Consider the following 71,888-nt stretch of genomic DNA (forward strand, 5'->3'; position numbering starts at 1 on the left):
TGATTCCTTTATTATTTCCTTTCTTACCCCTGCACGTTTTACACGTTATCTATTAATTTTCCAGTTCCGGAACCATTTTTTTTTCATATATTCCTTCACTCCCTCTCACTCTTTAATTATTCTCTGATTTGAATGGCCTCTAACAGTTGCCGTCAATTTTGCCATTTCCACAAACGCACAGAGTTTACTTTGCCATTCTAATAACGATGGTATTTTCTCGCCTTTGGGGAATTTCCAAGGGAAAGGAGGTGGGGATGCCAGGGACCACCAAGAAAACCATTTCCTGCCTGAAAATTATGCACATGGGCAGGATACAAGATGGGGTACGCAGAACTCCCAACATCCACCATGTTCTACAATGCCATGGGGAATTTAGTGAGCAATGTTGCTTTTCCAGCAGCAGGTGATGCTGTTTTCAGAAATCAGTCTGTGAGTCCTGTTATGCTACCTTGCTCTAAGCGAGGGATGAAGAATCTGTGTTGTTGCACTCCAGCTCCCATCAGCACCAATGGCCAAGGATGGTGGGAGTTGTAGTCCAACAACATCAGGAGGGCTGGGCTACCAGTTCTGCCTCCTCAGCATCCATTTCAGCTCAGTTTCCCCTCAGAGATAGCCTGGCATTGTGTTGGGGGAAGCATAACATGTTTGGAAACAAGTTTCTAAATATCATGTGTCCAGCCATTGGTTGCATTCTGGCTCCTATTCTTTACATTCTGAGGCTGTTTGTGTGTGTGTTTCGCTGTTTTGATGGCTGCTAAATTTGCTTTCCCAAGGAAATGAAGGACCCTCTTTTATTTTATGGTATAAAAATATATAAGTTTTTCTGAATTTTTTTGGGGGGATGCATTAATTTAAAATGAATGCCTGGAGGGAAAACAGCAGTATCAATTCAATTCTGACTTGGCTAGACTCCTTTTCTTCATTTTGCTAAAATCTCTTTGGGGGTCTGTTTTTTTAAATGTGTAAAACACCAAGGAATATTATTTTACTAGTGTCTGTTGTCATCAGCTTGTATCCACACATATAACACTATTTTAGGTGGTTGGTTACAACACATGGGGGGGGGGGCGTTTGGAGGAGGTGAGACCTGATTGCTTCTGCAAAAATGTTTTAAAGGATTGTCAAAATAAAAAAATTCCTTCCAGTAGCACCTTAAAGACCAACTAAGTTAGTTCTTGGTATGAGCTTTCGTGTGCATGCACACTTCTTCAGATACACAGGTGCTACTGGAAGGAATTTTTTTTATTTTGACTATGGCAGACCAACACGGCTACCTATCTGTAACTTAAAGGATTGCGTTATTTTACAGATGCTATGTATTCTGTTGGGAGCTGCCCAGAGTGGCTGGGGAAACTCAGCCAGATGGGTGGGGTATAAATAATAAATTATTATCATTATTATTATTTAAATCTATTTGCATGTTGCTAACCATCCTGTGGCTTTTGCACAGGATGGTGTGATAAATTTACTGTACTTTTCTGTGTAGAAGACCAGATTTTTTTTTTACTTTAAAATAAGGTTAAAAATCTGGGGGCGTCTTATACACAGATAGTGCATGTGCCCATTTTCTAGATTTGGGGCCCCCCAAAGTAGGGGGCATCTTATACATGGGGGTGTCTTATACACGGAAAAATATGTTAATTTAATTAATGAATACATAAACATGAGAACAAACTTGTGACTGGGGAAACCCAGCTGGATGGGCGGGGTATAAATAATAAATAATAATGAAATTGTGGTGGTGGTGGTGGTAGATTCCCCAAGCAGAACAGGTCCATATACTGTACGCATAATTTGCAATGCAGCAAAGGGAGAAGCGTGTTCTTTGCAGATGCATGGAAAGGTACAGTCAGCAGGAACCAGGGATTGATTGTGAGCCGCTGCAGTCAGTGGTGGCTGCCCCATAAAATGTGAAGTATCTCCCAGGATGAAGCCGTTTTGCCTTAGCATACCTGCCAACATCCCACTGATCAAAATTGGGACGCTCATTTTTTTGGTCCCAGGCTCTCGTGGGAGCCAGCTGATCTGTGCGAGAGCGCAAAACTCGAAAAACAAGCATCATCTGGTCCAGCGCTCTGGTGTGAGCCAGCTAACTCATGTCAGAGCACCGGACAAAAAACCGGGACATTCCAGGATCCAGTCATAAGCCAGGATGTCTTCTGGAATTCTGGGGTGTGCCTTAGTTAAGAGGTGCGTGGGTTAAACTTACCTGAAGTAAGCAACCATGTTGATAGCGTTTAAAGCCCTAAACGGCCTTGGTCCAGTATACCTGAAGGAGCGTCTCCACCTCCATCGTTCTGCCCGGACACTGAGGTCCAGCGCCGAGGGCCTTCTGGCAGTTCCCTCACTGCAAGAAGCCAAGTTACAGGGAACCAGGCAGAGGGCCTTCATGGTAGTAGCACCCGCCCTGTGGAACGCCCTCCCACCAGATGTCAAAGAGAAAAACAACTACCAAACTTTTAGAAGACATCTGAAGGCAGCCCTGTTTAGGGAAGCTTTTAATGTTTAATAGGTTATTGTATTTTAGTGTTCTGTTGGAAACCCATTTCCACTGTTATATTTTTCAGCATTGCCGTTGACCACACTTCCTTCTAAAGAGGAGCTTTTGAAACATGGAAACTGTGACCATTCGCTTTCATGTTTCCCTTGGGTGAACTTTGATTTCAGCTTGTGTCAAACAGTGACTGGTAGCGGGATTGTGTTTCATTCTCCATTTAGAACTGGTCAGAACTGTACGCCTGCAGGAGAACAAAGGGATGCGTGGGGAGCCACCGGCCGGAGAGAATGTCACCGCCTTGCGCTTCCCATGCTGCGAAGGGTTTCTGCAGCAACCTGGCCGGCTGGATGTTATTTTAATAGCTGTGCATCCCACCCATATGCTTCTGTGGATCCAGGAGCTGATGGGCTCTGACGCCTTGCGAGCTTCAAACTTATTCATGTTCAGGAATGGGAGGGTCAGGGGCATTGACACACACCAGTATCCTGCTGCCTATTATTTCCTGCCAGTTCTGGCAGCTTCCCAAACTTTAACATGACAGGTGGATGGAGTTCACAAGGAAATCATGTCATCACGGGCCAGTTTTCCAGGAAAGCTGTTAATTCAATTCACAAAGTGAGTGCTTGAGGCAAAAGGGGGAATATGGCTGAATTTGAATGGTTGTGGCTGGAGGATTTGCACTGGGGGTGGGGAGGGAGGGAGGGAGAGAGACCTCTCCATTTTAGGGATGGACAAAATGGTCTCTCTCTCCCCCCCCCCCCCGTATTGAGTTCTGTTTGTCACACTTGCACAGTGTTGTGGTTTAAAGATAAAGTTATCATGAAACTCATCATTTCTACAGCATTGTGGTTTAAAGAGAAAGTTATCATGAAAATTCACCATGAAAATTCACCATTTCCACAGCATTGTGGTTTAAAGAAAAAGATATCATGAAAATTCCCCATGAAAATTACCATTTCCACAGCATTGTGGTTTAAACAAAAGGTTATCATGAAAATTCCAGATGAAAATTACCATTTCCACAGCATTGTGGTTTAAATAAAAGGTTATCATGAAAATTCACCATTTCCACAGCATTGTGGTTTAAAGAGAAAGTTGTCATGAAAATTCTCCTCAAGGACCGCCTGTCTCCATATGAGCCTACCTGGATGCTGAAATCAACAAGGTGAGATGTTCTGCCTAAGATGACAGATTCATTATCAAAAGGCAATTATTGCTGTGCTCCTACTTTGTGAATCAGAAATAATGAGGTGAGTATTGTGACTTCTAAATTCTTCTCCAGCTGCCACTAGGCAGAAGAGGGAAGATGAGACTCTAATCTTTTTCTCTCTCTTCAGTTGCTCCTGGAGTGCTCCTATAGCAGCCTGCTTCATAACTGTGGTGGAAGGGAATTTGGGGAACCAGTGGTTGGGCTGAAAGGTCTGGAAGGGGTAAATCAGGCATAGGCAAACTCGGCCCTCCAGATGTTTTGGGACTTCAATTCCCATCACCCCTAGCTAACAGGACCAGTGGTCAGGGATGATGGGAGTTGTAGTCCCAAAACATCTGGAGGGCTGAGGTTGCTTATGCCTGGGGTAAATAGTTGGATGGTTGGGAGGGGTATTAGGTTCTGCTGATTCTAGTCATTTAAGCTCCATTCCTAATTTACATAGGAATAGTGGTGTTGTGGTAATTTTGTTAACTGCAGGAGCTTACAAGGACAGTTTTCATAAGCCACACCTCCAAGAAATCTCCAGAAATGCAAGCCGCTGTATTGAACCATTTATGTACATATAGACTTCCAGCCAAAAGCAGCACTATATAGGATAATACTCAGTTTAGTAGGATCAGCTGACAGCCTTTGTATAAACATTTACGGAATAAATTCCACTCGTAAAACTGATTGAACTTTCACCAGAGAGCTCCAGCCAGCTGAAACGCAACCTTTCGCTTTTCTTAAGAAATCCCGACAACCTGGCAAAGAAATGCTCTTGTGCGAACTGCTTGTGTGACGTCGGAAAGAAACGAAGTATCCGGCCTCTTCGTGATTATCTCCCTCCTCCAACTTCTTCTCCATTAATCTAGCATAGTTCAAAAAACCTCACTTTCACCTCATTCATTTCCCCAAGCGAGGAGCGTCCATCAGTCACATGGCAGATGACATCATCACTCATGCTCCCTCCCCAAGTTCTCCTTCCAATGCATTGCATTCATTTAGACTTACTTCTGAGCAGGCAGATAACTTTGCGCTGTTAGCAATGTTGTTGTACTTTTATCATATTTTTGTTGTGAGCCACTGTGAATTTTTGATATATTTTTTTGAAACAAAGCCAAAACATGTGTGCTTTAGATCAGGGGTTGGCAGTCTCTCTCTCTCTCTCTCTCTCTCTCTCTCTCTCTCTCTCTCTCTCTCTCTCTGGTCTCAAAGGCTTCATTTGAGTAGCTCAGCTGGTAGAGAATGAGAATCTTAATCTCAGGGTTGTGCCTCGCGTTGGACAAAAGATTCCTGCATTGCAAGCGGCTGGACTACAGGACCCTTCACGGTACCTTTCCCGAGGCGGCAATTCTATGATTCTATGGTTTACCCTTGGTCAACTCTCCAGGGCCCACCTTTCAGTGGCGAGTGTATTCTCCCCACTGAGCCTCTTGGGCTTGCCGATGAGAAGGTAGGTGGTTCGAATCCCTGCAACGGGGTGAGCTCCCATTGCTCTGTCTCCAGCTCCTGCCAACCTAGCAGTTCCAAAGCAAACCAGTGCAAGTGCAGTGGTACCTCGGGTTAAGAACTTAATTCATTCTGGAGGTCCGTTCTTGACCTGAAACTGTTCTTAACCTGAGGTACCACTTTAGCTAATGGGGCCTCCTGCTGCAGCCGTGCGATTTCTGTTCTCATCCTGAAGCAAAGTTCTTAACCCGAGGTACTATTTCTGGGTTAGCGGAGTCTGTAACCTGAAGCATCTGTAACACGAGGTACCACTATAGATAAATAGGTACCACTGCAGTGGGAAGGTAAATGGCGTTTCCATGCACTCTGATTTCCGGCATGGTGATCTGTTGTGCCAGAAGTGGTTTATTCATGCTGGCCCCATGACCCGGAAAGCTGTCTGTGGACTAACGCCAGCTCCCTAGGCCTGAAAGCAAGATGAGCGCCACAACCCCATAGTCCCCTTTGGCTGGACTTAATCGTCCAGGGGTCCTTTACCTTACCCCATATGCATGCACACACAGAGAGATAGACGCAAAACTCTCCTCCTCGACTGATTAATTATCACCACCGCCATAATCATCCTTGATTTATTAATAGCTAAACAACTGTCTCAAGGTGATCTGCACATGAGGTTATCAAATGCCAGTCAACTAAAGAGGGCGGTTTCTCACCAACTTGCCATGTGCAATCATGTCTCGTGAAACAGGTTTAGGGAATTTTTGAAGCCTCACAAAAACCACTGAAGAGAGGCAATCGTGGGATGAGGTCCACATCCTGGACAAGCTTGGCTGTATTATATCAACATCAACACAACCCCTCCCCCCACATACACTAAGTAAAAGAAGGCAATTTTTACCACCCCACCCCACCCTCTCTTCTCTCCTAAACCTATACAGTGGTACCTCTGGTTACATACTTAATTCGTTCTGGAGGTCCATTCTTAACCTGAAACTGTTCTTAACCTGAAGCACCATTTTAGCTAATGGGGCCTCCCACTGCTGCTGCACCACCGCGACACGATTTCTGAAACAAAGTTCTTAACCCGAGGTAATATTTCTGGGGGAGCAGAGTCTGTAACCTGGAACGTATGTAACCTGAAGCGTATTTAACCCGAGGTACCACTGTACTGTATACACCCGTAAAGTCTCACATTGAATGAACTGATCTACAGAAACGACCCTATGATCGGGGTGGGGGAAGAGACAGTGCATGTAGTTTTGTAACCTAAAAAAACTGAAATTAAAATTATTTTTGTTTTAAAAAAACCTGTGTCAGTTGGGTGGGGTGGGGGTAGGGCTAATGTCAGTCTCCCAACTGAGTTTTCAGTGCATCTAAACTCAAAATATGTCCAAAGCAGGTTGCTGCTGCACTAAGTAAATGATGAAGTGGTGGTGGAACAGAAAGGGGAACAGCATCGGAAGATATCCTTTTTATTTCCCATGCTGAAACCTGCTAAATGCTCTCCCTTCGGCAACAGATCAGTTTGCGGAGTCTTGCTGATGTTAATCACTTTCCACGCTACGAACGGGAGGGATGTTTATTTTTAATCCACCTGTTCAATTATTTGTCATTGCTACGGGCCCCGTTAATTGTCGCTCCGTGCAAAGGCTTTATATTGTAAGAGGACACCCCCTAATATTTTTAATGACCTTAAGCAAAGTGATTGACACACGATACCCGTGTCAGATGTTCTGGTGACGCAATATGTTCCCCTAGTAGCAGGAAAGCTTCCTGCCGTGATTAAGTCCGAGCTATGAAAAGTGCTAAAATGTGTGGTCAGCTTTCCTCTGATGCAAGCGATTTTATTATAGCGTCTGGTAACAGCGGAGTGTAGCAACACAAATACTGACTCTAAACATCCCCTCCCATAGGTATCGCCTGCTCTATTTAAATCACAGCTTCCACTTTACAAGGCCAGGGATCTCAGCTATGAGGGGTATATACGTGTGGGTATATGGATTTTTAAAATAAGCTTGAACAGTGCTGCGCAAGGGATAAGGGGATATTCTGCATTTCGTTATTATAAAATAGCATCAGAACACCTCTGGTTGTGGGAAGCAGGGTCCCCCCCCCAGTAGGAACTCAGGGGAACTGAATTCCCTTACCTTTTAAAAAATTAAATAATTGATTTTTTGTTAGTTTGCGGGGGCTGTAACAGATATATACCCAATGCCTGAGCTGAAAATCTGTCTATATCTGTAAATGATTCTTCAACATCAACTTCGTTGGACTGGTCATGTTGTGTGGATGCCTGATTATTGTCTTCAAAAGCAACTACTCTATTCTGAACTTAAAAATGGAAACCATAATGAGTCTATGACGTACAATCAAGCTAGAGCTGTGATCTCCCAGAGACTGAGTGACATTGCCAGACAAGAGGACATAGCCTAGGTAAAACCAGGGATGTTCCTAGGGGACCAGATTTATCGGACCATACCAGCCCCCTACCATGCAGAAATTCACTATGTGGAATACTGTAGACTTCTTACAGCGGCTAGATTAAATGTCCTTGACTCTGCGATATTGTGGGGAAGGTACAGGGGAGTACCATATGCCCAGAGAACCTGTCATTGTGCCATGGGTGTGGTTGAGTCCACCGAACACATTCTCTTGACTTGCCCTTCTTATGCAGAGCTTAGACAAAATTTTATAGACCCACTCCTATGTCAATCTAGCTTCCTACCCAGAGAAAACCAGGTTTTACACTTGCTGAATAACGTCACTAGAGCTGTACCTTCCTTGGTGGCCAAATTTCTTTTTTAGCTTTTAAGCGTCGCAAGACTATAATTGACTGTATTGATTTGGGGCTATCTGTTTAGCCCATTTTAGTGTTGGCTAAGTTCTAAAATCTTCCTGGATGTTTTAACTGTGTATTGACAAATGTACTTTTTTCTGACTGACGGTCGAATAAAAAGGTTGATGATGATGATGATGATGGTGGTGGTCAACAAAAGAGGTTCAAAGACTCTCTCAAGGCAATTTTTAAAAAATGTAACATAAACACCGACAATTGGGAAACACTGGCCTGCGAGTGCTCCAGCTGGAGAAGAGCCTTGACCAAGGGTGTCATGGGCTTTGAAGACACTCAAACTCAGGACGAAAGGGAGAAACGTGCTAAGAGGAAGGCATGCTTGGCAAACCCTCACCGTGATCAACTCCTGCCCGGAAACCAACGTCCCCACTGTGGAAGGACGTGTGGATCCAGAATTGGCCTCCACAATCACTTACTACTCACTGCTAAAACTATGTTTATGGAAGACAATCTGACTCGGCTACGAGTGATCGCCAAAGAAGAAGAAGAAGATCTGTAATCAATAAAGTTGTGGTCATTTCTAATCTCTAGATCATTGTCTGCTTGAGTTTATTAAGCACATCTTACGTTTAGCAGCTGCCTGGGGGTTGGGGTGGGGGTGGCACTGCGATTGGGCCTACAATAAATGAACAAATAAACTTGGTGGTGAGTTCCCCCACTTTTTTTTTCCTCAGAAGAAAGGCGCTGGTGGGAAGCAATATATAAACATAAGCTAGCTATCTGTGCATTGATGGGCTTCAGGTTTTATTCATCTGGAAGAAGTAACAAACAGGGGATATGCTTCGGGGCATGGTTTTGAAACTTGGTCAGTGCAGAGCAAGACAATATTATGTGTGCAATCATTTGAAGGCTGCAATCCTGTGCACACTTACCTAGGAAAAAGCCCTATTGGAAAAAGTAGGATTTCTTCATATTCCACAGAGGACTGGACCACAATCTTGTTTCTATCCAAGAGAGTGCTTTAAAATCATTAACAATATGGCAGCAAAATCTCCATGTCCGTACCCTTTAAATATAAGAACCCTAGAGATGCCCAACATCCATACCTTGTTTTTTACCATGTAAGATGCCACAACACAAATCAAAGGCACTTCCTTCAAATTTTTAATGTGTAATTTATAATATATAACCTACATATTAAAATGATCAGCATCCTCAATCAATTCCCCATTTAAAACAGCCTGTTAGCTACAGCCTGGGAGTCATTTTGGACTCACAGCTGTCCATGGAGGCGCAGGTTAATTCTGTGTCCAGGGCAGCTGTCTACCAGCTCCATCTGGTACGCAGGCTGAGACCCTATCTGCCTGCAGACTGTCTCGCCAGAGTGGTGCATGCTCTAGTTATCACCGGCTTGGACTACTGCAACGCGCTCTACGTGGGGCTACCTTTGAAGGAAACTGCAATTAATCCAGAATGCAGCAGCTAGACTGGTGACTGGGAGTGGCCGCCGGGACCACATAACACCGGTTCTGAGAGATCTGCATTGGCTCCCAGTACGTTTCCGAGCACAATTCAAAGTGTTGGTGCTGACCTTTAAAGCCCTAAACGGCCTCGGCCCTGTATACCTGAAGGAGCGTCTCCACCCCCATCATTCAGCCCAGACACTGAGGTCCAGCACCAAGGGCCTTCTGGCGGTTCCCTCATTGCGAGAAGTGAGGTTACAGGGAACCAGACAGAGGGCCTTCTCGGTAGTGGCGCCCGCCCTGTGGAACGCCCTCCCTTCAGATGTCAAAAGAGATAAACAACTACCTGACATTCAGGAGACATCTGAAGGCACCCCTGTTCAGGGAAGTTTTTAATATTTAACGCTGTATTGTTTTTAACACTTGATTGGGAGCCACCCAGAGTGGCTGGGGAAACTCAGCCAGATGGGCGGGGTATAAATAATAAATTATTATTATTATTATTACCAGCCACTGTCACATCTTTTGGCAGTGAGTTCCATGAATGAGTTACAGAAGATAAGGGTCAGCATTTAAAGGTGCAAAAAGAAGGTTATCCACAGCTTAAGAAGCACTGAGGCCTTCATAGCCTGTGACCCTTCCACCCCATCATAAATTGATAATAATGCTATCTCTGGATTTTTAGTCAACTTTAACCCAGTTATTTCTGTTATCTTCTTAAAAACACCATTGTGGTGTTTGCCTCCTAGGATGGGGCTAGGAAAGGGTTAAAATGGGTGTGATGTGATTGGCCAGTGATAATGCAAGGGGGGAGTAAAAGATAGAGTGGGAGGTTTTGAAAAGTCAGTTGAGGTTTGGGAGTTGGAAGTTGAGGTTTGTCAGTTGGGAGTTGAGGCTTGGGTGTTGGAGAAGGAAGAGGGGGGAATAGGCAGTGGGTTGGTTGAGTGGTATTGTGAGAGAGTGAGAGGAATTGTTAGGGAGTTACATAGATAGTTGGGAATAATTCAGTTTGAAGTTGTTAGGAACTAAGATTTAAGAAACTGACGAGAGAAAAATAAACCGAAACCATACTCTTATTCCTGCACTTAAAAATAAACTTGATTATTAGTTTATGTTAACAACTGTCTGGACTCCGTGTGTCCCTGGGAGAAGCGGGTTGGTGGCAGCGAAGAGAGCAAGCGCAGTGGCGGCACAGGGTCAATAGACCATGAAACGTCCGGGGGCCCTGTGTGATCGCCACAACTTTCCCCAGAAAAATTGCACACATTTACACCCCCACCACATGTGAACATAATTCCTCGCTTTGAAGGACTTGCTCACAAATTTATTGACAGCTGCGCGGATTAAGATAGCTAGGAGGTGGAAGGGGCAAGCAGGATATAAAATGGAAGAATGGTGTAAAGAGGTGTGCGATATAGCTATTAACGATAGATTAACATGTGCCATTAAGGTAAGATTGGGAATATTCAGGAGAAATGATTTCGAAGAGATACGGAAGGTGTTTGTAGAATTTGTACTGTCAAATTCTACAAGGGTCAAACCATCGTAAGAGGTGTTGAAATTTTGGGAGGTTGGATAGTTACAATGGAATGGTCGCAGGGGTGGGGTGCACATTTTGATTCTTATTTATTTGTGATTATTACTTTGTCAAAATAATAAATAAATAAATAATAAAAAGAAGCGCTCAGGCATGGATAAAGACCCTTCCCTACCTTTGACGTGCTTTGACCAATGCCAACTAACTGTCCTGGATGGCGCTGTGATTTCTCTCCTGTATGAGATGCAGCCATCCAATTCAATGGAGCTGGGATGAGCATCAGAAAGAAAATCCACCTATTTGCAGAGATTGTCTTTGATGGACCAGGGCAAAAAGCTCCAGAACAGGATGCAAATGACTAGGTTCTCTAATGCTTTAGCAGCAGAGATGGTTTATTATTTTAAAATGGAGGGTACAATTTTTAGAAACCATTTTTTTTTATATCAAAACCACCCCAAAGTGCTAAGTATGGCAGTGTTATAATAGTTAACTTACAAAAAAAAAACGTCACTTTTTAAAAAAGCTATAAACATACCTTTCTGTTTACTTCGGGCTAATAAGCACAGAGAGAGCACCCTGTATCTAAACAATAGCAACCCCTCCCATAAAATAATCATTAAAAAAGAAAAGAAAATCAATATTACTCTTTACAAAGTACCACAGATAAACGTCACGGGGACAAAATGGAGAGCCAAGCTGATACCCAAGAACGGGGCTGATGCAGCTATCACAGTTCCTTTGAGGGGGGCGAGGAGCCCCAACTCTACATATGTAAGTCAAAGCCATGTATGACAGTTTTCCTAACCTGCTGCAATCCAGGTGTTGCTGGACTCCAAGTTCCATCATCCCTAGCGACTGGCCATGCTGGCTGGAGCTGCGGGGAGTCCAACACCATCTAGAGGGCAACATGTCGGAGGGAAAAGCTGGTCCATAGGCTTGTCGTCGGTTGAAAAACAGTGCTAAGGAGCAGGTCCCTGGAACCATTGGGTCACATTCTTGATTTTTCTTGATATTCTTCTCCAATACAGTGGTACCTCTGGTTACGTACTTAATTCGTTCCGGAGGCCCGTTCTTAACCTGAAACTGTTCTTAACCTGAAGCACCACTTTAGCTAATGGTGCCTCCTGCTGCTGCCACACCGCCGGAACACGATTTCTGTTCTCATCCTGAAGCCAAGTTCTTAACCTGAGGTACTATTTCTGGGTTAGTGGAGTCTGTAACCTGAAGCGTATGTAACCTGAAGCGTATGTAACCCGAGGTACCACTGTATTGTCCAAATATTTGCTACATACCCTGCAACATTTCTCCGATGAGAATAGGGACATCCTATTCCATCCCCTCCAAAATATCTCTGATGAAAATGGGGACGGTCCAGTGCTACTTTTCTAGAAAAAGAGGTGCCGGAACTCACCATGAACGCCTCCCTTGTTCTCTTACATAACGGCAATGGTGCCCACCTGAGAGGTGCTGGAATTGAGTTCCGGCTGGAAAAGCAAACAAACCCTGGGGACGTCCTATTGCATACCCTCCATCATTTCTCTGATGAAAATAAGGGTGTCTGTCCTAAGGAAAAGCAGGATGTTCCAGGATCAAATGAAAAACCAGGACAGCTTCTCTAGATCTGTGACTGTCCCTGGAAAATTAGGGACACTTGGTGGGTCTGTTGCTGTTACCTGGGGTGGCAGCTAGTGTCTTTTTGGAGCAGGGAGCAGGGAGAGTTCTCCTTACCTTGGAAAGAGGAAAGTAGCTTGTCAAGGCTGCTTTCCTGAGCGACGGCAAGGAGGACGATTTTCCACAGTCAAAGCAAACAAACATGAATTTAACATGGCATGCTGTGTAACTTTTTTATTTAATCCAGAAGAAACACCAGAGCTGGGGGACTTAACTGCCTGCAGCTGCTTTGGGGCTACAACTCCCATCATCCCTGAACATTGGTCATGCTGTCTGGGGCTGATGGGATTTGGAGTCTTGTAACATCTGGAGGTCCACGGAGGTTCCCTACCCCGGATTTGCAGAATGCACAGGAATTCCCGGAACAAAGGAATGATAGCTACTTTTTCTAGTGGAATTTGAAGCACAGAGGCAGCTGTTGAGGGGGGCATTTGACCCTTTCCCTGTCAACTCCACATAAGATGCAGCCATGATCCCTTCCAAATTTATGGCAGATCAACACTGACAGGTTAAATAGCCTCTGGAGGAAGGGCAGGCTATAAATTTAATAATGAATAAATAAAACTGTCTGTACACCTTGTCCCAAGTTTTTAAGACAGTCCTTCTCAGGAAAGGATAATCAAACCAGGCTTCTCTTCACATGCAGACACATGAAACATGTTAATTCTACCACAAAACAGAGAACCGGCCATTGTGGGTTACCTGGCTTCTGTCAGTTTTTCAGACATGCATTACCAGCTTCCTGCTGCTAACTTTGATCAGACTAGGTTTTTCCATCTGAGCCTTCTTACTTGGGTGCTTGGCCACAATTGCACTACAAAATGGAGAGCAACTCCCTCCCACCCCTCAAAGAATGAAAACAATAACATTTGACCGTTGCGATGCAAGTTGGGTAACTGAAAGACAGAAGTCAGCTGAAAGAGAAGAGGAGGAGGACAAAAACCCAACGCAAAACACCAAACCTAGTGCATCTTGAAGCAGGCTTGCGATTAAACAGATACCAAGGACTCCTGAGCTGTTAAGCGTGTTTTAGCTCCTATTTTTAATAAATCCGATTCAGCCATTAATAAAATCCTGCAGCCCAACTGCAAATAAATAGGCTCGTCCGTTCCGCGATCCACCTCTCCCCCCATCCCTATTCGCTTGCAGTTTTGTTCTGTTCTAAGCAAACAGGCTCCTCTGATTTGCCACTAGAGTCGTCTGGCTCTCTCGCCTCTTTGTCTTCTTGCTCTTCTGTCGGATTTTCCAGCACAACGCGCTCAACGCCAGCAAAAGGAGTCCGGAGGACAGTATGACCAGCCCAAGCACGGAGATGATGGATCCATGGGAATTGAAGCTGTACGCCACAGCTGTGACCACCACCCCGGCGATGAGGATCACCACCCCAAACGGGATCGTGCAGCGGTAGCAGGAGAGTTCGGCTCCCCCCGTGGCGGCTGTCAGCCGGCACTCGCTCACCAGAGGCACGGCTGTCACCCTGCAGTCATTGTTGTTGCACTTTTCCAGCGTTGCACACTGAGGACATTTGGAACCTCCCAAGATCTCTTTGATGGGCTCGTCGGTCATCTTGCAACTTCTGGCTGGATTTTGCGCGGCTGGAGATAGACCGGGTGCTGTTGAAAATGTTTCAGCTGTGGAAAGGGGGGGAAAGCATTGGAATTGGTGAGTGTTTGAGGGTGGCTTTTAGAATGATTCACCCAGACAACGGGGTGAAACTTTGGAATTTCTTCTCTCTGTAGGCTCAACCGCCAACAACAAAGGCTATGCACACATTAGCAACTTGAAATGGTGAAGTACGGTCATTTAATTCGCTGAAATTGTAAGTGCTTGCATGCATTACTATGTGCTCAAATTTTGTTGGCAACTGAATTCTAGAGAGTTCTCTAGTAGTCCTCATGGGATTGGCTAACATTGGTCACATGAGATCATCTCGTGAAGGAGAGACTCCATTTTATGTGAAGCAAGTGTTTTAGACTCCACTGTGAACACTGCTAAGTTGCATAGTGTGTTGGAGTGCTTCTTCTCAGCTTGAAAGAAAGAGAGCAAAGCTGCAGGAGAAAGTAAAAGAGGAAATCTCTCACAGGAGCTGCAAGGCATGGCCTAACTGAGATACAGAAGACTGAGTGCTAAGCTCTAGGAAGGAAGGAAAACACGGTTGTTTAGAAGCTAGATGAATAGACTTGTAAGCCCATGCTTGGATGAGCATGTGACTATAAATATTATGTTTTAATTCATCTAGAACAGGCATAGGCAAACTTGGCCCTCCAGATGTTTTAGGACTACCACTCCTATCATCGCTGACCACTGGTCCTGTTAGCTAGATACGATAGGAGTTGTAGTCCCAAAACATCTGGAGGGCCAAGTTTGCCTATGCCTGATCTAGAACGATAAGTTTCTGCAAGTAATGTTTTTGAAAGTCTGGACATTGGTTCAATTCATTTTTGCTACCCTTAATTCAACAGAAATGCAGAGAAGTTGTGTTTCCAGTTGCACTTTTATGTTGATAAAACATAAAACATTGGGTTGGATGTCTCCACCCAATTGCTATAGACCTCAGCTTAACCACAGCTTACTTATTTGTATCAAATCGAAGCTGGTTTGATTTGAGGTCTGGTTTTGTGGCATCTGAATATAGACTGCATTTTTAATCAAGGCATATATTGGCTTATATCTTGATCAGGTAAATGGGCTTAGACTTTCAAAAGTTTCATGCCATGCAGAAACCAGCTGGCTAAGTACTTTGGCAGTTGTTTATCTTCCTGCTCTCCTGAACAAGGGCCTCCCTGATTTATAGCAGTAGCAGGAGACAAGTTTCTCAAAGTTGTAAAAGCTGGAATTACAGGCTGAAGACCAAGGTTACACAGACCCTACATAATTAAGAGTTTGGTAAACAGTAAAATAAAACCATGTGCCTTAAACTTGAGCCTAAGGTCAAAAGGCCAAGAGCACATGGAAAACAAACCGGCTGGAGAAGGGGGGGAAGTGTAAACAGGGGAAAAGGTTTTTTTTCCTATTTTATTTTGAGGCTGTAAACTGTTCCTTCCTTGTTACTTTTAGGAAGTTTATCCTTCTAAAAAGCTATCTATGATAATGTATGAAATATGCTGGCTTAAATGTAATTATGCAAAGGATTTAAGAAATGCTAGATTTATCCTGAAATTAAGTCAGCCAGCCCAGCCCCCTGTCAGACAAGAAGACGCCAATCGAGCACTTATGACAAATGGCTGTCAGACCTTTGTTTAAAGACCTCCAAAAGGAGATATTTCATTGATGATGCATGAGAATATGAACCCGAGGTCTCTGACATCTGTTCAAGATAAAAATTTAAAATTATTAACCATTTGTTTTAGAAGGCAATAGGGCAAGGGGGGCAAGAGGTGAGCTGGTAATTAAGATTCCTTGTTGAGACGCATGTAAGATATATTAATACTTATTTGTCATTTATAGATGTAACAATATATAGCTCTTTGTGTTCCATATAAGGACAGTAGGATATGAGTGTATTTTTGTGATTGGTTATACCAATCAGCCAATAGGAATTTCAACCAGGCTGATGGGACAGAGGCAGCCATAGGAGGAGCAAAGGGGGCTGGATTAAGGAAATATAAGTGCTGGCCATAATGGCAGGAGGCCAGGCCAGAGCTTGGTAACCATATACCACTGTGCCTCTTATTTATTTGTCTGACAAATAAATTATTTTTTTAATTTCTCTGTTGCTGCGTTGAATATTTCATTCCAGCTAAGCGTTAACCACAAGCAGGGTGCTACAGTTTGATCAAACAGCAATATTTCTCAAGAAGCCACAGGATAAATACGGATTGTGTCCACAGCTTCAAACACTGTGGGTGTCCCACTGGAGCCAGAGTAAAATACATTCACAGCCCAAGTCTGGAGGTTCATACTTCCTTGACGGTTATCCTGATTTTTAAAATTTCTCTTTCTCTTAATTTATGAACATATATACCTGCTCCACCTCAGGTCTATAGAAACCAATGGCTTACTTTTTGCTTCAAAGCTGATAAGCAGAAGTTACCTAAATTTGTCCTTAGAGCGATAGATACATTCACATTTCTTAGACACATATATCTCAGCAATCAACAGTTTTAACACTCAGAGGCAATTTTAAAATGCAGTCTACTTTATCGTTTAAATGAATGAAACTGAAACCCTTATGGCTTCTATATATGAAGAGCATAGCTATGAAACACAGGGAGGTTGTTTTTTTTTTACACAATAACACATCCAATATAGATGCATTTTTAAAATGAAGCCTATATATACTTCACAACCTTTTTTGCACACTCACATTTCTCATCAGCCTTTGTTCTTGCCTGTTGCATAATAAACTGCCATCACTGCCTAAATCATCAGATATCGCCCGCTGGTCAGGAATAGTTGCCAAATAAGCAAGACCAAAGATTCATTTGCAATTTCCTAGGGCCCAGCAGCATTCAAGCTTGCTTAACTGCTTATCAAGCATTCCTTGCACACACACACACAAAAACCCCCCACACAAGCTCATTTTCTGCAAATATCAATTCTGATTTCAGATTCTTTGATGATGAGTCACAGAGTGACTGTGGCGATTGTTGCAGCTCCTACTCTGTGCCCTTCCATTTTAACTTGTTCTCAGAAAAAAACTTTTAAGGCCATTTTGTTTCCACTTAAAAGTGGACTTCATTAGAAAACACACACCAGCCTTGATGAAAAATCTTGCCTTTCTGCGTTGCTGCGTGGGATTAGAGAAGGAGCGGTGATCTGACCAATATTAGTTTTTGAGAGAGTTTCTTTCTTTCTTCTTGTTAAAAATGTGGCACGTGGTGGACTTGTAAAATAGCAAAGGCCTTTTGGGAAATGATTTAAAATGAACTGGGGGAAAAATGTTTAAAATAACTTTTGTTAAAAAACCAGAGGCCTTCTTATTAGGTATAACAGGAGAAGAATTAAAGGGACCCCTGACCACCAGGTCCAGTCGTGGACGACTCTGGGGTTGCGGCGCTCATCTCGCTTTACTGGCCGAGGGAGCCAGCGTACAGCTTCCGGGTCATGTGGCCAGCATGACTAAGCCGCTTCTGGCAAACCAGAGAAGCATGGAAATGCCGTTTACCTTCCTGCCAGAGCAGTACCTATTTATCTACTTGCACTTTGACGTGCTTTCAAACTTCTAGGTTGGCAGGAGCTGGGACAGAGCAACGGGAGCTCACCCCGTCGTGAGGATTCGAACCGCCGACCTCCTGATCGGCAAGCCCTAGGCTCTGTGGTTTAACCCACAGCGCCACCCGTGTCCCCTAGGAAAAGAATTACCAAAGGATAAAAAAGTACTGTTTATCTATGCGATGACAGCGACAAGAATGTTATTTGCTCAGTGATGGAATAAAGAAAGAACCCCATCAAAAGAAGAATGGATAATGAAGATGATGGACTATGCAGAAATGGCAAGGCTGACTAGGAAAACCAGGCACCAAGAGGATAATAAATTCAACAAAGATTGGCATAACTTTATAGAAATGTTAGCAGGACTGATATAGCACTTGTAATTTAAAACGGCAAAGGATAAAATGGAAGTGTAATAATTTAGATAAATGTAATTAGATGCAGTAAAAAAAGGAAGATAAATTTTGGAAGCCAAGGGAGGCGTGGGGGGAAGTCTTGGGGTTCAGGGAACCCCATACAGGTACTGATATGGACTATGATTTAATGTAAACGTGTGTGCAAAAAAATTGTTGGGTTTTTTTGAAACCTTGAAAAAAAATAAAAAAAAAATGTGGCATTGCTCTGGAAATTCTTGCATGCTTCTTTCAAGAAAAATCCTGGCTAGTTTCGAGGTTCACAACAGATATCTAACCCTCTCAACCATTCCACAATCAGAACAAATTTTCAATTGGGTTAATTGAAGACGACTAAAGTCATGGTAAAAGAGACCTTATTGCACCCTGACAAGTTTCTTCATCACAGTGAGTGTGCTGCAAAGTGTATTGCTGCAGGTGATCACCACAAGCTATGTGCCATGTAGATTTAGCAGGCAACAGAGGGAATCTAACTAAGACTTTTGTTAGCACAGAAGGATGTTCCAATTCTATTTTGGACAATTTGGGTTCATATGCCATGTAGTTCCTTTGCCCTTTTATGCCTAGTACACACACCTCTTTTCGGAGAATGGATTGCTGCTCTTAAAGCAACATGATCACCAAGTCTGTTGTCCAGCTGCTAACTTTCGATGGGCAAATTCAAGAGCCCCATTCTTCCTTTTTAAGGTCATTTGTCTTTAAAATGAACTGGACACAGCATCCCTTTAAATAGAGGATGCCTTCAAGCAGAGGACTGTGCTCTGTAAAGAAGAACACTGAGCAGGCACCCTTTGTAGGGAAAGATGGTTCCCAGCAAAAATAAACCCAAAACCCAAAGGTCTTCTATCACTTATCCATCCATGATGGAAAGGAATTGCCAAGAATGAGGCTATATGAGAGTCAGGCCTGCAGCCGCCTCATTATATCAACTAGCTCACACTTTATATCAGTGCCATGAAAGCAGCATTCCCCATCATGCAGCTATAACATTACAGGTCTTGAACATGGGACAGTTCAGCCAGCAGAGCAGGAGATTCTTGATTTCAGGGTTGTGGGTTTGAGCCCCATATTGTGGTAAATATTCCTGCATTGCAAGAGGGCTGGCCCCTTCCAGATCTACAATTCTATGGTTCTACGACAGCAGTGCTGAGGGATGAGAGACCATGCAAAAAAAGGGGGAGGGGCTTCCTTGGCATAGGAAAGAATGTAGGAAATGCACTTGAAAGGGGATGCTCAACTACTGCAATGCGCTCTACGTGGGGCTACCTTTGAAGGTGATCCGGAAACTACAGCAACGAGCAACAGGAGCTCACCCCATCGCGGGGATTCGAACCACCGACCTTCTGATCAGCAAGCCCTAGGCTCAGTGGTTTAACCCACAGTGCCACCCGCGTCCCAGTGCTTTATCATACCCTCCAACAAAAATAGGGACGTCCTATTCCAATAATAATAATAATAATAATAATAATAATAATAATAATAATAATAATAATAATACCTTGCCCATCTTGTACCCTACACCTGTACGTAAGTTCAGTGCACTTACTCCCAGTTAAGTAAGCAGCCTGAGCATCTTTGCAAATGAGAAGGGACAGGAAAATCTGTGTGCTTGTGTTTGGTAAAGCTCTGTCTTTCGACTCCAAAGCACACACACCTGCTTTCCTGTCCCTTCTCCTGCTGTTTTGACAACTTTTATTTCCACAAATTACCCAGGCAGAGGGAGAAAAGGGGGCACACAGCACCTATCTGGGATGGCATATTACTTTAGGTAGCTCCAGCTTAGCGAGTGCTAGACTTGACCAGGGTTGCCCAGCTGTCAACAGAGAGATCCTCCTGTTTGCTTCCATAATTAAGAAACAGCAAGCAACCAACACACCACCACCTGTATCCACCTACCTCATCCATAGGAAGTCCATGACGGCTTGGCTTTGTGAGCAAAGAGATAAACTTGAGGGTATGTTCTGGAAATCTTCACTGGGTTTCCCACTACCACCTCTTCTCCCAAGCACCAGAAATAAACCGATTTTATGTGGCTTCCTTTTCTTTTTAAAACCAGAGGACCAGATAGAGGTGACCTAGGAAGGAAGAAGATGTGATGTTAGAACTATATAGTTATGTGAAGGTACCTTTTATCATATGTGGTGGATGTGCAAAGCAATAAAAAAATTCTAGGAGATGATATATAATGAAATGGGAAAAAAATGTTTAAAATAACTTTTGTTTAAAAACCAGAAGCCTTTTTATTAGTTATTACAGGTACCGAGATGCCAAAGGATCAGAAAAGACTGTTTATGTATGCGGCAACATACATACATACATCTGGGAGATATCTACTTATCAACATAGCAATGTATCACCAGCTAAACATTGTGATATACGGATATATCACTTTGTCTGAAATAAGGATGGAATTATGTAGAGGCGAACACAAACCCATTATGAAATTTTTTTTCTTTCCGCATCCATACCCCATTTAGTGGCAGCAGCAGGAAGGTGCAGAAATAACACTGAGAAGGTTATTTTCTTTTTAAGTTACTGAAAATAAATGTGGCAGTCTGTTGCTGCAGAAGACCAAGTGTCCCTATTTTCCAGGGACAGTCCCAGAGTTACAGAAGCTGTCCCAGTTTCTGATTTGATCCTGAAATGTTCCGCTTTTCCTTAGGACATCCCTATTTTCATCAGAGAAACGTTGGCAAGTATGGAGCTATGCCATCCACAAGCCACGGAGATTAGTAATTATACAACCTTTAGAAGACATCCGAAGGCAGCCCTGTATAGGGATGTTGTTTAATGTGTTATTATGTTTTTATATATGTCGGAAGCCGCCCAGTCAGATGGGCGGGGTATAAGTAATAAAATTATTATTACTAGTATGGAATAGGACGTCCTTATTTTCATCAGAGAAATGTTGGAGGGTCTGCTGCAAAGAGCTTGTTTTAATGCCAAAATGCAATTATCGTAGAATGGGATAAGCAACGCTTGAAAACATTGTTGCCTGTTGAAATAATTGATTATAGTTTCAAGGATGCCTTGGCCACAGATACCGTATTTTTTTGCTCTATAAGACTCACTTTTTCCCTCCTAAAAAGTAAGGGGAAATGTGTGTGCGTCTTATGGAGCGAATGCAGGCTGTGCAGCTATCCCAGACGCCAGAACAACAAGAGGGATTGCTGCTTTCACTGCGCAGCAATCCCTCTTGCTGTTCTGGCTTCTGAGATTCAGAATTTTTCTTCTTCTTGTTTTCCTCCTTCAAAAACTAGGTGCTTCTTATGGTCAGGTGCGTCTTATAGAGCGAAAAATACGGTATTTCCCATCCTTGGTCAGAGAAATCCCTGAGGTAGTGCTGGAAGAAGCACAGCACTAAAGTTAGATTGCATGGGTCCTCCACAGGTTGTCTCTAGAATACAAACACACACACACACACACACACACACACACACACACACACACACACTCTATCATGAAAAAACATTCATTCCTAACAAACACCCCAGCCCTAAGCCATGCCCCATTGGGTGGCAGTTTAGGAGAAGACCCTGTTTAAATGCAACATGTTTAAGAGATTTCTTCAGCCACCTGCGCTTCGACGAGCCAGAACTCAGGGCAGACACTTTTCCGTGACACATCTCAGCCAAGAGAGAGCCAAAGCGATTGTCAACAGGAGCAACAGCTGTGAAACCGCCAGGCAGCCGGGTTAACCTTCTGAACCAGCAAAAGATTTGTTACTAAGCTTACTCGACATTCCTTTGGTACGCATGTGTGGTTGCGAGGGATTGTTAGGGCCATTTCAACACGGCAGCCGGCGCAAGCTGGAAAGGTGTGGGATATTCAAGAGGAAGAGCAACATTCAGCGCCGTGACCGTTAGTAGCTCAGTGGCAGAGCCTCTGTTTGGCAGGCAGAAGGTCCCGATGCCTGGCAACTCGAGGTGGGGCTGGGAGTGACTCCGGCCTGAAACCCCGGACAGCAACTACCAGTCAGTCAGTGTACACATGACTGATGGACTAGTGGTTCTGATATACAATGGTACCTTGGTTCTCAAACGCCTTGGTACTCAAACAACTTGGAACCCAAACACTGCAAACCTGGAAGTAAGTCTTCCGGTTTGCGAACTTTTTTTTGGAAGCTGAATGTCCTCCATTTTGAGTGTCACGCTTCCATTTTGAGTGTTACACTGAGGTCTGTCTGTTTTTGCTATTTATTTTGTGTTTTTGCGGCTCTCTTTTTTGTGTGACTGTGTGGAACCCAGTTCAGCTACTGATTGATCGATTGTGTGACTGAAGTACATTGTTTATTGCTTTCATTTTATAGATCAATAGTCTCGCTAGATAGCAAAATTAATGTTATATTGCTGTTTTAGGGGTTGTTTTTAAAAGTCTGGAACGGATTAATCCATTTTGCATTACTTTCTATGGGAAAACGTGCCTTGGTTTTGGAACGCTTTGGTTTGGGAATGGACTTCTGGAACGGATTAAGTTTGAGAACCAAGGTACCACTGTAAAGCAAATCCCCATGTTCCTAGCACACATGATACGTCCCAAAGGAGCAGCCTTAACAGTGGTCATTGGAGGAAAACATTAATCTGTTCTTCCTTTCCCATCGCGGTTCTTGAAACTGCACAGCTGAATTAAACAACCAGAGCTTAAATAACTGAAATAGTAGTGCAAAATGGGCCTCCTTTATTCCGCTGGGTCGTGTTTCTTTTATTTTGCTGAGTCATGTTTCCTCGCTCTGATCCAGCAATTCGTCCTGGCAGCCCTGATACACACCTGGATCGTCTATACCCTCCCGGTCTACCCTGTTCATTTCAATGGAGGAAGCAGCTGCTTAAGAGGCCCTGAGTTCCTTTCCCAGACAAATCTATGAAATTTAGGTAAGATAAGTTACACCTTTAGGGGAAGGGACTGTATGTAGCTCCAAGACAGAGCACATTCAAGAGATCTATCTTAGATTTTCAGTTTTAAAAATCCAGATAGCACCCCAGAGCCTTGCTGCTGGCCAGAATGGGAAATGCTGGACTACGTGATCCTATTGATGCTTTTGAATCATGGCGCTGGAGGAGACTCTTGAGAGTCCCATGGACTGCAAGAAGATCAAACCTATCCATTCTTAAGGAAATCAGCCCTGAGTGTTCACTGGAAGGACAGATCCTGAAGCTGAGGCTCCAATACTTTGGCCAGCTCATGAGAAGAGAAGACTCCCTGGAAAATACCCTGATGTTGGGAAAGATGGAGGGCACAAGGAGAAGGGAACGACAGAGGACGAGATGGTTGGACAGTGTTCTCAAAGCTACCAGCATGAGTTTGACCAAACTGCGGGAGGCAGTGGAAGACAGGAGTGTCTGGCGTGCTCTGGTCCATGGGGTCACGAAGAGTCGGACACGACTAAACAACTAAACAACAACAACAACAAGTTCTAAATGCAAGTTCAGGATTAGGTACACTGCCATTGACATCCCCGCTCCACGGAGTGCTGTTTTGTTCCAAGTAAATGTGTTTAGGAATAGGATTATCCTTCACCCAACCTGCAAACAAAACAAAGCCCTGCTATGATGCCCCAACCAACGCAAAAGAGTGGAGCATGTCAATGAGACACAATCTATTTTCAATCGCGATCAGGGTTTATAGGACAAGACTCTCCCTCTACCTCACAGGCAAGCCAAGTCGAGGGATGATTCAAATACCTACGGAAAGTTCAGCAATCACTTTTTTTAGACGGAGAGGATCTGACTCCCAAGCAGAGATTGGCAGTACACTTTTGGGCTGGCGCACACATGTGCACATATTCTGTCTTGCGCCACCGAAACATAGGAGTGGCAGGCCTGTAAAGATGCCACCCAGCACCCACTTACATGCCCTTGCTAGCAATAGGAGCCGTCATGTACTGCCAGCCACATGACTTGGGAGCAGGCGTTGGTCACACCCACACCAGACATTTAAGCACTCTTATACCCAGGGCAAACATGTTGTGAAGAATCCCGTATAAAGTATCCGTCTGTCATGGATCGGCCCAGTATACCTGAAGGAGCGCCTCCACCCCCATCGTTGAGCCTGGACACTGAGGTACAGCACCGAGGGCCTTCTGGCGGTTCCCTCCCTGCGAGAAGCGAGGTGACAGGGATTCCTGCAGGGGATTGGTCTAAATCACCCTTGGGCATCCCTTCCAACTCTATGATTCTTTGTTTCGTAACATGCAACTGTACCTAAGGTCTTGGGAAAACCAATTCAAAGGCAATATAGGACAATGTGGCATTCGCATGTAACAGACACCATTTCTCCCTGTGAAAATCCAAACACAAAAATGTCTTTCAGCTTTTTGTTTGGCAAAATTGTTACTTTTGAGGAGGGAAGTTGTTGAAGGTCCCACCCCCAGAAAATCGCCCCCCAAAAGCACCATTTCCAATATGGGCTGCCATACACCAGCATACCTGAAGGAGCGTCTCCACCCACATCATTCTGCCCGGACGCTGAGGTCCAGCGCCGAGGGCCTTCTGGCGGTTCCCTCATTGCGAGAAGCAAAGCTACAGGGAACCAGGCAGAGGGCCTTCTCGGTAGTGGCGCCCGCCCTGTGGAACGCCCTTCCAGCAGATGTCAAAGCGATAAACAACTACCTGACATTCAGAAGACATCTTAAGGCAGCCCTGTTCAGGGAAGTTTTTAACGTGTGATATTTTACTGCATTTTTGGTTTCTATGGAAGCCGCCCAGAGTGGCTGGGGAGGCCCAGCCAGATGGGCGGGGCATAAATAATAAATTATTATTATTATTATTATTCCCCTGTCGTTTTTGCCGATTTCCGAAAATTCCGCCCAGACGCCATTTTCGAAGGACGAATCCCGGCTATGTCCGTGAAATTCTGGACCTAGGGCAGCCCTGTTTAAAACCAAGCTGATAGGTGTTTCAGTGCATGGGGATGAAGAAACTGTATTCTGCTAGCATAAAGGCTGAGATGAAACTGACCAGCGTCAAGGCAAAATGTGAGACACAGCCTGTCGGCCTCAGTTCACTAGCTAGTACAGTGGTACCTCAGGTTAAGAACTTAATTCGTTCTGGAGGTCCGTTCTTAACCTGAAACTGTTCTTAACCTGAGGTACCACTTTAGCCAATGGGACCTCCCACTGCTGCCAGGATGCCCCTGCGCAAATTCTTTTCTCATCCTGAAGCAAGTTCTTAACCTGAGGTACTATTTCTGGGTTAGCGGAGTCTGTAACCTGAAGCGTCTGTAAGCTGAAGCGTCTGTAACCTGAGGTACCACTGTACAGAAAATCCCCAAAGACAAAAGGTTTAAATTGTCTGAGGAGGCTGGAGACAAAGCAGAGCTTCCAGACAACCCATTTATCAAGCTTTTGTTCAGATTTGTTTACTAGATGTAAGTGATGTTGTGTCAAATCAGGGTTTTCCAGACTTGGACTACAACTCCCATCATCCCTAGCTAGAAGGACCAGTGGTCAGGGATGATGGGAACTGTAGTCCAAAAACAGCTGGAGTCCCAAGTTTGGGAAACCCGGTGTCAAAGGAAGGCTTATCTCATGTTATGAATGCAGTAGACATTACTGTCATCTCTAGGTGGTGCTGAGAAAATCTCCTGTCTGAAATCCCAAAGATCCACTGCAAGGCAGCACAGAACAGAGATGGGAAATCACCGGTCCTCTAGATGCGCTGAGGCTACAGATCCCAGTGTCTCTGAACATTGGCTCTGCCAAGTGTAGTCCAGCCCTGGTGGGCCCTGGTGTATACAGAACTTTACTAGATGAACCAATGGTCTGACTCGGTGTAGACCTAGTCAGTTTGGATGGGACCCATATGAAAAACCCCAAGCAGAACCAGCATTGAGTACATAGGAGTAAGCACTTTCAAATTTCACCCATTTTATAAGAGGTAATCAACTAGGAATAAATGGAGCACTGATTTATGCATCGGGACTGATTCAGGAGAGGTAATATAGAACAGGCGCAAAGGGAGTTAGGACGATAAATATTGCTTTGACATATGCAAGATTGTCACCGACTGCATTTTGAGGCATGTCTACTCAGATTGTAAGCGCTGTTTAGTTCCACAAGCCTTATTTCCAGGTAAGTGGGAATACAATTGCAGCCAACAGCTGCAACCTTAAGCATATTTACAGTACTTGGAAGTAAATCCCCACTAATGAAGTAAGAAATTTGTATTCTGAGAGATTTCAGGCTGAAAAGCACTGTTTTCCTATGTCTTTCTGCCAGGACACTCCATGTGGGTTCTCTAATCTATTCAATGTCCTTCTTATGACCACTTTATTTTCTTCATCCAAGGCCAGAGGCAGATAATAGCTGGCTTTTCAGAAGGCTGCGGTGGTCCATAAGGCATTCATCTTGTCCCACTGTTATCTCCCGTCAGGAAAGTTTTGCAGATATCTAAATCACTGCAGAGTTTTACGGACAGAGATCCTAGCAGGATGAATGTGACCACAAAAATGGATCTAACCTTATGATATTCTGGAGAGGGTGAGGAGTGGGTTCTATCCTCAGTCTCCTTTCAGATTTGCCCTAATATCATCTAACCTGTCCCTCCATCACCTGAAAAATTCCCTCTAACCAATCTTCACTATACATTCTCAAATGCCTCCTTATACTCCGCAAGAACTGTATGAACTAGACTGCAATTCCTCTGGGCATTTATGTGCCCTACACATTCCTGGGGCTACAGAACATTAAATCATCATCAAGAAAATCTGTGGTCACCCCAGAAACTGTTTTCAGGCTAGGATGTAGCCCTGGGGGTATTTGAAGCACTGAGAAAGTTTGAAGCACTGAGAAAGTCACTGAGCACATGCAGAGTAAATCTCTCTCCGTGAATAACTACAACACTCTGCACCTTTGAAAGAATGTGAATTGCCACTTGTGTCCTTGCTCCTCTTTAAAAATACAAAGATCCAGCAAACAACAACAACAACAAGAAGAAGACTCTTGCTGGGTGTAACAGTTGCCGGCAATTTTAATGCGATCTCAGGCAACTTACTCAGAAGTAAGCCCTACCCATGAAACTTACTCCTGACACAGTCTGCATGGGCTTGCAGCCTTAATGCTATAATTAGAGCAGTAGTATTTGTATGGGGAAGGGAGAGGGAGGTTAAATTGCTTTTCCGCTTACCCGCTTAAAAACACACACCAATAAATAAAATAGAGACCTGCTGCTTTTTAAGAAAATTGTAACGTACAGGAGAGTTTCTATGCCATCTCCCTTGCTCCTTTCTTGGTAACCACAATCCCCCCCCCCAAAACACACACACACACTTTTTGATCATTTGATGTCAGGTGATTTGAGCCACATGTCTACCGGATCAGATCCTTTTGTTGAGCGTAGCCCTGCATACTTGGTTTGCTGGGAGGTGTCCTTGTACACCACAATACAAGCATTAAAAGTTCATGCCCCCCCATTCCCCCTAATCTCAAAAAATAAAATAAAATAAGACCACTCTGGTCCTGTGTGTGCTGCAGGATGAAAACTGCTAAACTGTTAGGACAGTAACAGAGAGAAATGCAAAATATTTAATATATTTCTCAAGGCGACAATAATAAGATTCTAATGGGAATTCATAGGGAAAGGGTTTTTACATTTGGTCAGTCTCTCCCTCCTAGAGAAGCCAGTTCTGAAAACACGGTCTTCGCTCTCCCAGGGCATTAACTTTTAGGAAATTCTCTTTCGAGGTTCGAATTCAGTTATTACAGTAGCAACCATAAGTTCCAGTCCCACGTGTGTCTACTCAGAAGTAAATCCCATTGTGTTCGATGGCGGCTTACTCTCCAGTAAGTCGCCCTACGTTTGCAATCCTATGCATACTTACCTGGGAGTAAGCCCCGCTGCACACAATGGGACTTACTTCCGAGTAGACTGGCAGACGATTGCACTGTTGGAAGCCCAAAAGGGGGAGAATGTAAGAGGACTAGGAAACCAAGAGATCCTGAAGGGATGGGGGTGGTCTCTTTTCGCCAAGCCATTAAGAAAAGTGCTCGCTGCCCAATTTATCTCTCATTTGAACACTCCACCACCATCGAAGTTTATCCCAAGCACATCGTTTCATAAGAAAGAAAGAACGTCGTTTTCTCTTATAGTATCATAGCATGGCATTTTGATATAAAGTCCAGGAAAAGTGAAATTAGGAGTTGGCGGGGGTACCAATAATAATAATAATAATAATAATAATAATAATAATAATAATAATAATAATAATAATAATAATAATTTTATTTATGTATGTATTTATTCCCCGCCCATTTGGCTGGGTTTCCCCATCCACTCTAATACTTCCCCCCGCTTTTAAGAAGCAGAAAAGGCGAAATATAAACGCAAACGAGGAGCGGGGAGAGAAGGAAAAGAAATAGACTCACTTTCAAAAGCTCCGATGCGATGAATATTCTCCCATTCAGCAAATGCCTGACAGATCTCCGCCGACGCTTCTGGCGCTCGGCTCCCTCTCTCGAGCGCGACCAACAGCTGGAGCAAAAAAAAAATTAATAATAATAAATTTGGAACAAAAATAAGAATAAAAAAGGGACAAAATCCAGCCAGCCGTGCGCGGAGCTTACCTTCGCTCGCCCGGAATGCCACTGGGCAGACACTTGTCCGGCAGCGCGAGAAGAAGGGGAAGCAAGGGGCCGTAAACAAACTGCTGAGCCGGAGTTTAAAAAAAAGAAGTGGGAGAGAGGAAAAGATCAAGGGACCGGAGACAATTTCACAGGATTAAAGGAAAGTTGTGTGGGAGGGAACAGACGCTCATCATGGGTAGCACTGGCCTGATTGGGGGGCTGCGCAAAAGGGGGAGGCGCCACAGAAGGACGTTTTGCAGGAGAAAAGGAAAATAGATCCTTTGTTTTGTTGCCTGACTCTGAGATAGGGAGGAGAGAAAGAGGCAGAAAGTTCAGAATGGTTCATTTTAGGGGCCCTGCAGAAATGAAGGCGACTCCCCCAGAGGAGGGTGTTTAACATTTAGCTCCGCTGCGTGTGTGCAACCCGTACATTAGGGTACCCTCCAACATTGCTCTGATGGAAATAGGGACAGCCTATACAGTCATAAGGTAAAGGTAAAGGGACCCCTGACCATTAGGTCCAGTCCTGACCGACTGGGGTTGCGGCGCTCATTTTGCTTTATTGGCCGAGGGAGCCGGCGGCGTACAGCTTCCAGGTCATGTGGCCAGCATGACTAAGCTGCTTCTGGCGAACCAGAGCAGTGCACGGAAATGCCGTTTACCTTCCTGCTGGAGCGGTACCTATTTATCTACTTGCACTTTGACGTGCTTTCGAACTGCTAGGTTGGCAGGAGCAGGGACCGAGCAACGGGAGCTCACCCTGTCATGGGGATTCGAACCGTGGACCTTCTGATCGGCAAGTCCTAGGCTCTGTGGTTTAACCCACAGCGCCACCCACGTCCAGTGGGTCATACAGTCATACCTCGGGATAAATACGCTTCAGGTTGAGCGCTTCCGGGTTTCGCTGCTTGTGCATGCACAGTCAAAATGACGTCAAGCGCATGTGCGTAAGCGGTGAAATGCGACCCAAGCACACATGCTGTTGCGTCTTGCGTTCCGTTCGGGATGCGAACGGGGCTCTGGAACGGATCCCCGTTCACATCCCGAGGTACTACTGTATTATTATTGGGGATGCAGGTGGTGCTGTGCATTAAACCACAGAGCCTAGAACTTGCCAATCAGAAGGTCGGCGGTTCGAATCCCCGCGACGGGGTGAGCTCCTGTTGCTCGGTCCCAGCTCCTGCCAACCTAGCAGTTTGAAACGGTGTTTTCGTGCACTGCTCTGGTTCGCCAGAAGCGGCTTAGTCATGCATTCCACATGATCTGGAAGCTGTATGCCGGCTCCCTCGGCCTATAGAGCGAGATGAGCGCCGCAACCCCAGAGTTGGCCACGACTGGACCTAATGGTCAGGGGTCCCTTTACCTATATTATTATTCTCCACCATCTGACTTGATTGCTCCAAGCACTCTGAGCAGCTTCCAACATATATAAAAAACGTAATAAAAATATTAACTTCTTATTTATACCCTGCCCATCTGGCTGGGTTTTCCCAGCCACTCTGGGCAGCTGCCAACAGAATATTAAAAACAGAATAAAAATCAAAAACTTCCCTAAACAGGGCTGCCTTCACATGTCTTCATAAAGTCAGATAGTTGTTTATTTCATTGACATCAGACAGGAGGGCGTTCCACAGGGCGGGAGCCACTACCGAGAAGGCCCTCTGCCTGGTTCCCTGTCACCTCACTTCTCACGGGGAGGGAACTGCCAGAAGGCCCTCGGAGCTGGATCTCAGTGTTTGGGCTGAACGACGGGGATGGAGTTGCTCCTTCAGGTATACTGGGTTAAGGCCTTTTAGGGCTTTAAAGGTCAGCTCCAACACTTTGAATTGTGCTCAGAAAGGTACTGGGAGCCAACATCAAACATTTTCTTAAACTTCCATATACAGAGCTGCCTTCAGATGGCTCTGGGGGTCAGATAACTCCATTCCCTCTGACGCTGGTCGCACAAGCTAACCCTGCGCGCACTGCCAGGCTCCCCATAACACTTACATGCCCAGCTGATATCAGGGCAGAGTTTTTCCTCAGGTACCAATGTTTGCAGATCAACCTCTGCCAAGTCTTCTTATTTGGTGATAACTTGTAGCCGAGTAAGATTGTCTTCCATGAACACAGCGTTTAACAGTGAGTCCGTAAATGAATGTGGAGGCCAATTCTGGATCCACACGTCCTTCCACAGTGGGGACATAGGTTTCCAGACAGGAGTTGATCATGGTGAGGGTTTTCCAAACAAGCGCTTCTTCTTTCTCCCTTTTTGGTTTGAGTGTCTTCAAAGTCCATGACACCTTTGGTAAGTGAGGAAGGGTCTTTCCCAGTCAGAGGAGGGGCTATTCTTCCTAATGATCAGTAAGAACCCCATTTATTGTCATTTGAACCCATGAATCAACAGGAAACAACAGCAGCAAGCTCCAAATTTGCTGCAAATCTGTGTGACAGGGCTTCAAATACTTGATGGTTGCTATCATATCTCAGCGGCCTCTTTTCTATAGGCTAAACATTCTCTGCTTTTCAGCCTTTTCTCTCTCTTTTTTAATTTTCAAAGATCTTTATTGAAACTTAACATATATACATAATAACCCAAATTCCCAATGATTCCCTCACATAAAATATCTAAATTACAACAGCTGCATAATTATACACAATTCTAAAACCCAACACCACCCCTCTACTTCCCTCCACAGCAATTCAACTTCTTTATATTTCTTTCTACCTTGCCCCCCCCCCCGCATTCTATAATACATTATTTTTGTTAAATTCTGATTTTTCCTTCCTTCTTTATTGGTTATGGCTTACATTTTTTTCTAAGCCTATTAACATGCCATTTTTAGAACAATATTTTTTACATATATCTTCAAAATACTTCCACTCCATTCTTAACTTTTGATTTGATTGATATTTTATAATTGAAGTTAATTTTGCCAATTCTATATACTCAATTTACAAATTCACTTTTCTCAAAGGGCTCACCAGTGCTTTTCTTTTCCCTAAAAAAAAAAGTTTAGGGATACTCTCATTTTCCTACTCATATTGAAATACTGCCCCTCAATGAGGCCAAACTTAAGATTCACAAAATGTTTAGAGGTATGAATACCCCAGAAATATATATATATATATTGCTTCTGCCACACTCTGGACTCTAAGCAGCCCTGTTTTCACTTCATTTCCATCACCACTCACCACCGGAGTTTGCTATTAGAAGAAGTTGCGTCAAAAGGGAAAACATGCAAACAGGCTTCTACCCATCTGCTCAGTCGGAAATAAAACCGGTTCCCTCCTTCCTGCCTGACCTGCCATTTTACATAGTGCATTCCAAGTATGTCAGGCTCTTCACAATCACACACACTCGTTTGTTTGTTTGTTTGTTTATTTTGTATAACGCCCTATAGCCATAGGTCTCAGGGCGTTTCACAACACAAAGTTACAATATAAAAGCACAAAATACAGAATAAAAATAATCAAAACAATCAACAATACACAGGTATACAAACTAGTAAAAAGCTAGTAAATACAGTGGTACGTCGGGTTACATATGATCCAGGTTACAGACTCCGCTAACCCAGAAATAATACCTTGGGTTAAGAACTTTGCTTCAGGATAAGAACAGAAATCGTGCTCCGGCGGCGGCGCAGCAGCAGTAGGCAGCCCCATTAGCTAAAGTGGTGCTTCAGGTTAAGAACAGTTTCAGGTTAAGAACGGACCTCTGGAACGAATTACCGTATTTTTCGCTCTATAAGACGCACCAGACCACAAGACGCACCTAGTTTTTGGAGGAGGAAAACAAGAGAAAAAATATTCTGAATCTCAGAAGCCAGAACAGCAAGTGGGATCGCTGCGCAGTGAAAGCAGCAATCCCTCTTGCTGTTCTGGCTTCTGGGATAGCTGCGCAGCCTGCATTCGCTCCATAAGACGCACACACATTCCCCCTTACTTTTTAGGAGGGAAAAGTGAGTCTTATAGAGCAAAAAATACGGTAAGTACTTAACCTGAGGTACCACTGTAAGTGAATCAAGATTATTATTATTATTATTTTATACTGCTGGCCAGGAATACTCTCCGATATCCGACATTTCATTGCCCCATTTGCAGCTGGCAAAATAAAAATTGGGGAGGAACATTTTGGTGAATGGGAGATTTAGGAAAAAATGTGGGCTTTGATAGTAATGGTGCTTCTCTGTATGACTGGTGGTCCCTATTTTTTATTTCCCACAAAGCCTACAGGAATGATACCAGACCACCACCAACTGCGCAGAAGAGCATGGTCCTCAATGTTGAGGGGTTGGGGAACTCTTTCTCTCGAAATTTTGAGCCACAGATTTATTTTTGGGCTCAGCGACAGTGTGTTCAGGGCTCAGGTCCGGCATTTTGGGGGCTCTTGGGCAAGCCATTGGACCCCATTAATCTGGAAGACATGGAGCTTGTATCCTCTCACATTACCTCTGGCTTCCTAAGCTGCTCTGAGAAAGATCAGAACAGTGGTGCTCTTAGAGCAATATATTCTTCAGGACAGAACCGGTCCTACCATTAGGCAAAGTGAGGAGGCAGTGGATACTGGCAGGTAAAGTGCTGGAGTGAGAAATCCCATAAGCTAGTCAGTTTCCCCTTGGATGCAGTGGAAGATGCTGTCCTGTCACCTCCAGAGAAATGAGATTCAACAACCAATCTCGTCAGCTTCTGTATGTGCAGTCAGTCAGTCAGTCAGTCAAGTTTATTGCTTATAGCCAAAGGCTGCTGCAATGTATACAATGTCATTCAATAAAATATATACTAGTTTGATACACAAACTTAAAACATTTACATTGTCAAAACATGACCTAATCTGCACAAAGCTATAGAAACTCCTTAATATACAAATTGAAACATTAGACAATAAAATTCATAAGCTAAAATCATCGTAAAGGTAAAGGTAAAGAGACCCCTAACCATTAGGTCCAGTCGTGGCCGACTCTGGGGTTGCGGCGCTCATCTCACTTTATTGGCCGAGGGAGCTGGCATACAGCTTCTGGGTTATGTGGCCAGCATGACCAAGTCGCTTCTGGCGAACCAGAGCAGCGCATGGAAACGCCATTTATCTTCCCGCCAGAGCGGTACCTATTTATCTACTTGCACTTTGAGGTGCTTTTGAACTGCTAGGTGGGCAGGAGCAGGGACCAAGCAACGGGAAGCTCACCCCGTCGCGGAGATTCGAACCGCTGACCTTCTGATCAGCAAGTCCTAGGCTCTGTGGTTTAACCCACAGTGCCACCCCCGTCCCACAGCTTGGTGTAGATGGGGTCAAATAAATTCATCTCCTTTACAGTTGATAGCTATCTCGGCTATATAATTTTTTCTAATTTTCCTGGCAGCAGTCGCAAAAAATGCTACTCGCCAGGTCACATACTTATCTATGTCTGCGAGGACATAAAGAATGTCCGAAGGGTTCTGGTCAGGGGACCTTGTCATTATAGGTGTCAAAAACCGTTCTCTTGCTTCATTCTATAAGGGGAAGCGTAAGATATAATGCGTAAGGTCCTCTAATTCAGGGCATCCCTAATACAAACATGTTCATTTACTGGTATGCCTCTATATCTCCCATCTCTATAAGCAGAGTTTATTGTATTTAATCTTAACTCTGTAAAAGCTTTCCGGAGTTGTACAAAAGTCAGTTCAAGTGAAAGGTATGTTCATGGGCCTCTCTAAGTTTAAAATATAAAGGGGCTCATGTGGATAGGCATATGGAGTTTAAGTCATTTTTAGTAACCACTGTCCTTATGGTCCATTGAAGCCCTGGTCAGATTTTTGAACCTAGATCCTCTCTGGAGCTGGTCTCATATGCCATGCAGTTTTTAGTGCAACGGCTTCACATCGTATCGATCTGCATTTTTGTCACGGCTGGCTGGCCTCAACGAGGGGAAAGAGGGAACGTGACTTGTTTGCCAAAATGGTTGCAAAAATCCTCATGGCAACATGGAAAGGGGAGGTGTTCACTCTTCCACAAGTAGCATAGGAAGTTTGGAATGGGAAATTCCCAGCAGGGGCCAGGAGGCAGAATTTAAAAAGGTCTGTGTGAAAGCAAGGAGCAAGTCTTCTATTTCTCACTGCGCTGTCTGCCAGATGCAATAAAGTCAGTGCCTGGATTTAATAAACTCCCCCTTGTTATTAAGAAAACAAGGTCTCTTTTCCTGGAAAACTAACAAATCCAAGGATAGGGTGTAACTTTTCATAATCATGATTTGTTTCGAGTGCTTTGTGAGAATGCCAAAAGACCCTTTGAAATACCAAATGTTTTCCAATTAGGCAGACGTAAGGAGACTGGAACCAACGCAGCTGACACTGGATTTAGGTGGCTTCAATTCTTCTTAAAAGAACAATGTTGGGTTGTTGTTTTCTTTTAATGAAATAAAACACCAGCTTTGCAAACGGTTACACAAAATAAGCCCCAGAGTAGGACCAAATCAAATTGAGGCCCCTGCTGTGGCGCAATTATGCGGGAATTAAGAGACCTGCAGATATGGCTAGTTAGTTCAAGGCAGCATTCAAGCTTTAATCCCAGACTTTACCTCTTTGACTTCTCCTGCTTCATTGACTCTGTATTGTTTATGGCAGGGATGGAGAACGTCCTTATGAAACAGCTGAGGACCACGAGGTTTTCATCCCTGATCTACAACTACAAAGCTACTAGGTCTACTTTTCTTCTTCTAAAACCCAGTCCTGTTCCAAGGCTATGTATACACACTTTAATAAAGCAAGCAAAAAACACCACCACCTTAGTCCTCCTATCTCACTGAGGTTTATATCTCCACTTTTTGATCAAGTGGCCCCTTGCCCCTGTTTTCCTCACCCCCCTTGCCTTCATCACCCCATTCCTTTGGACTTGACCACCTATTCTTCCTCCTGGGCTCCTGTGCCCAAATCCAACTCTATCCCTTTACGCTTTGGCAGCACATAAAGAAGCCATTAAAAAGGTAAAGGGACCTCTGACCATTAGGTCCAGTCGTGACCGACTCAGGGGTTGTGGCGCTCATCTCGCTTTATTGGTTGAGGGAGCCGGCGTACAGCTTCCAGGTCATGTGGCCAGCAGGACTAAGCCGTTTCTGGTGAACCAGAGCAGCGCACAGAAATGCCATTTACCTTCCCGCCAGAGCAGTACCTATTTATCTACTTGCACTTTGACGTGCTTTCGAATTGCTAGGTTGGCGGGAGCAGGGACCGAACAACGGGAGCTCACCCCATCGAACCGCCGACCATCTGATCAGCAAGTCTTAGGCACCACCCGCATTACTAGACTCCTAAAAAAACCAGAAGACTGCATGAGCCTACAGGTCTCAGCAATGATCACCTTGTGCAAGATTAATTTACTGTAGATAGGCAAGGTCTCTGGGCACATTGTGGCATCCCGACAGTGGGTTAGCCAGGTGTTTTTGAATGAAACCTATTATTCAGATCTATTCCAATCTGGCTTCTGGCCTGGTCTGGGGGGCCAAAACCAGGATACCCTATGCTGAGTGATGGATAGTGGGAATGTGACCCGGATAATTCTTCTGCACTTCTCAGATGTGACTCATCTTTCTGAATGGAATTATTTGCTAATTATTTACCTTTCCATGGAGGCGCAGGTTACTGCAACAGCAAAGGCGACATTTTTCTACCTTCGCCACATTAAGCAGTTGGCCCCTTACCTTTCCCGCCCCGATCTGGCCACAGTGATCCATGCAACAGTCATCTCCAGGCTTGACTATTATAATTTGCTCTACGCGGGGCTGCCCTTGAAGCTGTCCCAGAAACTCCAGCAGGTGCAGAATGCTGCAGCGAGGCTCCTCACAGGGTCTCTGCCATGGGAGCATATCCACCCAGTGCTTTTCCAGCTGCACTGACGCCCGGCGGAGTACAGGGTCAGATTTAAGATGCTGGTTTTGACCTTTAAAGCCCTTTACAGCCTAGGACCCTCGTACCAACGGGACCGCCTCTCCCGGTATCCCCCATGGAGGACCTTAAGGTCCATAAATAGCAACATCCTAGAGGTCCTGGGCCCTAAGGAAGTTAGATTAGCCTCAACCAGAGCCAGGGCTTTTTCAACTCTGGCTCCGGCCTGGTGGAACGCTCTGCCTCATGAGACTAGGGCCCTGCGGGATCTGATTTCTTTCCACAGGGCCTGTAAGACAGAGTTGTTCCGCCTGTCCATTGGCTTAGAATCAATTTTGATTCCCTTCCCCTCTTTCTTTTCCCCTTTCTCCTCCTGTGATAAGGCTGCATTTTAATGTTTTAATGTTGAATTTTAATCTTGTTTTTTAAGTTGTATTTCAATCAACTTGTTTTTATTATTGGTTGTTAGCCGCCCTGAGCCCGGTCTTGGCTGGGGAGGGTGGGGTATAAATAAAATTTATTATTATTATTATTATTATTATTATTATTATTATTATTATTACAATTATTTATTTTAAAGCTTTTAAGGTAGCTTTCAAATAACAACAAGGGACATTTGAATACACAGCAATATCAACATATAAGGACAGTTGGCCAGAGGGAGAAAGAGGGACCCCAGTTGAAGCAGCCTGTGGTGATTTCTGTGCCTGCCCTTCCCTATCTCCTTCCCTTCCCACTGGGAGTGGGAGGCACTGTACTGCAGTGGCCTGAGTTATTCCTGTTGGATCAACTTCCCGGAGGTAGTGCTAGGGAACTGCTGTTCCACTTCATGACCCTTGAACTATAGGCTGTCACAAGTTCCCCTTTTTCAACATCTGCATCAGGGATGCCTGTGGCTTCTGAGACGCTGCTGCACTCCAGCTCCCATCATCCCTGACTACAGGCCATGTAGGCTGGGGGCCATGTAGCCCTTTTGGAGGGCTACAGTTTCCCCATCTCCAATCTAAATGAAAACTGCTGTGTGAGGTTATCTGGAGGCTGCAAATGGTCAAACAAAGGCAGTTATGCACAGCACCAATTGGGCAGCACGTGTGTTGTCATGAACCCGTACCCCCCGTAACATTTTAAAATGAGTTTTTCTTTTTAAGGTGAGCATAGTTAAATCAAGAACACAGAATTAAAATGGCGAACAACCTTCCCTAAAGCATAGCTGGGGAGCAAGACTAATTGGTGTTCAAATCACCAATACATATGTCAAGTACATGGCAAAAGGAGAAAAATCCACTACAACCTCTGCTTTAATGTTTTGTGTGCATGCAGCTGAGCTCTCTCTTTGCATGTAACAACTCTGCAGAGTTAAGACTGTGGGATCTAAAGACTCATGAATGGCATTACTGTGGCTTCCACTTCCCACCAGCGCCTCTTTCATCCTTTGTAAAGTCATTCTGGGAATTTGAAAGATGCTCAGTAATAATCTCCAGTGCAGCAGTCGGAGAAGAAATCTGGAAGGGACTAATATGCTTACAGAAGCAGTGAGCACTTGGACTCTTTGGATCCTGGCTAAGAAGACCTGTGGCACACATTAAAGAGAAAAATATATGTGGCATTTTATGTAGCCATAAAATATATAACCCATTAAAACCCAATCTTTTACCCAAGGGATACAATGCCATATGGAAACATGCTAATACTATTCTAATAAGGATAGCTTTGAGAGGTGCTCTGCTCTCTCTTGCTCTCTTTACATGTGAGTTGCTGTTGAATTGCCAAGCAACTGCTACTTCCACACTACATTAGCAACATAATCTTGCAGAACGTTCCCTATAAAACTACAGATAAAACTAAACAGTCACAATCACAGCCTTTGTAGAAGACTTTTAAAAAATGCAAGATAAGCAACCATGAAGTTCCCATCCAACACTATTAAAAAGCAACTGTTTGGTCTGATTGTTCAGCATGATTTAGAAGCCCTAGAATATCTCCCTCTATTCATTTAGTTTTAGTTCTTTTCACTGATTTGTATTTACAACACATTAAAGCAACTGAGGATTCTTACTGGCAGATAACAGAGTGCAAGCCGAAAGCATAGAAAAGGCAATAATCTAGGCATAATCTGGAAACAGTTCAAGTACTTTATTCAAAACCTCAGTTTCCCTAGTCAGATTGAATGCACACCACCTTCAGACTGGGAGTAATCACCACCCTTCAAACTGATGTCAGGGGAAGGAAAACTCTTGACTTCAACATCCAGAGAACCCTGGCAGAACTTAATAGCTGTTTCAGCTGCAGGTGGGAAATCCTTGGAAAACGCTGAGCTCTGGTTGGCTTTCCTCTTAAACCAGGGGGCTGTAAATCATTGTTTCGCCTACAGCAAAAAGCTGGATTATTTACTGGTGAAATGGGGATTCTAATCCATCCAAGATATGTTGAGTACAGAAGGAGGTGGCAGCAGCTACTGCAATGTAATCACTAAGTGTTTCACAGGTGTATTATCTCATGTATGAAGTGTCAGTAGGGATGAGAAAAATGCACTGCTGGACATGGGGCTAGGTCATGGTGAACAGGACTCTTCAATGACCAGAGAAATCCCTCTCCTGCCCTCCATATAGTTACTTCCTATGTTCAGGCTGGTCCTCCTGGCTCAAATGAAACCCATGGGACCCACACTCCAAGACAGGAAAGGAGAACCTGAGTGCACTCTGCACAGACTCAGAGGCACAATCTATATTGCAGCGTAGATTCATGGCTTTCAGAAAGAGGGTGGTGAGGCTGAACTCAGATCAAACCCAGACACATATGAATCTCTAATAAGGCAGAAACAGCAGATACAGAGGTACCTTGCAAGACGAATGCCTCGCAAGACAAAAAACTCGCTGGACGAAAGGGTTTTTTGTTTTTTGAGCTGCTTCGCAAGACGATTTTCCCTATGGGCTTGCTTCGCAAGACGGAAACGTCTTGCAAGTTTGTTTCCTTTTTCTTAACACCGCTAATACAGTTGCGACTTGACTTCGAGGAGCAACTCATAGCACGCGGTGTGGTAGGTAGCCTTTTTCGAGGTTTTTAAAGACTTTGGTGATTTTTGAAGCTTTCCCAAAACTTTCCCGACACCGTGCTTCGCAAGACGAAAAAAATTGCAAGACGACAAAACTCGCGGAACGAATTAATTTCGTCTTGCGAGGCACCACTGTAAATCCTTCTCCTGCCCCTGCTTATAGTTACTACAGATGTTCAGGCTCCTTTTCCTGGCTCAAATAAATCCCACGGAACGCCCACTACAAGATGGGGAAGGAGCAAGGGCAGACCCTTTCAGAAAGAGGGTGGTGGAGCTTGAACTCAAGACATGCGTTAACCTCTAACAACAACAACAATGGGACAAGCAGCAGAGGGGGTGCCCTGTGTAGCAGCACCCCAACTTTTCGAGCAAAGGGGAGGACAGCATGGGCGTAGGAAGGGGTGGTACAGCTGCCCCTATAAATCAAGTCTTTTTTAAAAATAATAATTTTATTGCACTTTCAATTTTATCATGATCAGAGTTTCATTACATAATTCAATAAACCCAAGCATTGCTCTAACAGAGCATCGACCTCCCCTGCCCCTCTTTCTGACTTCCATACATAATTACCTTATTCTTAGCATTTCTATAACCACTTTTTTTTTTACCTTCTCTCTCGTTTTTGTATTTCCCCTCATTAAATGTAAATCAACCTCTATAAACCAAGTCAATAAATAAAAACTTCTAAAATAAAATAAAATAAGTAAATAAATAAAAAATACTTAACTGGCCAACTGAGTTGCAGATAACTCGGTTCCTCCCCTCCCCCCAATAACCCCCCAAAAATTAAATCCTGGAGGGCGGCCTATAATAAAGCACCCCCCCAACAACAACCCCGCTTGGGAGGCACGACAAGCGAGCTTTAGAGACCCCCTCGAGGGTGTGAGGGAGGGATTTGAACCCAGGCCTTCCTCGGCGTCCCTACCCCGGCACTCTAACCGCGGCACCGCCCCCGCCCGCGCCCCGTTCGACGGCAGAAAGTCGTCGCGAGAAGCTCGGCCTCCAGCGCCGTCGAGGCCCCCCGCCGCCGCCGCCGCCGCGAGCCATGTGCCCCCCGGAGGCCCTCCGCGCCCTGCTGCAGAGGCGCCCGAAGGTTCTGCCGCGGGCGAAGGAGGCGAAGGGCGGGCGTCGGAGGTGGCGGTGGTGGCCGGCCCGCTGCTTGCCCGTGTGGTCGGGGATGTCCCGCGGCGCCAGCGCCGGCCCCTCGTCGTCGTCGTCCTCGTCTTCGTCCTCGTCCTCCACGTGCTGCTCCTCGCGCAAGGCGGAGCCAGCCCGCGGGCCCTTCGGCGAAGAGCAGTTCCTGGCCGTTTGCCGGGAGTCGACCAAGCCCCGGGAAGCGGCCAGGGCCGCCTGGGAGCTCATGGCCGAGACCGCCAGCTTCTGCATCTTCCGGCTCTTCGACGAGGTGCGAGGCCGGCCAGGGGCGACGGCGCTGCGGCCGGACCAGAAGGGAAGGGGGGGAAAGGGCCGCCGAGGCCTAGGCGGAGCAAGGGAGCCTGAGGACCGGCGCCGCGTTGCCGTGGAAACGCCAGGGAAAGAGGAGGCCTCCAAGCTGTTTGGGGACTACAGTTCCCGCCACCCCCGGCTACTGATTCTGCTAGCTAGGGATGATGGGAGTTGTAGTCCAACAGCAGCTGGGGGCCAAAGGTTGAGAAACACTAGGGTTGCCCATACTTGGGTCTCCAGCTGTTTTTGTGGCAGTTCCCGCCATCCCTGGCCACTGGTCCTGCTAGCTAGGGATGATGGGAGTTGTAGTCCAACACCAGCTGAGGGCCCAAGGTTGAGAAACATTAGGCCCCGGTTGCCCATACTTGGGTCTCCAGCTGTTTTTGTAGCAATTCCCATCCATTGATCCTGCTAGCTGGGGATGATGGGAATTGTAGTCCAAAAACAGCTGGGGACCCAAGGTTGAGAAACATTGTGTGGGACAGCAGCTCATTTCATTAGTCAGAGCCCCCTGGCCAAACTTCCACCTGATCTTTCCTCCACGGTGGGCCAGTGGAGCTCCCCACCTCTCGTGCCCCATGGCCCTCACAACAGGCCTGCAAGGTAGGCAAGGCCGAGAGAAAGCTGACTGGCCCCAGGTCATCCTGCTCAGAGCTTTGTTCCTGAGGGGGGGTTGAGCCTGAGGCCTCCGTTGCACTTCAAAAACCACTTCCAGCCTTTGGAGGTGTGGGGAATGCATCAGGTTTGCCAACTCCTATTCTCTACTACAGCCTGCTCTCGTTTTTGGGCCATGTCTCTTCTTCAAAGAAACAGATTACAAAGTTCCTGAACATGTACAAAATGCTTTGCCTTTCCGCTGGGCCTCTCATTATTTAAGGAGAAGCCCCGCTGTATCAAACAAAACAGGGCTGGCAAGGTAAGGTGATTGCCTCTTGGAGCAGGATCCACAGGGGCAGCAGATCCCAATGGAGATCTTTATTGTTCCTAGGGCTGCCACAAAAAAATCCTGCCCTCCATTATATAGTCCTTCTTTGTTTACTGACACCCACGTAGGAGCAGGGCTTTTCCTTCCAGGACAGATTACAAGACTTGCTCAGAGGCCTGAACCTCATTTGAAAACTTCCACCTCTCTTTTCAGTATTAGATTTTTTGTGAGTGAACTTTAAAGGATATGTGTGTAGTATTGCTAAACGTATGCCAGAAGGCAGCCCCTGGCCACTGCATTGTTCCTGTGTACAGGAGAAACAGAAATCAAAGATGCAGTAATAGGGAGCAGCTTACCTGTTGGGTTTCTACCTGTCATGCTGATGTTAGGGGCATAATAGCACTGCCAGGAAGGAAAAAAACAACCAGTTAATGCCCTGGTGTGGGAGTTAACAAATGAACAGAATCAACCAAGGGGAGCAGAGGGGCAGGGAAGTGTGCATTATGTGACCATGAAATAGACAGGGTCCTCCCTTGAGATATAGTAGCAGTATTTGGGTATTCCAGATAGGAAGCATAAAATAGGGACTGACAGCTTTCTGTAGAGTACTGATCAGCAACTGACAGCCTGTGGGTCAAACCTGGCTGGGTGTGGAGTGTCCTCTGCTCCCTCCACCTTGCCAGACTTCAAGCAGAAGGGATGTGCATCACTTACTATGACTATAGAACTTGATTTAGGAAATGAGATTGGCTAATTGTTCTCTAGGGACACAGGTGGCGCTGTGGGTTAAACCACAGAGCCTAGGACTTGCTGATCAGAAGGTCGGCGGTTTGAATCCCCGTGACGGGGTGAGCTCCCGTTGCTCGGTCCCTGCTCCGGCCCACCTAGCAGTTTGAAAGCACGTCAAAGTGCAAGTAGATAAATAGGTATCGCTCCGGCGGGAAGGTAAACAGTGTTTCCGTGTTTGCCAGAAGTGGCTTAGTTATGCTGGCCACATGACCCGGAAGCTGTACGCCGGCTTCCTCGGCCAGTAAAGCAAGATGAGTGCCGTAACTCCAGAGTCAGTCATGACTGGACCAAGGGGTCCCTTTACCTTTACCCCCTCCTCAAAGTGATCCTCCTGTAAAACTACTTACGGTCCAGACAAATTAAAGATTAAATTGCTATATAATTCCATTTGAAATGGAACGGTGGAGACCTGCACCTCCAGGGTGCTTCTGGATTTAGATCGACAAGAATTTTGCTGTAACCATAGTGGGGTTAGCTCCATTTTTCATGGGTGTTCTGCTTCTGTGTCATCCCGTCCTTCATGACCTTTCATGATCCCGAGGCTTCTATTTTCTTTTAGTCTTCTGCTTCCCAGACCTGAGAGGAGCTGAGACTTGAGTACTAACAGCTGGACTTTGTCTTGTTTAACCATGGGGGTGCACCACAGTTGTCTGTTTTTCTTTCCCCTTGCTCCCTTTCACAGGAAGTTTTGTAGGACAATGTTTGAGAACCTGTGCTGATCTAATCCTTGGTTCAAGGATTAGCTTTTTCTTTTTACACCATCCTTGAATGGGTCAGGGAGGTGGGCAGGATGCCAGGAGTACAGACACAGGCAGAGTTTATTCTTTCCCTCCCTTCCAAAGCAGTTTGTGTCCTTGGAAAAACTGCATTTTTTAAAAAAATCTACAAACTCTTCTCCTTTTTTGTACCTTACTGAAAGAGTATGGGAAGCTGGAGTGTGCTTGAGATTTAGAAGACAAACAATATTTATTTTCTAAACGCTGCAACCTACTTTCAAGTAGCTTGTTTTCTGGAAGAGTTCTGCTTGCTGCACTTGTGTGTTGAAATTTACTCCATTTAATTTCTTGTCATGAGCTTATTTACTCAAGTAGAAAAGTACCATGCTCCTATCTTGGCCGTGGGCCAGTGTGGGCCTCTACTTAGCTCCATCCTTATTTCAGACATCATAATATATCGCTATGTTGAAAACCAGGTATCACCCAGCCCTAGATGGCAGCAACCACGCCACTCTTAATTCATTGCTGACGCCTGTATTCCAGTCTTTGCCATCATATTCCTAGATCTGTCTGGCCCAGATCTGTCTGTTTTAAATTGATTTCACTCTTGTATATGTTTGAGGACAAATCCCAGCCTCCTCAGCACAGATTTCAGACTGCTTCCGCTTCAGGATAAACAGCTGGCCAACTCAGCAGGGCATTCTGCCTTGAAATACTGAAGCCCTGCTGGTTTATTGGCCAAGAGGAAAACTTTGTGGGCTGCCTGTGGTCAGAGACAGCGTGATTCAAGCAGCTGGCAGAAATGCCTGGAAGTGGAGTCTAGCGCAGGCAGGAAGCCCAATTCTCTACCAACCAAAGTTCTATCAAAATTGGGACGTGCGTTGGTGGAATGCTTGAAGCCTCTGCTATTTTGGTGTGTGTTGCATGGCCCTGCTGTATTAGATACGACAGGAATTTGGATAATTGGGGGCTTGGAAGTACAGTGGTACCTCGGGTTAAGTACTTAATTCGTTCTGGAGGTCCGTTCTTAACCTGAAACTGTTCTTAACCTGAAGCACTGCTTTAGCTAATGGGGCCTCCTGCTGCCGCCGTGCCGCTGGAGCACGATTTCTGTTCTCATCCTGAAGCAAAGTTCTTAACCCGAGGTACTATTTCTGGGTTAGCGGAGTCTGTAACCTGAAGCGTATGTAACCTGAAGCATATGTAACCCGAGGTACCACTGTAATGTATTTTAAATGCTAGGTTGTTTTGTTGGTGTGATAATTGTGTCCAGTCAGCAAATGCTGACACAGATCAAGAACAATTTCACACGTGGCTTGTATGTTTAATTTGTTTTTTTAATGGGAATACAAGATCTGCATTGGTCAGACTGATGACTGAAATGAGAAATGCCTCTCTTCTGATTTCTCTTCTACTATAGGAACAATCACACTGTCATCCCAGTGAGGCTCAAAGGCCATTTAAGCCCTGCCTGGGAGGTCATTCTAAGTTTACATGGTGATTGTTTGGAGACTGAAATGCAGTATCATCCCTCGAGAAGAAAGTAGGCAGATGTCATACTTGGCTCGGTTTTAAAGGAAGCAATTTGTTGTATTTGTTTTATCAAAAGAAACACTGCACTTTGTAGACATATGCCAGCAGCGAAAGTTAAAACTGGTTGGCAGGTAGCATAAGTGGTGGAATCCATCTGGTACAGTGGTACCTTGGTTTACAAACTTAATCAGTTCCGGAAGTCCGTTCTTCAACCAAAGTGTTCTTAAACCAAGACGTGCTTTCCCATAGCAGCGGGGGACTCAATTTACAAATGGAACACACTCAACATGTTCTACTTCCAAGGCAAAGTTCACAAACCAAAACACCTACTTCCGGGTTTGCAGCATTCTTAATCCAAGTTGTTCATAAACTAAGCTGTTCTTAATTAGAGGCATGCAAAATAAGTAGGTGTATGGATGTTGGGATCACATAGCTTTTCTTCACATATTTGCACTTCTTTTTAATTAGGGTTGGCTTGTTAATTCTCTGATGGACAGCTTTTTTAACTATTGTGGTAGTATCATACTGTGGTAACCCATGGTAGCATACTTTGCTCTGGCCTTTGACACCTGAGATGTACAATTTTAGGACCCACCCTATTTTTTGTGGTTTTTTGTGAGGGGCGTAATTATAAGTTTTAAAAACGTTTAATGTTGTATTATAAATTGTTGTAACCTGCCCTGGGACCGTAGGGTGAAGGTTGGGTAATAAAATTATAGTAATAATAATTTAGCAGTTTGCAAACATGCCTAAGGAACAGAGATTTGGAAATGAAACCTGGAACATTGAGGGTTCTAGCAAGTGTCCCAGAGTTGCTTTAAAAAAGAAAAAAAGAGAGGCTTTGCTTGCTGACTAAAGCCAGCTTTATCGCAGACTACGAATAAACAAATCTATAAAATAAACCAGAAAGAAAAAGCTCTCAAAGTGTCCAAAATATTTTGTAACCCACGCCTCTCTTTTTGCTTTTAAAGAAATCTGTGTCACTGTAGCAACTTTGGTAGAAATCTCTAAATCCAGGAAAGTCTCTTCATGGTGGAAAGCAACTAACACTGCCAGAGCGGTGGGATCATACTAAAATCTAGACTAGCTATAGGCGGTGGTTTGTCTTTGGAATTTATTGTTTTCAAATTGCAGACTAATGTTTAACAATTTTGTTTTGTTTTGTTACTGCGATGTCCCAGTCCGAGAACACTTCATGGTACTGTATGTTTTCCAGCCTTCTAAACAAACATCTCCTGTAATCTGCTGGCACGTCATAATCTCACTTTCAGTTGATATTCACATTCCTTTCGTACAGGAAAATAGGTTTGGTAACCTTGGAAAGCTCAGATTATCTGAGATATTGCAAGGCTTGTGAACTAAAACCACAACTAAAACCATCTGTTGTGGTAGATGGTGGTCTAGACTCTTCTTGTAATGTTCTGCAGTAAAGGGTAGTCCTTTAAATGAATGGAGGTAGAGTGATTTTACAGAGGGTAAAATTTCAGGAATCACTCTTAAATAATTGCAGGCTTGATGTATCTTTGGAAAATAGAACTCCGGAGGGCGTAGGCTTGGGTGGAGGTCTACTTCACATTGCCAGAATTTGTTTGTGAAGCAGTGTTGTAATGCCTTATTACAAAATGCTGTGTGAGTCATGCCGTATCTTTATTTTATATATTTCCTTTCTTTAAATGTTGGGTTCATAAAGGGTCTAGCTTACGGTGCTGAAGGATGAAGTGATGTTTATTGAATGAGAAAGTTCATGATAACAGAGCTCTTTTAAAAAATATTTTACAGAATGCAAAACTGAAAAGGGTAAAAAGTAGTTTAAATTCCATTCACTTGTACTGTGCTTTGACATTTTTGCATCTCCTCGATGAATTAGACCCGAAAACCTTCTGTTTCTGCAATTGGTATTGCTAGCAAATAATTCAACTCTCTGAACAAAGGGTTATCCAACTCTTAGTGTAAGGGTTATTTGATTTGTGCAGAGAGCTCCACTAAGTCAGATAAAAGAAAATAAATAACATGATTTTTTCTGGACTGGTCAGGGCGGGGGGGGGGGGGAGTCTAACAAAAGTAGAATACAGTCAGAGTGCTGAAATATATATTTATTGTTTCACTTGACTATCGTAACAGAAGTATGACTCCTGCTGCAGTTTATGTTTCAAAGGATAAAGGGGGATTAGATGCTGATAAGACTTTCATTTGACTATACAGTAGTCTCTGATATTTAAAATAAACAACTGAGTTATACTTACAACACCCACATTTATATAGGATGATTTCTATGGCACCTAGTGTGTAAATCTGAGAAAGCATTATTGCTTTGGAGTAATATGTTTAGGGTTATACAGAAAAAAAGATATCTCCAGCCTAGCAGAGAGATTGGTATATATTTTAAGATATGTCTGTCATAGGGTAGTCCAGTTCTTTAGGCAAATGGACCAACTCGCCTCTGTTTTAAAGCAAACATCACAGAGTATATTTGTATGTTGTAAATGTATTCATTGTGCAAGCACAGTGGTATAAAAGAGTATTTTTGGACATTGTTAGTGCAACCAAGCAAAGTCCTGAAATACAGGATTCTTGATTCTCCCCTACCTGCTCCCTCCTATTTCTCTTGCTTTTTCAGAAATCTGGACTGTACGAGTATAAAGTCTATGCCACTCTTGGTGATTGTTCCCCAGATGTATGTGCAGAAGTGTACATGGATTTAACCTACAGAACACAATGGGACCGGTATCTTAGAGGTCAGTAAATTATTCAAGACCAAAATGTCATTTTCTTTGGTCGCTGTGATAGGTTCCTTTCCTCCGCTCCTTGACCACCATCGTTTTGAAGATTCTTTTACTTTGCTCTTTAAAGTGCTCTGTACAGTTTTTCAGTATGAAAAATGCATGAAGTAGATTTCCATTACCAAAGCATTAATGCTAATATAGTCATCCACTTGTGATGCCCTGAAAAACAAATAAGGAGCAATGTTTTTCTCACTAGCCACTTTTTGTGTTAAAACCAACTTTCTTAGATCCATCAACACTGTTCTCGTGTTGGTTTATGGGTAAATGGACTTGTCTCTTGATCATTATATGACATCTGGGGAATCTGAGGCCTAGTGTTTGATACCCCCTTAATCACCAGTTTTTATTAGATTGTTAGAGCAGTCAGATGCAAAAGCAGAAACTTTAATAGTTTTGGAGGCAAAGGGAATCACATGTGTTATGCAAGCCACATCTGCTGAAATTCCCTCTCCTGAATATCGATGAAAAGATGAAGGAGCCTATCCTCTTTTGCAATTGGCTACTATAAGACCTTCTTTAGCTTTGATCTCTTTGATTCTAGAGAGAATTTCCCCTTATTTTTGTCCAGTTGGTTGCCTAAAACAATTATAATAATTTTCATTACATGGATTTCCATTCCTCCAAATCAGGGATGCCCTTATGAAATTTAACTAGTGTTATTGAAATTCTTCAGGTTTCCCTCAGAGTTCCTCATATGTTTTGCATGGGCAGGAGCCTCCACGTTTGCCTCTTAATATCACTGAAGGTGAATTTGGTGGCAACTTAGGGGAGTGTGAAACTGTGAAATAGCATGAGTCCTCTTGGAAGTTATTGTTTTACCTCAACATTAATTCCGATGCAGTTTCGCCTGAGCAAGGACTTCCACTTTTGCCTCAAAATTTGCCTTAGGTGAAATTTGTCAGAGGTGGTGTCATGTCATACTGTTGTGTACATCTTTATTTAACGGAATGACATTTGTGCATTTCCATCCCTATCCTAAACTTCAAAGTTCCGGTTCTCTTCTCCATGTTTAGTTTAAATAAGTGACTATTTGTCTTTCCATATAAACTACACATGAGATCCTTATCTAGTTGTGCAACATATCATATGGTGATCCAGCTGTAGCAGTACAGTGATACCTTGGTTTACAACCATAATCCATTCCGGAGGTCCGGTTGTAAACCAAAACAGGTTGAAACCCAAGGTGCACTTTCGCCATTGGGGCCTCGAAATAAAAAATAAAAAATGGTTGTAATAAAAAAGAAGAAGAAAGGGTTGTCATAATAATAAAAAAGGGATACGCACTTCAGGGTTTGACGTGATTGTAATCCAAAACGGTTGCAAACTAAGGTACCACTGTACCTAAGGTTACTCCCTGCTGAAACCACTACAGTCATACCTCGGGTTGAATGTGCTTCGGGATGAGCGCATTTGAGTTGCGCTCCGCAGCAACCCAGAAGTAATGGAGCGCATTACTTTCGGGTTTTGCCACTTGTGCATGTGCGGACGCTCAAAATGACGTCATGCGCAGAAGCGCCGAAATGTGACACGCGCGGACATGGGTTACGTTTGCTTCTAGATGTGAACGGGGCTCCGGAATGGATCCCATTCGCATCTAGAGATACCACTGTACTCTTGGAGTTCCTTCATTCACAGCTAGTCCTGATGACATGTTTCTGCTAAGACCTTTTAGAAGATGGCAATGACTTTTCGGCCCCAGAACAAGAGAGCATTTCTCGAGACATCACACTGAATTTGGTGACATCAGTTGATGTTGGAAAGCCATTTCTTCTAAGTAGCACCCATGGAAAAGCATTTTAAGATGTATCCTTCCAAAGAAATGGTGCTCTGCTTTTCTTGAGTTGGTGGAAACTGCTTTCCAGTCACCGCCCTCACCCACCTCTTTTGCTCAAGTAATTTAGGACACTGCCTGCACTGCACTGTCTCTCCATACATTCAATTATAATAGGTTTGTTCTAATTATATATTGAGTTTTCCTTGGTTCACGCTACTGACAGAGCACTTCCAAGTTGCATCAACTGCCCTTCCCTATCATGTAATGTAGATTTTCCCATTATGTTCACATGTATTGATTATATGTTGAAGTTAACTTGAGTGTCCCTTGAGATACATGGGGAGGGCTTGGTAATTTTGGCTAACTTTTAGCTATTGTGAGATTAATAAGAGCAGATACACTATCTTCCATTGGGATGACACTCTCTTGCTGCATGCCACAGACACAAAGGGTGGGGAAGGAAACCCATGACTTCAACACAACAGGGGCAATAGGATATGAATGTCCCCATCTGCAAATGACTCACAACGTCTGATTTGCAGAGCTTCACATATTTTGGCCTTCGGTATGCAGGGAATGTTTCAAATACCTTCCGTTATCCCTTGTGTGATGCCATGCTCACATCTATGTTATCTAATATATCTATCTATCTATATCTATATCTATATCTATATCTATATCTATATCTATATCTATATCTATATCTATATCTATATCTATATCTATATCTATATCTATATCTATATCTATATCTATATCTATATCTATATCTATATATATAGCATATTAGATGTCCATTGTCATTCAGACAAGATGTTTTCAAAAGGTGAATACTAATATATTTCTGGTGCGTTTCTTAACTTAAGACTGTGGAACTTCCACAAAGAGCGAAGTTTCGATTTGTGTGTGTGTGTGTGTGTGTGTGTATAGAAAATATTGCATACTTTGATCAATCAATTTTAAGGAACAAAAGTATGCATTACTATTGTTATTAATTTTATACCCTTCTGTAATGTGTATGGGTTGCTCGTGTGTAAGTTGCCGCCTCTCCAGGCTTTGTTGCCTTGCTAAACCTTTCAGTCTGGATAGCCCTTCACTTCGTGGCTGCCTCAGTCGCTAGCAGAATCCGTCAGTGGGCGTTTCTTAAATCTTTTCCAACATAAAAGTTGTTTGACACCCAGTCTCTTCCTACTCTCTCTGCGCGGAAGTCTTCTGCACAGGGTGGGCGTGGGTAGCGGAGGACCCGTGCTCTCCCCGCTGGTGTCCGGTGAAGAGTCCTGGAGCCCTCTCGCCGATTCCCCCAACCGCCCCTCTATATCCCTGGTGTTGCGCTGATTTGCTTCCCCATCTGCGGAGCTGCCTCTCTCCCTGCTGGGCCCTTCTCCAGCATCATTTGAGAGCCTTCCCTCCGCCTCTAGCTCCGATGTCAGTTCCCTGACACCTACCTTTCCCCCGACGGGACTCTACATTCACAAGAAGAAACATTTCAATAATCTCCAGTGTACTAAAATGAAGCGGCAGATTATTCTAGCAACTTTCGTAATGAATAATGAGATTTTAATATCTATGGGCAGGATTCACCTTAGTGTCTATGCTGGAAGCCTACCGATTGGGCCACTTAGATTAGCAGGGGAAGAAGCAACATGTCCTTTCAGTAGCAACTTCTCATGTCTTTTTGGTGCTGTTCTCCAAGGACCCCCAGTGTGGGAGGGCTTTATGGGGCAGTGAGGAGATTTGGAAAAACAAGCAAACATGTGATCTGAGAACCCATGCATGTCAGTAGCCCACTGTAGCTTATCTCACCATATTTCCCCAGATTTTGAACCCATGGACATTTTGGCAGCCCATGCTTTGATAGTGATCTTGGAAAGGTTGTTTTGGAAAGGCAATAAAAGGTGAACAAAGGTAAAAATATGAACAGATTTACAGATACCAGAGACATATTAACCAGCAAGCCATCCTCACTGTCCTTAATCTAGGCTATCTCACTCTTCGGGGAATACTGAAAGAAGCTAGACTCTGCAAGTGATACGATGACCTAAGATACAATAATAGCATGTCTTCTCAAATAATAGGGTTCAGTTTGTCCTTCTGGTATGTGAGAGAAAATATCCATTTATAGTGGAACTCCCTGTATTGCCCATTAAATTGAACATGTCAAATATTACTCTTTTCCTCAAACCTTCAATTTTGAGTTTGCTTGCTGCTTAAGACGTAGGAAACGGAATAGGTTGTCAAATGGCACCAAGTTAATACTCCAGTGACCTCTGGTGGAAAATGTGATATTATTTGGTGTCTTATAGTGGGAACAGCACTATCCATCAAACAGCTGGTATTACATATTGCATCGCACGGAAATAATGTCTTTCAAGACAATAACTTGTTGTTAGGCCCCTTCATATATTTGTGAGGAATACTGGCATCTCAGCATATGTGTCTGCAGCAAAATAGTCCCTCATGCAGCTATTCCCACATTCATTGGAGAAAACAGAGCATCTGAAGTGGTCTGTCTGCCATAGATACTTGGGAAGATAAGGAACTTTAGAGAATACCTTTCTCTGCCCCATTGGAACTTCCCCAACTTTTGAGATCTGTCCATGAAGCCTACCTACTTGAGAAGAAGGCTTAAGTTAGGGCAGGGCTTCCCAAACCATGGTCTGTGAACTATCAGTGGATTGCAAGAATAATTCAGGTGGTTTCTGGCATGTCGGTGTCTGGTTAAATATTGGCGACGACACTCCCACTGCATTAAATAGTCATGTTGGTTTTTAAAAATTGCATTTGAATTGCTTCTTTTATTGTAATCTATTGTGTCATGATCGGAATTCTATGGAATACAGTAAAATGCAATATATGACAAATAAAAGAAGCTGTAAAATACAATTAAAAACTGTATAGCGTCTAGCACGGTGCATTACAAACTGTACAACAGACAGAAAAAAAACATGGTCTGCCACAATCTTCATCAATGATCCATGGGGGGGGGGGGCGTGGGCCTTTGGGAATTACTGATTTAGGGCCTTTTCAGTCATGGCACTGCAGTTTTAGAATTCTCTCCTTGATTAGGCCTGGCATCAACTTTCTTTTCTATAGTCCTTGGTAACAAATGTCCTCTCAAGTAATCGGGCTGTTGTAGGCCTGATTTCTCCAAACTGGGTGAAAGAGCACTAATATGGTAAAAGCAGTTCTGTGTTAGCAGGTATCAAATGATGCACACGGGAGAGGAAAATCCTAGTTTCACAAATACACTTGCAGGGTCTGAACAGGTGGTGACAGGCCTGATCAGTAAGGAGGGACATAATAGAGGTGAATGAGATTTTGCTTAATGTGAAGAAATTTGCCCCCCCCCTCATCATAATACTAGAACACGGAGTCACCTAAGATCATCTTCTGAGGCCCTTCTTCGTGTGCCTCCTCCTCGAGAGGTCCGGAGGGTAGCAACACGAGAACGGGGTCTTCTCTGCAGTGGCTCCCCGTCTGCGGAATGCTCTCCCCAGGGAAGTTCATCTGGTGTCTTCACTGTACACCTTTAAGCACCAGGCAAAAATGTTTCTTTTTAACCAGGCCTTTGGTTGATCGGATTGACGTCCTATCCCCTTTTAAAAGTTGACTCTTTTTTGGGGGGGGGTGTTATTGGGTTGTTGTTTTTATTTTATTACATATATTGATCTTTTCTGTGAATCGCCCTGAGACCTCTGGGTGTAGGGCGGTATATAAACTCAATAAATAATCATATTAAAACAATAATCTAATGAAATTTAATGTTGGAAGATTTAGGGGAGACAAAAGGCAATCTTCACACAACCCACTGTTAGATGGGCATTTGCTACCGCAAGATATAACACTATCCACTGACTTGGATGGTTTTAAAGGGTTTTTTTTAGACAAATAGTGGGGGATAACTTTATGAATGGCTGCTGGCCGTGATATTGTATCTGTGTACCTCTGAACATTAGTTACTGGGGGAGCACAAGTTGGGAGAGTTCTGCTTGTGAGATGCCCATGCACATATGGATGGCCAAACAGGATGCTTGATTAGGTGAGCTTTTGGGTCAAATTCTTTAAAAAAGAACCAATTATGTCTATCCCTTTGTGCCCGGCCCTTGTTGAGGTCTGACACATACACAGTTATGATTCGTTTCTGACTCCTTTCACATTTTCAATTCACCAAATGCATTGAAAACCTTATGTAAGTCCAGCTGAATAAAACATAGTTAGCCTCTAACGCATTTCCCCTCCGATTTTTAGATATAAGTGAGAAACCTTTTGAGGGCAGAACAGTAATCCACTGGGAAGTGAAGTTCCCTTTCCCCATGGCAAATAGAGATGTATCCTTTCAAGTCTTGGGTTTCAGTTTTGCTCTTAATAGTTGAGGTTGCAAACTCCTCACAGCACAGTTCTGCAAGTTTAAATGAGGTAAAAAAAAATTGACTCTTAAGGGAAAAGAAAAAGTTAAGACTTTGATGCGCATTCTTGTGAACCATATTCTGTCATCCCCTTTGAGGAGCAAAACAAGAACAACTGCAGGCTTCTTGAAACAGGATTGCTTTTTGTATTTGGACCAGTATACCTTCTGTCTCGATATATGTATATTATGTATACAGGCACATCCTGATTATTTCTTAAACTTCAGCATAGTATGTTTTCGTTCGTGAGCGTAAAGATATGGAACTTGAAGGGAAGAAGATATATGTTATATTGGCTAAAAGCGTGAATACCTCTAAATTCCCAGAGAAGACTGGGATTGTTAGAGTAAAGAATTATAAACAATGTGTGGCCTTTGAAAGCGATGGCAAGAAAGGCTCCAAAGGTAAGAAATCAGTAAATAACTTTATAGAAATACCTGCTTAGAGCTAGGCATGAGGAAAAAGTTCAATTCGATTCGCATTTGAAGGTGAACGTACCTAATACACACTTTTCAAAACAAGGCACAAACCCAAAGCGGAGCTATCCTTTGAAATTTGCATTACTCTGAATTTTGCAATAGTTTCCCAGCCAAGTAACATGTACACAAATGCATTTTTCAGGATACAGTGTGCATATAAATGCACATATTAAAGAAAACAGTATACAGAAATGTATTATCTTAGGGGAAGTTGCTTGTAAATCTTATTGATATTTATTTAACTTTTTTTACTCTGCTTGTCTGTAAACACAACAACCTCTAAGCAGTTTACAACAGTATAAAAACATTAAGAATTATTGATTAAAAGTGTATATTTGTCAAAACGACATGCAACAATGTGCTTACTTTGAGAGCTTTGCACTACAATGTTGGCAATTTTTGCTGATTATTTTAGAAAACCAATTTACAAATTGCTGCAGAAGTGTGCAAAATGATTGGGAGAAACAGAAAATTGTCAACTGCAAATGGCAGATACGCCTATCCCTTTTTAGAGCAGAAATGTTAAATTTACAAGTTAGGATTGTGAAAAACATATTCACTTGCTTTTTTAACACTAACAAATTTTGCTAAGATTGAAAGCAAGATAGTTGAACAGGGGTGTACAAAATAACACTAGAGGCTTGCATCCAATATTTTGGGTGGTTAATTCTTATGCGCACATGTTTGCTCATCCCAGCCAACTAATTTGTGTAATCTGGTAACAGGAGTTGCTTAACCACAATGTGATCAGACCAGATTTGTATAAATTCTTCAGGGGCAAAATTAGTGATGGCATGATCATTCTTTATTCTGTAGAAGTAAATACCTGTGGGTAGAATAATTTGTTTCAGGACTGTGGCGGTTATAGAAAAATTAATGATTAACCCTTTATTAAACCCCACAGCACTGTTTTGAATCTCCTCCACTGTTGCTGCTATTTGCATAAATAAGAAAGCTGCCATTGGCACCAGTGGAAGTTTTTGTCCCAAGGAACATAGCAGCCACTAGGGGCATGTGGTGTGTGATCCTGATTGGACTGAAGTGGAGACAACAAGTTAAATTCCCTCTTTACCACCTCCCCAGCCCAATCATATCGCTTTTAGCTTTGTGATTATTGTCGTACCTTGTTTCTAAGACTAGGAAAACTTGTGGATGCCTCAATAATGTGCCAGGTTGGACTTGGGTGGCGAGTTCCCGCCTCCCCCCTTGGAAATAAAGACACGAGACACCAGAATTTAAGGTTAATGGTTAAATTAGGCCACAACTTTATTGATTACAGGAATTGAGCGGTATTGGCTTAGGCATTGGTCCTATCAACTATCCGGCTTCAGCCTGCTTACTTGAAGACTGGCAAGGGTTAACCACCAGTAGGGGGAGTCCTGCTGATGCACGCTCGTGGGTGTGCCGTAGGCCCACACCTCCTTAGGCTTAGGACAAGGCGAGCCCCCCCCCCCCCCGGAATCCTTTACCGGACTACCCTTCGATTTGGGGGGAAGGTGATGGCACTTCCTTTCCCCCCTTTCATCTGCATAACAATACCCCTACCAATGCCTAACCGCCAATGCCAAGGAAGTCGTGACAACAGTTGCTACGAGGTAGGCGAAAAACCAAATGGCTGGTGCCAATTTGCCAAGTGGAAAAAATTCCTACCAGGCCCCTTGACAGTGACCAACCAAAGTCCATAGCAATGTCAGAGAGCCTAACCTAACGGGTGGGAGGGGTGGGAAAACCTGATCAGCTGGAGCGCAGGAAGAGGGATATCCTCAGCCGCGCCGGCCCTAAGTAGGCTGGTCTGGGAGATGACGCGTCCGAGGATTCCCCCAGTATCGCGGGGGCTGTGAGCCAGCCCCGCGTGCGTGGGGAGGGGCGTGAAGCCCGCAACCCCACCTCCTCTCCAGCTCGGAAGTGGATTTCTGATGCAGATATTGCAGTTCTGCTAATGGGTTCACGTATCCTAGGCCCTAACTATTCGTAATTCTTTCTAATAGAATTTTTTGCAGGGTTGGGGTTGGCATAGGGAATCATTTGTTGTTGTATGCACAATCCCTTCTTGGTGATCAGAGAGAGAAAAATTAGATGTGGTTGGATATGCGCAAAATTGGCAGAGCTTGCTGAAACTGGGAAACTTTCCTTCCAACTCTGCAACAGGCCTCCACAACTCCAGAGATGAAGCTGAGAAGGATTTTCGAAGCCTCTGTCAGTTTAGCCTCTACAGTGAAGAAAGACCTTTGAATTTATTGCAGAGCTGAATGGGAATAAAGTGTTTTGCTTTCACTGCTGCTTTTTGCAGCTATTGCGCTGGGACCAGACAATGTACAATTAATTCTGAACTTACAGGGACAGCAGTTGGGTGTACAAAACACTGCACAATTGAAGAGGGTGGAGGAGAAGAGCTTTTTGGGGAAAGAAAAAAAAACCTCTTGCAGTCATGCAGACGTTGTTCAGAAACCGTTGAGGGGTTTCAGAAATATATCTGCTATCATGGGATGGAACAGTGGAAAACTCCAGAGAAATACGGGAATAGATTCTGCACATTTATGGTTCTAAATAACAACACTAAAAGCAGCTCAGATAGCTGCTAGTCAGGTGACCACAAAATAGATATATAAATGAATAGCTGCTGTTGCTTAAATAAGATTTCTGACTCCCTCTTTTCTTACTTCCGCTTTGAAGTTTTCATGTCATACTTTGATGACCCTGGTGGCAAGGTTCCTTCGTGGCTTGTCAACTGGGGAACTAAGGTAAGCAGGAATTTGTAGGGAACCAACCCAGTGGGTTATGCCCATGGCTTTTCTTACCTGATTCTCTGTTGCCAGCACTGCAGGCAGAACTACAGGTACTGAAAGGGGAAGAGTCATAGAATTGGAAGAGACCCTAAGGGTCATCTAGTCCAACCCCCCGCAAAGCAGGACTCTCAGCTAAAGCACCCATGATAGATGGCCAGCCAACTTCTGTTTTAAAACCTCCAAAGGAGAAGAGTCCACAACCTCCACAGCTCTTACTGTCAGAAGTTTTTTCCTGGTGTTTAGTGGGAATCTCCGTTCTTGTAACTTTGAACCACTGGTTGAAGTCTTACCCTCCGGAGCAGGAGAAAGCAAGCTTGTTCCCTCTTCCATGTGACAGCCCTTGAGATATTTGAAGATGGCTATCATATCTTCTCTCAGTCTCAGAATAGAGCCCAGAGCAACAATCCAGACTTGTTTGTGTCCATTCCCTATTGTCAGTTGCTAGTCTGAGACAATAGCTCTGTTCATGCAGTACTCACCTGAAGGTGGCATCCTGCTAGTGCAGGGGAGAAGGGCTGTGCTCTGGGCTCCTCCCACAGCACCAAGTAGACTGCCTTAAAGAGGCCAATACAGTGGTGCCTCGCAAGACGAAAAGAATCCGTTCCGCGAGTCTCTTCGTCTTGCGGTTTTTTCGTCTTGTGAAGCAAGCCCATCAGCTGATTAGTGGCTTAGCGGATCAGCTGATTAGTGGCTTAGCAGATCAGCTGATTAGCGGCTTAGCGGATCAGCTGATAAGCGGCTTAGCGGATCAGCTGTTAAGCGGCTTAGCGGTTTAGGATCAGCTGATAAGCGGCTTAGCGGCTTGGGAAAAAGGGGGGGGAGGAAAAACCCCCCGCAAGAACTCGCAAGACATTTTCGTCTTGCGAAGCAAGCCCATAGGAAATTTGTTTTGCGAAGCACCTCTAAAACGGAAAACCCTTTCGTCTAGCGGGTTTTCCGTCTTGCGAGGCATTCGTCTTGCGGGGCACCACTGTACTTACAAAACTTTTTTACTGCAGAAATCCCTCAGGGAATGATACACATTTAGGATTTGCTTGTGCATTTCTTTCCCTTTTAATCTTTTCATTTCTATCCTTTCCCTGCCCAGTTAGGTAACTTGTTCAGAGCCTCCAACTCTCCCTGATAATATCAAACAAAAACACTTTCTTCTAAACCTTTGGTTTATGTGCTGCTAGCAGCATGGGATATTGTTTGGATCCTATAAATCTGTATATTTTGAAAGCTGCAAATGGTGGCGGCATGTTGCTACTGTGTAGGAGGGTCACCAGGATTAACGGATTTTAAAAACCAGTTATGAATCCCCCTCTAACCTGATTTATAATGCTTGTTTAAGCCACAGAGCACAATTACTTTTGTGTTTGAAGTGGCATAGGTGTAACAAACAGTTGAACTTCAGTAGTTGCCTACTAGGCCATAAAGTGTAGACGCATAAGTATTTTGTGATCCCTTTCTTTACAGACTGGAGTGCCTAACTTCTTGATTGATATGGAGAAAGCTTGCCACAGTTACCGCAAAAGATAAAACCGCTCCATGAATGTGATCCAGATTGATAGCTTAAAGGTATATTTTGCATGGATAATGAGCCACGGACACATCACTGAATAACATCTGCCTTTTGGGATAGTAATCATGAGCCATGTAAGTTCCCAGGCATGTGACAATGAAACATATTAAAACTTTTCGTTTTTCATTTTCCATCTGTTTGATGCACTGCCATTTAATTTTTTGAGGGCTTTCACGTATCATTTCGACATTTGAGCCATGCTGTTTGTGGTTCCCACACCCTCGTGTAATGATCACCTTTGAACACAGGAGCTCTGATGCATCGCTTCAGTAGAGGGAACAGCACTATGTCCAAAGAGTGCTGTGCATGCAGAATTTCTCCCTTCATTGAAACTAGTAGAGAAACCCATACTGCTGTGCGCTCTGAGCTCTGCATCAAGATGCTCAAGATACAAAGTACACTAGCTGTACTTTGGTCGACAGTGCTAAATAGAACCGTTGGATGCCTTTTAGTTGATCTCTTCTTATATAATAATAATAATAATAATAATAATAATAATAATAATAATAATAATAATTTATTATTTATACCCCGCCCATCTGGCTGAGTTTCCCCAGCCACTCCGGGCGGCTCCCAATCAAGTGTTAAAAACAGTACATCATTAAATATTAAAAACTTCCCTGAACAGGGCTGCCTTCAGATGTCTTTTAAAGATAGGATAGCTGCTTATTTCCTTCACATCTGAAGGGTGGGTGCCACTACCGAGAAGGCCCTCTGTCTGGTTCCCTGTAACCTCACTTCTCGCAATGAGGGAACCGCCAGAAGGCCTTCGGCGCTGGATCTCAGTGTCCGGGCTGAACGATGGGGGTGGAGACGCTCCTTCAGGTATACAGGACCGAGGCCATTTAGGGCTTTAAAGGTCAGCACCAACACTTTGGATTGTGCTCGGAAATGTACTGGGAGCAAATGCAGATCTCTCAAGACCGGTGTTATGTGGTCCCGGCGGCCACTCCCAGTCACCAGTCTAGCTGCCGCATTCTGGATTAATTGCAGTTTCCGGGTCACCTTCAAAGGTAGCCCCACGTAGAGTGCATTGCAGTAGTCCAAGCGGGAGATAACTAGAGCATGCACCACTCTGGCAATACAGTCTGCAGGCAGGTAGGGTCTTAGCCTGTGTACCAGATGGAGCTGGTAGACAGCCGCCCTGGACACAGAATTAACCTGCGCCTCCATGGACAGCTGTGAGTCCAAAATGACTCCCAGGCTGCACACCTGGTCCTTCAGGGGCACGGTTACTCCATTCAGGACCAGGGAATCCCCCACAGCCCGCCCCCTGTCCCCCCAAAACAGTACTTCTGTCTTGTCAGGATTCAACCTCAATCTGTTAGCCACCATCCATCCCCCAACCGCCTCCTTCTTACTCTGTTCCTCCGCTGTCTTCTAAGAAATGTGACTTAAACAGTTCATTAAAAGGTAAAGTGGACAGGATTTTCAATGAGCAAATGAGATGTTATCTTTTATTGGAATAAATAGTCACAAAACAACTGGCCGACATCCAGCGAAAGTTATACAAACCCCACTGACATCCATTAGTTGTGACTAAAGGCTATTAATCTCAGCAGGACATAAACACAATTAACTTCTTCTTTGGGGTTGGGCCCATTGTGCGAAAAGATTTCAAATGTCAAGTTATTCATCTGAGCAAAACAAAAATAATTAGCAATAACTTTGCTAATAACCTTTCAAGGCACACTGGGTAACGCCGTGGGACTTGTTTTTTCTCCGTGTAGTGTGCCTTCCACATTTGATGCCCAGCTTCGCAAATATAACAATACATTCTGTGCCTACCGAGATTGGAACAAACAACATTAGACTTGAAAAACTGCCTTATTTTCAGATTTTTATATTTCTGCTTGCATCTTTCCTGTTAGGTGGTTTTGGATCACCCAGGCCCAAGACCAAGCAGACAGATCCCATGATTTCCTGCCATATCTGTCTGCTTTCTTGGTTCTCAAGAGTTGGTCCCTCATCCAGATAAACAACACCCTGGGTATATAGCACTGTTTCCCCCCAGCATCAGCAATAGCTTTTGGAAAAAGAGGAATGCAAAGCCCTGCTGCACATATGTTCGTGGGATCATAGCCATTATGTTTAATCAGCCCAGAAAAGTGTATGATTTCACGTGTCCCATTGGTCATATTGTGTGAAACAGTCATTAACATTATTATTTATTGCGGGAGACATTTGAAGTGAGCTAGTTAGTCTGTTTGCACAGATCTCTTTCATTCTGCTCCGTCTTAACAACAGAGGAAGCTGTTGCCTGTGGATGCACAGGTCCCATTGTGGACTTTCTTCTGTATCTCAATGTGATGTTTTTTCTACTGTAGCAGGCACCATTGACTCTTTCCCTCTATGTCCACAAACTAGTAAGCTGTTTATTTTCGCAAATGCTTCTCAGGCTAAAGTAACAGCACAAATCTCAGCATGTTTTTTTGTCCTTAACTAAGGGCTCTGACACACACATTATTAACTGGATTGAAAGGACTGGGGACAGGCGGCCGGACCAATAGCTCTCAGTTGTGGCATAATTCTAAACTTCGCTTAACAGAAACAGTTCTATGTGGTCCCCTTAACCTTGGAAAAAAACTGGAGAAGAAAGTTTCTTCTATGAACAATCTCAGGTCTGTGCAGTATAGCAAAAGTAGGCACTGCATCCTGGCAATGGGTACAGCAAACTTCCGTATTGAATGGAAATGTATAAATATGTATCTGTAACAATGAGTCAGTTTGCCAAGCCAAATTCAACCCATCAGCCATGCATTGGCCTGCCAAGTGCTTGGCACCTGCCCCGTCCCCCAGTCCTAGGCAGGCAGCCAAAACAAAACAGGATTTTTATTGAGCCGCCATTTGTGCCTGGTGTGCTGTGTTTGGCTTCATGGGTGACACGCAGTGGAGGCCTGCTTTATATTTTGCATATTCCACTCATTTTCCGGTCAACATTGGTACATGTATAGGTTTATCAATAAATCCAGTACAGTGGTGCCCCGCAAGACGAATGCCTCGCAAGACGAAAAACTCGCTAGACGAAAGGGTTTTGCGGTTTTTGAGCTGCTTCACAAGACGAATTTCCCTATGGGCTTGCTTCGCAAGACGAAAACGTCTTGCGTTTTTTGCAAGTTTGTTTCCTTTTTCTTAACACCGTTAATACAGTTGCAACTTAACTTCGAGGAGCAACTCATAGAACGCAGTGTGGTAGCCTTTTTTGAGGTTTTTGGTGATTTTTGAAGCTTTTCCAAAACTTCCGACACTGTGCTTTGCAAGACGAAAAATTCGCTAGATGAAAAAACTCGCGGAACGAATTAATTTCGTCTTGCGAGGCACCACTGTAATTAATTTTAACCCATGGCTTGTTTGGGAGATTTGTCGTCCGCCCCCGCCCCCCCATCAACCTTTCTGCGAACACAAAGATTAATATCAATAAAATACCCCCTACAAGAGCAACTTCTTTACCAACTCAGCAGAGATCTGCCTCATATTCATTGTGTGGCTAGTTATCATCATCATCATCATCATCATCATTGAAACTATTCTATCAGATAAACATAGCACAATAACCATATTGAGAAAACAAATAGTCAGTTACATTGAAAGTTTGCAAACCACCAGTCCCACTGATGTTCAAAGCAGTATTCATCGAGACAATTGTGCTGGTAGCTAGTTTTGTGATGTTGTGCACAATGTAATTTCTTCCATCGGAAGCTCAAAATTATGACCACATGCTACAGTTTGGAAGCAAATCCTTAGAAAATCAACCAGCAAGAAGACATTTCCTAATACCTCTTTCCGTTCCATAGCTGTCTGCTAGGCTATACTCCTGTCTTCCCACACTTTGCTGTTCCATCGGCTCTGAGAATGGCCAGTGACCTGCTTGAGAATTAAAAGTTTGGCCAGATGTTTCCTGAGCATTAGCCAGCTTTGTATTTCCCTTTGCGCATCATCTTGCAAGAGGCAAGAGCTGTGATGAGTGCAGATCTGACATTGTTTCAGAAAGCTGATGGCTGGGTTGGTGGGAATCTTTCCCCCCCACTTGATATGTGTTGGAAAGTCAATCTTCTTTATTTCTACAGGAAAAATGCAAAAAAGAAAACCCCACCCCCTATAAAAATAGAGACTTATCTTGAAAATCAGAGCTATGTTGCTATTGTACAAAGAGGTTACATGTAGCTATCATGACTAAACAGCTGTTTTGATAGCCCCCCCAACCATAGATCTTTCCAATATTTTTTCAAATCCATCAAAGTAGATACCCATAATCATACATTTTGGTAGCAAATTCTCTTGAAGAATTATGCTGTTTAAAGAAGCATGAGGCTGGGATTGCCAAAGCTTTTGGAACACAGGGCACATTTTTAAATTGGAGAAAATGCTGTGGGCGCCGGTCACAAAATGTCTCTCTTGGGGGGGGGCATGGCATAACACAACATGGCTGCCATGGGGGGGGCGGGGGGCATAACACAAAACGAGAGAGGAAATAGTCATCCTGCTGACTTCAATATTGTGGAGATCACACAACGTGGGTTTCCCAGGCATACACAATAATGCTATTGCTGTCTAATAACAAGCAGGAACATTAGTACAGTGGTACCTCAGGTCACATACGCTTCAGGTTACAGACTCCGCTAACCCAGAAATAGTACCTTGGGTAAAGAACTTTGCTTCAGGATGAGAACAGAAATCGTGCTCCGGCGGTGCAGCAGCAGCAGGAGACCCCATGAGCTAAAGTGGTGCTTCAGGTTAAGAACAGTTTCAGGTTAAGAACAGACCTCCGGAACGAATTAAGTTCTTAACCTGAGGTACCACTGTACCAGGGAAAATATTCAAAGTGCCCCCCCTTTTGTGCACACGCTAACCACACATATACAGAGCACAGAAATACATGCATCTCTTCCTCCTTCACTCATATACACACATTTCAGATAAACACCTCTCCCTCTCCTCCCAAACACACCTCTCCCTTTCTCACAAACTACACTCTGTACCTTCTTCCCGCTCTGTCACACAACCCCTGCACTAGGCTGCGTCAGCATCATTGGATGAAGCCAAAGGTCAACAACTTCTACAAGCGAAGGGGAAAACATCCCCACACAGTATTTCTTATTTCCAGTTTCTGTTGAATAAGTTTGTAAGGTTCAAAATAAGCTTAGTACCATATATACATAGGGGGCAGGGGTGGCGCTGTGGTCTAGACCAGTGTTTCCCAACCTTGGGCCTCCAGCTGTTTTGGGACTACAACTCCCATCATCCCTAGCTAGCAAGACCAGTGGTCAGGGATGATGGGAATTGTAGTTCAAAAACAGCTGGAGGCCCAAGGTTGGGAAACACTGGTCTAGACCACAGAGCCTAAGGCTTGCCGATCAGAAGGTTGGTGGTTCGAATCCCCGCGATGGGGTGAGCTCCCGTTGCTCGGTCCCTGCTCCTGCCCCCCTAGCAGTTCGAAAGCACGTCAAAGTGCAAGTAGATAAATAGGTACCGCTCCGGCAGGAAGGTAAATGGCGTTTCCGTGCGCTGCTCTGGTTCGCCAGAAGCGGCTTAGTCATGCTGGCCACATGACCCGTAAGCTGTCTGTGGACAAACACCGGCTCCCTCGGCCTATAGAGCGAGATGAGCGCGAAACCCCAGAGTTGTCCTTGACTGGACTTCACCGGCCAGGGGTACCTTTACCTTTACTATATATACGCCGATCACCAAATAAGAGAGGAAAGGAAGAGGAATGAAGAGGGGGTCCCCTCCCTCCCTCTTTCCACACTGTTGATAAGTTCATAACTTTTCCTCATAGGGAGATGCTTTAATTTAAACCCTTCATCATTTTACTAGAAATTACACGGACCCAGAAGAGGTGCCAAGGAATGCTGATTTAGAAACAAAAAACATCATGTGCTTTCAGACTTCTGGCAGCAACTCTAGCCAAACCAAGAGTCCAGCCAATTTATATGCACAGGCGAAACTTTCATCCTTTGCACTGACTGCTGGAACTACAAAGCCTTTGATGCATCTGATCTCAGTACAAAGGGTAGCAGACGCGTTCAAAGTTGTTTTCCTCTCTTTCAGACATAGGAAAAGGTTAACACTGGGGGGGGGGGCGTGAAATCCAATATGCTGCAGTAGGTTTTCTCGGGAATAGATTGCGCATACACGGCATGTGTGTATACACACACTTTTCATTCTGGCAGACCTGAGTACTGAGTCTGTGGTTTCAGCTACATCTCCTGGTCAAGCTGAGGTTCGGTCGGGGAGCTATATTGTGACCCAATTTATGATCCTTGGCTTATGTGTGGACACGTGCATTTCAAAAGAAAGGAACAACACAAGGAATGTGTGTGTGAAAAGCTCCCCACAGTTAGCTTACAGGATGGGTCATGGTGGAATCCAACATTTGAACATCATTTGCCACATTCATATGAGTATGTATCTCCACTGCCGTGGCGAAGGGGCTTGAATAACTCAGAGAAGCTATGAGCTATGCCACGCAGGGCCACACGAGATGGACAGGTCATAGTGGAGAGTTTTGACCAAACGTGAACCACCTGGAGCAGGAACCGGCAAGCCACTCCAGTATCCCTGCCAGGAAAACTCCATGGACATCAAACCTATCCATTCTTAAGGAAATCAGCCCTGAGTGCTCACTGGAAGGACAGATTGTGAAGCTGAGGTTCTAATACTTTGGCCACCTCATGAGAAGAGAAGACTCCCTGGAAATGACCCTGATGCTGGGAAAGATGGAGGGCGCAAGGAGAAGGGGACGACAGAGGATGAGATGGTTGGACGGTGTTCTCGAAGCTACCAGCATGAGTTTGACCAAACTGCGGGAAGCAGTGGAATACAGGAGTGCCTGGCGTGCTCTGGTCCATAGGGTCACGAAGAGTCGGACATGACTAAATGACTAAACAACAACAACAATCTCCATAAAATTTTCAGTGAATGTGAGAGTCTTCGGTCTTCCTGCTCAGTTTCTGTTTGCCATGCAGAACCAAAAGGACCCCAGACTTTATAGAGCTTTTGAGAGGAAAGGATTTGAGGTGCTTGAATCTGGTTTTGAGCAGGGCGGGAGGGACACCTTCAGAAAAGTGATGCCATCACTTGTTTGAAATGCGTCTGTGGGAAGCAAAATGCCACCAACCTGAATAAAGTGGCTGTACAAAAACTGGGAGAAATCAACACCTGGGACAGAGCCTCAGCAATGAGGAAATGCTGAAGGAAGTTGCTTGGTACAGGAATACAGTGGCCAGGAAAGAGGATCAAAGCATTAGGAAAGAGACTCAGGTAGAGTGTACGATCCAAGGGCAGCGTCATCCGCTCACCATTTGCAGAGCCCCACAGACTGGAACAGCAAGCAGTTTGGGAAATGAAAGCAGCACGGACGCAACACTTTGCTTTTATCTGAGAAGTCACATCAGCATTCAGTTTCCTTTTTCCTGATATTATACAAGGTTTGGAAGAAGCCCAGAAAAGAAAGGAGAGGAGAGGCCAATGACTTGTCTAAAAATCGGGGTTTGCAGCGTTTCTGCTATATCATCCCATCGGTGGAGAAAATTACAATCAGCAAAAGGAAATGTGAGGTCATTGCTGAACCGAATAATCTGATCCCATTCAGTGAGCAGACTGAGATGCATGAGAAGGGAATACACAGATGGGGGGGTAGACAAGAAACCCTTCTCCTATCTCAGATATTGATGGGGTGGGAAATGCTTCATTTGTGCTGTGACCCCCATGGAAAGCTAGGAAAAGGAAAAGCATCTTAAAAGAAAACAAACAACTCGGCTGGCTTTATCTGAACAGTGTTTAGCTTTTCAAGGACGCTCAGTTCAAGAGGACTCAGTTACACAGATTTTAATACTGCACAAAATGAGACAGTGTGTCTCTCTGGGGGTTTTTTTGGGGGGGGGTATGAGCAATGGTACTGTAGAATCAGGATAGGTACCATTGCCTAGAGGGAAAATAATATTTATCTCATGGGGCTGTTCATTTTCCTGCAGATTATAGCTACTTATGTAACTCTTACCTGTGTGTGAAAAAATCTCTTCATGATATGCAACAAAATTAACGCTCTCTCTGTTACCCTGTCTCTCAACACACACACACACACACACACACCCCGAGAGAGAGAGAGAATATATTCATCACAGTAAGGGAAATGAAATTTAGAATTATGTTTCCTGCCCCATGGGTACCAAGAGACAGTAACTGCAGCCGTATCTCAGCAGCCCTGTCGGCAGGATTAATGTCTTAGAAACAGCTGTAGGCTGCCATGTGTGCTGGTTGCAGATGGCAGTCAGCAAAAGTGATGTCATAGAGAATGCTCTGCTACTTTGCTTTTTTTAAAAAAAAAAAATTGCTAGAGAGATTTCACCAGCTGCTGAAGGCACTTTCTAAAATGCAACAGTATGGTATGGATTTTGATAAACTCGAATGTCATATGCTTGACATTTGAGAGCTGCTTTGAGTATACTTTGTAGTGGGTAGGGAACGAATTGAAAAAAGGGGGGGGGGAATTCCCCAGGGTACAATCAAAACCAGCGCTACGAGTGGCTTGTTTTTAAGGCTCATTGTTTTCCATTGTTGCATAGTAAAGGATAGGAATGTCCAGTGGCTGCCGAACGCCAAAAGAAATTGCACAGCCCACAGACAAAAGGTCCAGCTAGTTTACAGAGTTGCACAATGGTGTGCTTTGTTTTGTTTTTCTGCCACTTGTTTGTCATTGCACACACCACCCCAAAAATATTGGGAATTGTAGTTTTATACGGGTGCTGAGAAGCGTTCATTAGTGAAGTTTTTTCCTCCCCTCACAGAATGCCAGGTACTTGATGACATGAAATGACTGTTAAGCCAGTGGTGAGATAGATATTTACAGATTGTTTACGTCACCCCAATTTCTGAGTTGTGAGATATTCTAGGGGTTCCAAGTGCTTACCCAGGGTTCAGTTTCCTCAGCTAAAGTCAGTGAAAAAAGCATAATAAAAAACAAAACGACAGACAGCCTGATAGTAAAACAATAATAATAACAGCAGTCCTCTTACCCACACTTTCACAGGCCATAGATTATTTAATAGCCATAAGTAAAGGTAAAGGGACCCCTGACCATTAGGTCCAGTCGTGACCGACTCTGGGGTTGCTGCGCTCATCTTGCTTTATTGGCCGAGGGAGCCGGCGTACAGCTTCCAGGTCATGTGGCCAGCATGACCAAACTGCTTCTGGCGAACCAGAGCAGCACACGGAAACGCCGTTTACCTTCCCGCCGGAGCGGTACCTATTTATCTACTTGCACTTTGATGTGCTTTCAAACTGCTAGGTTGGCAGAAGCAGGGACCAAGCAACGGGAGCTCACCCCGTTGCAGAGATTCTAACTACAGACCTTCTGATCGGCAAGTCCTAGGCTCTGTGGTTTAACCCACAGCGCCACTTGTGTCCCTTTAATAGCCATAGGCCTGGGTAAAGAGGAATGATTTTGCTTGGTGCCTAAAGACATGTAGTGATGGCACCAGGCAAGCATCTCTGGGGAGAGCATTCCACAATTGGGAGCCAGCACAGAAAAGGCCCATTCTCTTGAAGCTACCCTCCAAACCTTTCTGGGGTGGGGGACATAAAGACGGGCTTCAGATGAGAAGCGCAGAGTCCAGGTTGGTCCATACAGGGAGAGGTGACCCTTAAGGTCTTGAGATATGTATGTGGGTTGAATCTGTGCTGCCCGAGTGCTTCCTTTGAACTCCTGATGCTTTGCAGCACGTGTGTGTGTGTGGTGTCTCACTTTAGCACAATGATCACCCAGTTGCTGGGGGAAAGTCACCATCTCAATAACTGAGACGATCCAAATGAAACACTTTGAAGCTTTGAAGAGTGCCATATAAATAACACTCTGATTAATTTTATAGGAGCCTTCTGGGTGGCCGAAAGCAGCCTCTCTCAAGTGGCAGCCATGCTGGTTTAGTCTGCCTGATGCCTGCAGGCCAGATGGGTCCCTTGAGACTTGTGCTAGCTGGTGCCTCTTTCTTGTGACATGTTTCCCCTCTACAAACCCAGAGGGTTGGCTTTTTCCTTTTGCACTGCCGTCACTCTGTTGGGCTACGCCAGCTGCTCCGATCCTTCCAGCTCTCTAGCCTGCTGTTGAGACTCTCCAAGATCTGCAGCGAGGAGGCTGTTTCTCGTATCTGGAGGTTTTTCACAACAGAGACCTGCTGTACTGCTGTATGCCTGTCACTCGGATGTCTAAACATCAAGGGAACACACAATTCTGAATGGCGGTGCAAAATGACTAGCCGCTCAGGCAATATTAACAAACGGCAAAACACTCAGAAAAGCAGCCCCGCCATTGAGAGGAAACTGGAAGTGGAAACTTGTTGAATTAAGACAGCGTAGGGGAACGATGTTTCTCAGGCAGAAAAGATGCAGCTCTCCTGAAATCACGACGTGAGAAATGGTGTTTGTTAAGAGGCTCATTCTGTGTTAAAACATTTTACACTTGCACATATTAGATAAATGAAGTAAGGTTAAACTTGTTTAATTGGCCTCGGAGTTCTCTAGCCTGCTATGATATTTTACTGTTTGCTATTGTTCATTTATATTTTATAGTGTTTCTTAGGGAGGAACAGCAGGATATGAATTTTGAATAGATAAAGAGAAGAAGTTGGAGGCAGGGGAGGGGAGGGGGAAGTGATCCGTAATCCCTGAAGTTGCATTATAAATCTGTTCTCTTGGAAGCAGAGGATCGTTGATCTTTGGCAGTGTGCACATTACTTCCTGTTTACTCAGGCTCTGTTGCAATTCCAGTGCCCATTTCTGAATCAGTCCCAGGAACCAGAGCTATCCTATAATTTCTGGTGAAATGCTGTATTTTAAACAGTTTTCCCCAATTCAGCTCCCCAAGTACCAGCTCCATCTGGTACGCCGGCTGAGACTCCACCTGCCCACAGACTCTCGACAGAGTGGTGCTTGCTCTAGTTATCTCCCCCTTGGACTACCTCAATGCGCTCTACGTGGGGCTACCATTGAAGGTGATCCGGAAACTTCAACTAATTCAGAATGCGGCAGCCAGACTGGTGACTGGGAGTGGCCACTGAGATCACATAACACTGGTCCTGGAAGACCTACATTGGCTCCCAGTAAGTTTCCGAGCACAATTCAAAGTGTCGGTGCTGACATTTAAAGCCCTGAACGGCTTCGGCTCAGTATACCTGAAGAAGCGCCTTCACCCCCATTGTTCAATCCAGACAGAGGTCCCGCTCCGAAGGCCTTCTGGCGGTTCCCTCACTGCAAGAAGTGAGGTTACAGGGAAGCAGGCAGAGGGCCTTTTCGGTGGTGGCGCCTGCCCTGTGGAACACCCTCCCATCAGATGTCAAGGAAATAAACAACTACCTGACTTTTAGAAAACACCTGAAGGCAGCCCTGTTTAGGGAAGTTTTTAATGTTTGATGTTTTATGGTGTTTTAAGTATTCTGTTGGGAGCCACCCAGAGTGGCTGGGGAAACCCAGCCAGATGAGTGGGGTATGTTAAGTCGTGGGTTGACATAGCAGCCGGCACAGCGATTTCTTCAAGTAGCTCTTTATTGTGGTAAGCTGGAATAGAACTGACTGAGAACAGCTCAGCCGGCCTGTATTTATAGGCAGCCGGCTGTCAACATTGTAACCACAACAGCCCAGAGTTCCCGCCTAAAATAACTGCCGCGGACCTGAGTGAAAACTATCTACAGACCTGAGTGAAAACTATATACAGTATCCCCCTGTTGGCCCAGGGTGAAACTACACTACATAACACCCCTCCCCACCGAGATAAGGCGTTAGTTACAATCGTAATGGTTTCCTTATATACAGCACTACGCGTAATGGTTCAAATAAGCACAAAAGCATATCGGTTACATTTCCCATACTTAGACCAACAGTGATACCTGTCCAACAACATAGTCCTTTAAATACGTTGGGCGCTTGGAAACTCTGCCAGACCGCCGGGGACTGGTAGCCAAGTCCGGAGGGCCACACAGTTCTCGCTGAGGCTGTGGTGCGACCCTAGGTGGCGTTGGAACCAACTCCCCTGGATCCGCTGCTGTGGGTGGAGCCTCCGCAAGTGGAGTGGTCTGAGTCTGTTCTGAAACGGCTTGGTTCGGCTCCACGCTGGCAGCTTGCGAGGGAGGTGTAGGTGGGGCCTCGCCATCTGTACGTGTCTCTTCTGGAGCCGCAAGCGCAGTTGGGGGCACCTCGGTAGTGTCCAAGTCCCCAACCCTGCGCCTAAGCTGGTCTATGTGCCGTCGCCACAAGCGTCCATCTTCGAGTGCCACCTGGTACGAGCGAGGTCCAGTGACTCCCACTACTGTGGCTGGCACCCAAGGGATGTCCCCCACATAGTTCCGGGCAAAGACCTGGTTTCCTGGGACAAATGACCGTGGTGCGTTGGCACAGCCTGGGGGTTCAGCCACGGCAAAGTCTGGGTGTAGCCGGTCGAGCGGTGACCTGAGGCGGCGGCCCATAAGCAGTTCAGCAGGACTCCTCCCTGTGGCCGCATGAGGGGTGATGTGTTGCACGAACAAGTATTCGGCGACCCGCTCATGCCAGTCTCCCCGGTCCAGGCGCGCCAGTGCCTCTTTTGTCGAGCGCACCATTCTTTCCGCTTGCCCGTTGCTGGATGGATGAAAGGGTGCCGTTAGGGCATGGCGGATGCCCAGTCCCAAAAGATACCGCTCAAACGTGCCTGACGTGAACTGCGGTCCGTTGTCAGAGACAAGGACATCAGGACACCCATGCGTTGCAAACAGGCCTCGCAGCACCCGGATGACAGCTTCGGTAGTGGTGGAGGGCATCAGGGCGACCTCCAGCCATTTGGAATAGGCGTCCACCACTACCATAAAGGTCCGGCCGTGAAAGGGGCCAGCCAGATCGATGTGCACCCTCGACCAGGGTGTCTTTGGCATCTCCCAGGTGTGTCCCTTAGCTGCCGGTGGTGCAGGCCTCGACTCCTGGCACGCTTGACAGGCGGACACCCAGGCAGTGATGGCATCGTCCATATTAGGCCACCAGACGTAACACCGAGCCAACGCCTTCATTTTGACAATTCCCGGGTGGCCAACGTGCAGAGCCTCCAGGACGCGC

At 44.6% G+C, this 71,888-nt stretch overlaps 2 protein-coding genes and 1 long non-coding RNA gene across 3 annotated transcripts; 1 reads left to right on the top strand and 2 right to left on the bottom strand.

Annotated features, from left to right (window-relative positions):
* Positions 1-12,762: 12,762 nt before the first annotated feature.
* Positions 12,763-28,886, bottom strand: TMEM100 (transmembrane protein 100). Its single transcript, XM_083490612.1, has 4 exons — positions 28,729-28,886; positions 28,531-28,636; positions 20,067-20,245; positions 12,763-14,234 (listed from the first exon to the last, which is right to left on the bottom strand). The coding sequence occupies exon 4, from the start codon at positions 14,167-14,169 to the stop codon at positions 13,765-13,767; it is 405 nt and encodes a 134-aa protein (XP_083346738.1). The 5' UTR covers positions 14,170-14,234; positions 20,067-20,245; positions 28,531-28,636; positions 28,729-28,886; the 3' UTR covers positions 12,763-13,764.
* An 8,958-nt stretch (positions 28,887-37,844) lies between these two features.
* Positions 37,845-40,391, bottom strand: LOC310700776. The gene is made up of 2 exons (XR_014522815.1): positions 40,344-40,391; positions 37,845-38,134 (listed from the first exon to the last, which is right to left on the bottom strand). It is a non-coding gene; the product is annotated as an uncharacterized lncRNA (long non-coding RNA).
* Positions 40,392-40,624: 233 nt separating this feature from the next.
* PCTP (phosphatidylcholine transfer protein) lies at positions 40,625-58,948 on the top strand. The gene is made up of 6 exons (XM_083490497.1): positions 40,625-41,021; positions 47,643-47,760; positions 53,831-53,910; positions 54,221-54,392; positions 57,141-57,208; positions 58,712-58,948. The coding sequence occupies exons 1-6, from the start codon at positions 40,662-40,664 to the stop codon at positions 58,772-58,774; spliced, it is 861 nt and encodes a 286-aa protein (XP_083346623.1). The 5' UTR covers positions 40,625-40,661; the 3' UTR covers positions 58,775-58,948.
* The last annotated feature ends 12,940 nt before the right edge of the window (positions 58,949-71,888 follow it).

The sequence above is a fragment of the Podarcis liolepis genome, assembly GCF_965112155.1.
Source record: "Podarcis liolepis genome assembly, chromosome: 2".
NCBI lineage: Eukaryota > Metazoa > Chordata > Lepidosauria > Squamata > Lacertidae > Podarcis > Podarcis liolepis.

Coding starts and splice junctions, on each gene's coding strand:
- TMEM100 (XM_083490612.1), bottom strand. CDS start 14,169: ATGACCGACGAGCCCATCAAAGAGATCTTGGGAGGTTCCAAATGTCCT.
- PCTP (XM_083490497.1), top strand. CDS start 40,662: ATGTGCCCCCCGGAGGCCCTCCGCGCCCTGCTGCAGAGGCGCCCGAAG. Junction 41,022..47,642: donor TCTTCCGGCTCTTCGACGAG/GTGCGAGGCCGG, acceptor TTGCTTTTTCAG/AAATCTGGACTGTACGAGTA. Junction 57,209..58,711: donor TTGTCAACTGGGGAACTAAG/GTAAGCAGGAAT, acceptor CTTTCTTTACAG/ACTGGAGTGCCTAACTTCTT.